General features: G+C 34.2%; 2 protein-coding genes across 2 annotated transcripts; both read right to left on the bottom strand.

Moving 5' to 3' along the window:
- Positions 1-33,954: 33,954 nt before the first annotated feature.
- LOC131842810 (uncharacterized) lies at positions 33,955-46,845 on the bottom strand. The gene is made up of 2 exons (XM_059191377.1): positions 46,648-46,845; positions 33,955-34,095 (listed from the first exon to the last, which is right to left on the bottom strand). Exons 1-2 carry the CDS (start codon positions 46,843-46,845, stop codon positions 33,955-33,957), a joined length of 339 nt encoding a protein of 112 aa, XP_059047360.1.
- On the bottom strand, positions 42,991-44,227 carry LOC131842809 (uncharacterized). Its single transcript, XM_059191376.1, has one exon. It carries the CDS (start codon positions 44,199-44,201, stop codon positions 43,029-43,031), a length of 1,173 nt encoding a protein of 390 aa, XP_059047359.1. The 5' UTR covers positions 44,202-44,227; the 3' UTR covers positions 42,991-43,028.
- Positions 46,846-72,089: the final 25,244 nt, after the last annotated feature.

Below are 72,089 nucleotides of genomic sequence, written 5' to 3'. Positions count from 1 at the left end.
TTTAATAGATAGAATGATTCAAGAGGAAGGTTTATATATACATATACATATATATATATAATACATGTACACCCGTGCGAAGCTGGGGTGAGTAGCTAGTAATAATATAAGATACTATGTATAGTCAAGTTCCTATTTAATATTCCTATTAGGATCTTCTCAAATCGAATATAATGCTAATGTAAAAATTAATGGACGTGCAAAGGTAATATTTGATTATACTGCCACTTAACTTTATCCGGCAATTGATTCGAGCTGAGCTATTAAAGCATTAACATACGAACCTAAAATAGGTGCAGATACAGAATTTGCGTTAGACTTTTTAACATATACTAAATCGGAAACTAATAGTACTAAATTAATTTTCGACGACCTCGGTGGTCTAGCGGTCTAGCACACCGCTTTACATCCAATGGTGGGGGTTCGATTCCTCGCACGGCACAAACATTTGTATTCATGAGTATCATACTCATGAATACAAATGTTTCTACCGTGAGAGGAATCGAACCCGCGACCACCGGACGTAAAGCTGTGTGCTAAACAACTAAACTATCGGGAGACATATCAAGAAATAAAGGACTCTCCCCACTACTGCTCCGATACCGCCACCAATTTTACGTTCGTGTGTACCCGCTCTTAGTCCGACGGAGTCCACTCTCTGCCAATTGACCCAATTAACACTCATAATAGCTTCTATCGACTTTGACGGCCGATCATTACTTAAATCCAATGAGGTTATTATATGCGACTATAATTTCTTCTGATCTCAATTCATTGGATTCCCTAAATTATGGTTGGGCTCAACCGTATTCATTGAGCTCCCTAAAATATGGTCGAGCGCAGTGATGGCTGGCTCAACCGTCATACTCGTGAACTAGTGCTGCTTGTAGAGACCGGTCTGCTCTAATCACTACGACTGATGTAATACGAATAGAAATAATCTTTATTGTATGTAAAGTTTTATCAAAATCCGTTCAGTAATTTTGCGTGAAGGAGTAACAACCATCCATCCATACTTACAAACTTTCACGTTTATGTATAATATTAATATGATTATTTCTTTAATTAATTATTTCTTTGTATTCACACGTTTCGACTTGTAAATGTAAACTTACAAGGATTATTTAAAAGAGCAACACACAAGTTTCTTGCTCGTTCTTCTTGTGATGAGGCAGCTTTCCGAACGAGTGGTAGATAAAAAAGAAATTGTTATGACTATTCAAAAGTGCTTAAATTAAGTTTATTTGAATAAATGATTTTCTATTCTATTCTATTCTAAATTGGTCTAGGTCAAGTCAAATCATGCTGGACAGACATCCAAATAAACTTGCTGTTCAACTGACATTGCCTGATTATATAGCAGGTCTTAAGAGACGTAAAATACCAGACTTCTACAACTTGGCATAAGCTGGAATATCTGAGGCTGGATTCTCAATAGAGAATCACCTCTCACGATATAAGATAATCAACAGATCTGCTTATAGACTGGAAGACTAATTGCAAGATAAAAAAAAATAATTGGTCAAGGTCATAATCCACGGCGACGAAACCGCGGCCACAGCTAGTCTAGTATCATCATCATTATCATTTCAGCCCGGAAGACGTCCACTGCTGGACATAGGGCTCCCCCAAAGATCTCTACGATGATCGGTCTTGCGTTGCTCGCATCCAATCCATAGCCTAGTATACAGAAATTTTAATATATTTAGTACTAGCTGTACCCGTGACTTCGTCCGCGTGGAATTTAACAAAAAAGTTAATTACAGAATTTTTTATAAAAAAAGTAGTCTAAGTTACTCCTTATTACATCTGCCAACTAAAGTCATGTAAAAATCGGTCCACCCATTTCAGAGATTAGCCAGAACAGACAGACAGACAGAAATTGTAAAAAATGTTATTTTGGTGTATTAATGGTTTGGTTATTTCGGTTATTTCAATATTACAAACAGACACTTCAATTTTATTTATATGTATAGATGTATAGATATGCAGTTTAGATAACCTGTATATCTATATCTATAAATACAGGCTTGTTATCACGGTAGTACAGTAGATAGATAGAGAGGAGACAGTAGATAGGATACTCTGTACGAACATAATGTCGAAAATTTTGATTAAGCATCGAGTTAACCGCAGGCTTCGGCCGACACGGTGCGAAATTGACAAGTTATTAAATTTCCATCAATATTATCATAGTCAAAATATCTTTATTCTTATAGGTCTACTCGCTTTTGCTCGCGGCTTCTCTCGCGTTAATTTATCCCTTTAGGGGTGGAATTTATCGAAATCCTTTCTTAGCCTACGTCATAGTAGCATTATGCGTGCAAAGTCTCAGCCCGATCGGTTTAAAATTGACGAAGTTTCATACAAACTTTCATTCCCTAATTTTTTTTACTTCCTTAAGAGTAACAGTTTACAAACTTTTAATGTCATATTTATTTTTATTTCATTAGCAGCCTAAGAAATAAGTTTAAATCTTCTAACTTTAAAAATGCCAATATTCCTTTTTTCGCATTCAAAATTAGCGTACGTCCTTTCTCAGGGTCTATATTATCTGTGTACCAAATTTCATTTGAATCGGTTCAGTGGTTTAGTCCTGAAAGCGAGACAGACAGAGTTACTTTCGCATTTATAATATTCATCATCACAGCCCGGAAGACGTCCACTGCTGGACCTAGGCCTCCCCCAAAGATCTCCTATTCATTATAATATTAGCAAGGATAATATACATATGTAATTGTTTTTATGAAAATATACACTCTAGAGTGCGTGGCCACTAAACAGTACTACACATCGGGACGTTACTGAGCAAAGGTGAGTAAGTTTGGTGTTACATTGCTCACTTTGGGGTGTTCGGAGTGTGGAAGACGTTCAGGTCGAAATTGTATTTTTACTTCCTTTTCCTTTAATTATTTTCTTTTCAATAAACACAGTCCACTCTCTATCCTTACTTAATATTATAAATGCGAAAGTAACTCTGTCTGTCTCGCTTTCATGTCAAAATTACTGAACCGATTTAAATGAAATTTGGTACACAGATAGTCTGGACCCTGAAAAAGGACATAAGCTACTTTTGAACGCGAAAAAAGGGTTGTAAGGGGTTGAAAGTGGGGATGAAAGATTGTATGGAAGAATCGTCATTTTTTGAAGCTAAAAGTTTGCATCTTATTTTTGAAGCTGTTGATTAAATATGAATAAATATGACATTTAAAGTTTGTAAAAATTTTACCCTTAAGGGGGTAAAATGTCGTATATGTAATTTAAAAATATATTATATAAATTGGGCGATATATAAGGCGATATAATAATAAGTGTGATGCAGACGAAGTCGCGCGGGGCACCTAGTTTTATATATTACTTTATTAGGCTCTGTAATCCAACACCTGAATAAAGTGATGATATTTTGTTTACACCAAAGTGTAAAGTTTTCGCTGAAATCGATCCTTGAATAAATAAATGGATTGCATTGCTGAAACTTTTCAACGGGCGCGAAACAAATTAATTACGGCTGTAATTAATGAGAATTGTGATTGATTGTAGTTGTTTTTTATTAAATAATATATAGTAATAGTAAATAAACATCAAATGTGCCGCAACACCGACCACGGCAATGTACCTATCCCGCCTACACTACGCTACCAAGGAACAGGACATTGTTGACTACATCCGGACTAAAAGCAACCTGACATTGAGGGTGACGCAGTTGGAATCGAGCCACAACGCGAGCTTCAAAGCGTTCGTGGCCCTGGTCCCCACCAACATGCTGCCCACCTTCATGAAGGAGGACTACTGGCCGAAGGGGGTGGTCTACCGGCGCTACCGTGGCAGATTGCCGTCGTCAGTGCCGTGACCATAGATACAATTTTATTTTACATATTTGATTATTATTTCTTATGTATGTTAGTCTATAAGGTATTTATAATATGGGCCATGTAGCCTGAATTAAATAAATAAATAAAAAAAAAATAGTAATAATGCAAACGCGAAAGTTTATAAGTACGGATGTTTGTTACTCTTTCACGCAAAAACTACTGAACCGATTTTCATGACACTTCACGGTAATAGAGCTTTATACATCAGAATATTGCATTGGCTATATTTTTTTATTGATATTTAACGCGGCATAAACCGCGGGCACAGCTAGTCTTATATATAAAATTCTCGCGTCACAGTTTTCGTTCCCATACTCCTCCGAAACGGCTTGACCGATTCTCATGAAATTTTGTGAGCGTATTGAGTAGGTCTGCGAATCGGCCAACATCTATTTTTCATCACCCTAACTGTTAGGGGTAGTCCACCTCTAATTTTTTTTTTATTTTAAGGCAAACAACGTTTGGCGGGACAGCTAGTAATATAAATGCGGAAGTTTGTGAGTATGAATGTTTGTTAGTCTTTCACGCAAAAACTACTCAACTGATTTTGATGACGCTTTACAATAATATAGCTTATACATGAGAATAATATAAAGGCAATAGTTTTTTATTGAAATTTAAACCGGATGAAACCGCGGGCACAGCTAGTATAGGTATGTATTTAGGGTGCGGTTGCACTTTTTCCTTGAAAAACTGGTTTGGTTTAGATGAAATCACATTAGTGAATTGCAATATGAAATCGAAATATATAGAATAGAATAGAAAATCATTTATTCAAATAAACTTACATTAAAGCACTTTTGAATAGTCATTACATTTTTTTTTTTAATCTACCGCTCATTCGGAATGCTGTCTCATCACAAGAAGAACAAGCAAGAAACTTGTGTGTTGTATATATATATATATCTCTTTTAAATAATTTATTCTTACTTACAATTTAAGTTCTTTAAGTGTGTTATTAAAATAAAAAAAAAATATTTTTACAAAAAACAAAATAAAAAAAGAATACAAACCACCGATTAGCACTAATTCAATTAAATAATAAAATAGAAAAAACATTCAATATACAACAACTGGTTAAACAATTAATAAGAGAAAATAAGTCATAGTGATTAGAGCAGACCAGTCCACATAAAATATATAACTCAAAGGTGACTGACTGACATAGTGATCTATCAACGCACAGCCCAAACCACTGGACGGATCGGGCTGAAATTTGACATGCAGGTAGATGTTATGACGTAGGGATCCGCTAAGAAAGGATTTTGATTAATTCTACCCCCAAGGGGTTAAAACAGGGCATGGAAGTTTGAATGAAACTTTGTCAATTTTAAACTAAGTCTCACCCCGATCAGTTTAAAATTAACAAAGTTTCATACAAAGTTTCATCCCCTATTTTATCCCCTTGGGGGTAGAATTAATCAAAATCCTTTCTTAGCGGATGCCTACGTCATAACATCTATCTACATGCCAAATTTCAGCCCGATCCGTCCAGTGGTTTGAACTGTGCGTTGATAGATCACTATGTCAGTCACCTTTGAGTTATATATTATATATGTAATTAGATATTTAAAAATATTTTGACAGTGATTTAAATTTCACGCGCGCATATTGCTTTTGCTATTTTCACTAGGGAATGATTATAAATATAATAATTCCCTAGTGAAAATACTGTTTCAACAGCAGCATTAGTGCCTGAAACGGCAAGCAATATCATCATCATCATCATCATCGCAGCCCGGAAGGCGTCCACTGCTGGACATAGGCCTCCTCCAAAGATCTCCACGACGAACGGTCCTGCGCTGCTCGCATCCAATGCCTTCCAGCGATCTTGACCAGATAGTCGGTCCACCTTGCTGGAGGTCTAGGTAAGCAATATGGACGCGTGAAATTCAAATCACTGTCAAAATGATTTTAAATATTTTTTAATTAATAAAATTGAAACAAAATAATTAAAAATAAATGTTTCAAATACAAACGATTGGAGCAATGAGAAGTCGCAACTTTCTGTAAAAACATCTACCGTCTTAATAGTCAAATTTAAAATGAATGTTATACATAGACACCTATATAAAAATACATTGTAAATAAACTGGCTTTATAAAAAAAAGTAATTCAATTGAGTTTCTTGCCAGTTCTTCTCAATTGGATCTATATACCGAACTGGACGGTAGGAAAAAAAATAAAATTATAATGTAAAAATTTGACGTTCATAAGCGGCTAAAATGTCCTACATGAATAAATGATTTTTGAATTTTGAATTTTTTGAATTTTTAAAAGTAGTTCGGATGTGGCTATATTATTATTTATTACAAGGACGACCTCTGTGGTCTAGCGGTCTAGCACACCGCTTTATGTCCGATGGTCGCGGGTTCGATTCCTCGCACAGCACAAACATTTGTATTCATGAGTATGATTGTTTGTATCGGTCTGGGTGTTTTCTATGTATAATATGTATGTATTTACGAAAAAAAAAAGATCTATGTATTTGTATCAGTTATCTAGTACCAATAACAGAAGCTTTAGCTAGCTTAACTTGGGTCTATCTAACACACCGATTTACGTCCGATAGTCGCGGGTTCGATTCCTCGCACGGTACAAACATTTGTATGAGTATGATTGTTTGTATCGGTCTGGGTGTTTTCTATGTACAATATGTATGTATTTACGAAAAAAAAATAATCTATGTATTTGTATCAGTTATCTAGTACCAATAACAGAAGCTTTAGCTAGCTTAACTTGGGTCTAGATAGCGCTGTGTGAATTGTCCTGAGATTATTATTATTTGTGTGTTTCCCTTTCTCAGTCTTATTGCTGGGTATTTATGCTTTGTGGCGTATAACACACTTACGGGCCAAAACCAAGTAAGTGCAGTGTGTGCGTGTGTGTGAGTGCGTCTGTGTGTGTATATACTGGTAACCTTTTAATGTAGCTGATAGGTGTTTTGTCATTTACGTCTATTTCCAGAAATTATCGTACAATTCTATAGGTATTCAAAATGGCGGCCTTTTGAAGGGTGGTGTAGAGTGATTTTTCTAAATTTAATTGCTTGAGACTATGATGTAAGTGATTAGGTATGATACCTGTGGATGAGAGAACTATCGGTATTATATAAACTCCTTCCTATTTCCAGATTCTTATTAGTTCTTCCTTATTATTATTATTATTAGACGAACTTCATTTAGCAAATAAATCCACTCCAAGTAATCAAAAATATGTTTTAAAAGAAAATAAAGTTTTAACGTTTTTTCCTTTTTTTTCACCTATGAAATACTTGCAAAGTGTACTCTTTTTGAACAAAAAATAGTTGGTTACCAGATATATACCTAAGTGGTCTGTAATAAAAAGGTAAGTAAAGAAATGTTATTGAATGTGACCTACCGTTACATATCATTTGGAAGTCGTTTATATAAGAATAGAGGTTATTGGGAATTTATATAACCATAGACAACAAACACATGGTGGAATAAAAAAATGTGGATGCTCTATCGATTTTTATGTTTTTATTTTTTATTATATAGATTCATATATATATATATATAAAAATCTATTCAAAAGAACAACACAAGATTCTTGTGATGAATCTGTGTTCCGAATGAGTAGTAGAATCAAAATATGACTATTCAAAAGTGCTTGTTATGAGTTTATTTGAATGAAGATTATTTCTATTTTTAATTCTATTTCTACATATTCATATAATGAACTAAACATTAGCATACACATATATTAACGGCCTCGATTGTCTAGCGGTGTAACAGACCGCTCTACTTCCGAAGGTCGCGGGATCAATTCCTCGCACGGTGCAAATATTTGTATTCATGAGTATAATTGTTTGTATCGGTAGATACAATCAATAATACAAATTTATATATATATTATGTACGTATTTAGAAAAAAAATTATGTAATTATTTATATAAGTTGTCTGGTACCTAGCCGTAGCATAAGCTCTGCTTAACTTAGAACTAGATGGCGTTGTGTTAATTGTCAAGGATTATTATTATACATTGCAGGTATAAGTAGCTATAGGTATAGGTAGGTATAGGTACCTATATAGTAAAATATGTATTAAACATGTATTATACATATGTCTACATTGTAGAACAAGTTCGTAAAAGGCTCTCGAGGATAGAAGACGAGGGTTATTCGTTGCATCATGTAGTAAGCGCATCTTTGCATTCATGCAATATGAATACACGTGTCTGCATATGCAAAGACACAAGTCTATACACTTTACATAATAATATCGTAAATTGTGATGTCAGGATTACTATATGTCTGTTTATAAAAGAATATAAAATTATGAATACAAATTAACTTACATTGAAGCACTTTTGAATAGTCGTCATTTATTTTTTTTAATCTACCGCTCATTCGGAAAGCTCCTCACAAGCAAAGCAAGAAACTTGCGTGTTGCTCTATTAAATTATTTATTTATTTATTTAAATCTTTATTGATCAATAAATTATGGTACAAAAGGTGGACTTAATGCTATAAGCATACTCTGCCGGTCAACCTTCAGGAAGTGCAGAAATACTTGATGGTGGCTTAACATTAATTATATAAATAACATATATACAAATATTAGATTAAACTAAAGCTTAAAGTATGTAGACTTAGGTGGTATGGACATATTCTGCGCAAACCTGAACCACATTGTGAGTGCCTTTCCATGGCTAGAACAAAAAGAGGACGAGGCAGGCCACCAACTACCTGGTTGACTAATGTGCTTAGGGACATGAAGGAGTTGGGCCTGTCAAGTGACGATGCTTACCAGCGAAATGTATGGCGCCCCAGGATTAGAAAAGCCGACCCCGAGTAACGGGAAGAGACGAGGATAAAGAAGAAGAAGATATACAAATATTAGACTAAACTAAAACTAAACAAGAATAGAATAACATATATAATTTGGTTATAGCTTTACATTATTAAGTAAAATGAAATGTATGAATATAAACAACAAACTAAAAAAATATAAAAATATCTCTGGACAATTACTACAGCGCCATCTAGTCCCATCTAGCAAAGCCTGTATTATAAGTAGTAGACAATTGATAGATAAACTTACATTCATTTTTTTGTAAATATATATACAACTAACAATCAGCCCCGGCTACGCACAGACTCAAAAGGAATTAAATAGAATCAGACGCAGACTTTTTTTTTACCTTTAAATGAGAACAATTTATCACATATATTTTTTGAGTAACTTTAACAGTTTACAAAGCGCACGCAATGGACACGCTGTAAATGAATATTTCGGCGCATTATTTTAATATAAATATTGTTTATATTATGGTAGCAAACAGACATACGGCCCATCTGATGGTAAATGGTTACCGTAGCCTATGGACGCCTGAAACAACAGCAGTATCACGTGCGCGTTGCCGACCCTTAAGAAACCTTAATATACCCTTCTTGAAAAACCCCATGCTGCAGTCTCGTGAGAAAACCTCAGCAGGTAGTTCATTCCACAACCTAAATGTACGCGGGAGGAAGCTCCTTTGAAACCGTGTTCCAGCGTGTGGGAACGAATTCCCTATCGATGGCGAGCGGTGCGATGGTAAAAGGTGGCCGTAGGCATCATGTCGAACAATTCCTCAGAACACAGTCCGTTGTATAATCGGTAGAGCACACAAAGCGAAGCGAAGTCTCACCTAAAACTAAGTGGTTCGAGAGAGATTGGGATCATCAACAATCTGCAAGTTATACATTATTTTTTTAAGGAAAGAAAAATATATAAACAAGAGGCCGGCAAAAAGCGTCCATCAATATAATATACTTCATTATTAGGCGCTTATTCACGAGATCACTCTCCTTGAAGGGTTTTTTTTAGGATTCCTGTAAAATGAAAGCAGGAAAATTTTATATATATATATATTCTCTATAATATTTCTCTAGTCTGTGAAATTATGGGTATGAGGCGATATGAATGTGGACAAAACAGTTTTATACTAAACTAGCTGGTCGCGCGGTTTTGTCCGCATGAAATTTATAGCCTATATGTTATTTTTATGTAAAAAAGTATGTTACTGTAAAGTTTCATCAAAATCCGTTTAGGAGTTTTTGCGTGAAAGAGTAACAAACATCCATAATCACAAACTTTCGCGATTATAATATTATTAAGACTAGCTACCCGCTTTGGCTTCACACGGGTGTACATGTTTTATATATATATAAACCTTCCCCTAGAATCACTCTATAAAAAATACCTATTACCTATATCTATGAAAAAAACCGCTTCAAAATCCGTTGCGTAGTTTTAAAGATTTAAGCATACATAGGCACGAACAGACAACGACAGCGACTTTGTTTTATACTATGTAATTATATAAATTAATTAATAGTAATATTAAATACAATAATAATTATATCTATTTTTTTCACACAGCTGCATCTAGTCCCAAATTAAAAAAAGCTTCTGTTATGGGTACTAGTATTAAACAACTGATATAAATACATAGATATATGTTTTTTGTAGATGTATAATATATATAGAAAACACTCAGACCGATGTAAACAATCATACTCATGAATACAAATGTTTGTGCCGTGCGAGGAATCGAACCCTCGACCACTGGATGTTAAGCGCTGCGCTATACCACTAGTTCACTGAGAGCGTCTAATAGAAATATTTATTAAACATGTATTGAGTATTTTTTCTAATCTAATGTAGTCTAATTTTTAACTTATTCAGAACAGATTCATCTGAATAAATAAGGAAAAAAACCTTTTTTATGGATAATTTATATACATTTATATAATATACCTAAAAAATTGGTATATAATATAAAACATAATATATTTCAATATGTTTCAACATTTCCAGGTTATTACATATATTTTTACTATTACATATATATTACCTTTTTAAAAATGATAAAATAAATACATTTTTTATTCATAATACAATGAATACCAATATCTTAGAATATAGTTAAAACATACTTCCTAACTTCTGTTAACTTTCCAGTTTATTGTACATTTTTTACTTCAAATATTATCTTTTCAATATTATTACAGAATTAATCAGCTTTAGTATCTTATGTTAATTATAAGTGAGGAAAACTTCACTAAACTTCCTCGACGAGTTCTCAACTAGAGTTAAATAGAACTCTAAAGAATCTATAAGAGGAGTTACGATCAGCTATGAAATAGGAGAGACCGTACCTTCAGGCGTCCAAAGATTGCATTAAAGTTAATTGAAAAATAAAATGGATTTCGTATTTATATCGTATTCTAGCTTGGCCTGTGTGCCACTATCCCCCACTTTACTCCACAAAGCTTGTCCGAGGACTGTACCGTTTTCAAACTGCGTCTAAATAAGAAAACTTATCAACCAGACCATAGAGTTCATAATTCGATAACGCATTTGTAATCTTACATCCTTTCCCTTTCGTGAGTGTTAGAAATAAAAATATTAAATGCCAAACAGAAATACACTTTAATAGCAATGACTTTTGTGAAGTTTTTCGTTGAAAATGTATGGATGATTTTAAGTTATTACGATTCTGAGCAATAACTCGTTGGTAGTAAGTGCATCGCGTTGCTCTACGTGCAACCTCTAGGAATGTCAGTTGGAAATTTCTCGTTGCCGCAAAATAATCCACCGTTAGTTTGAAATAACGTTTTACAATATTTCTCAGATCGTTGTGTGGTTCATATAGCATATATATATGATATACTTAACTCGATTACGTCAGACGGAATGTTGGATCTTTGATCGTAGGACCTAAAGTGGATGTCTTTTATAACAATCTGAATAAATAACTACTCAATAGGTAGGATACTATGATTTTGTTATCCTTTTCTGAAATTTCAATACGCTATTATGGTCGTTTATAAATATTATATTAGATAGTGGCTGCTGTCGTCTGTTACTCAGTTTGTTTCTTCTAAACAATGTAGCGGATTTTAATATGGTTTTTATTCTCTTAAAAAGAATTTCTTCTGGAAAATTTTAATCCTATAATTATACTATTTCCAATAGAATGCTACCACTTAATACTGCATGGATGTACAACGTTTTGGTCTCTATTTTTTTTATTGGGTTGTGTGGGCTATTGCCAGATGTTTGTAGCACCTGTAGCACTGCGACCTACATAGATCTATTGTGCTAGCCCTTTTTAAAGTTCGCTACCTAGACACGTCAGGGACAAGAATTGAAAGATATTCTTAGGAGCGATGGTTTTTATCTCCTCGGGAAAGAGTGTAAACTTTCCAAAGGAGATATTTCGTTTATGCATGAGTGGGCTACAACCACATAGGATGTGAAGCGGCGTTTCCTCTTCAGTTTGGCAGAATCTGCAGATACTTGTCGTGCATAGGCCTAGTTTAGCCATATGCTTGTTTAATTTGCAGTGTCCTGTGAGGGCCCTAGTCATCATGCAAATGTTGTTTTTACTCAATAGCAGTAGTTTCTATTCCTTTAATACCTAAATATTATGTAAAAGCCAGCATCAGTAGCTTTTCTTCATCGTTGTATGATTTTGCACAACCTCATTTGATGGGACATTGTGTTAAAATAATTTTCCTATAGTTATAACTTTTATTACCTAACTAGCTGACTCCTCGAACTCTGTTCTGGCTCAAAATTGATGTCAAAGGTTTTTGAAGTTTAGTTACGCAATAAATTTCTGAACGACAGGTACAAGCCGTTTGTATGGGAGAATAAAATTGTTGTTTTTACTATTATACATGCAATTTCTTCATATATTACCACCGTTTAAAACTTCTACGAATATTTCAAGACTAAAATTAGCCAAATCGGTTTAGCCGTTCTGGAATTTTAGCGAGACTAACGAACAGCAATTCTATTTTATACATATAGATAGATAATGTTTATTACGACTACGGTGGTCTAGCGGTCTAGCACACCGCTTTACGACCGATGGTCGCGGGTTCGATTCCTCGCACGGCACAAACATTTGTATACATGAGTATGATTGTTTGTATCGGTTTGGGTGTTTTCTATGTATAATATGTATGTATTTACAAAAAAAAAAAAGAAATATCTATGTATATGTATAAGTTATCTAGTACCCATAACACAAGCTTTAGCTAGCTTAACTTGGGTCTAGATGGCGCTGTGTGAATTGTCCTGAGATTATTATTATTATTATTACAATTTGTTTTTAAGTTTGTTATATTCCTGTTTCTCAATTCAATAGCAGCTGACGTTTGCGAGACTTCATAATAATACTTACCATTGTAGAAGTTATCAACCGAGAGGAAATTGGTTCCATTGACATGTAGCTGGCTCGCGAGCCAAGTATGGTTGGTTATGGTTCTATTTAATCAAACAATAGATAGATAAAAAATTACATAAATAATATTTTCAGATGTAACAAACATTGAAAATATGTAAATAAACAATCGTAATGGGCTTATACCGTAATAGGCTTTCTTACAAATAATTTAAATAAATAAAATATTCAATTGAGTTTCTTGCCAGTTCTTCTCAATTGGATCTATATACTGAACTGGACGGTAGTGAAAAAATATAATATAAAAAAAAATACATGTATAAGCGGCTAAAATGTCCTATATGAAAAAATTTTTGAATGGCAATTAGAATTTACGCATGGAAAATCTTCAAAACACCGTAATTCCGCCGGAGGGATGGTGAGTGATGGTGGTGTGTGGGATTGTGCCGTTGGGAAGGTGAGATGGTGTGTGGAAGTGTTATGCACTAAAAACCTCACCTCTCAACCTCGAGATGCCGTGGATCGAAGTCAGGGGCTCTCACTTGGCATTCCACCCTATCTAAAAGCTTTGACGATTAACAACCTCGGTGGTCTAGCGGTCTAGCACACCGCTTTACGTCCTATGGTCGCGGGTTAGATTCCTCACACGGCACAAACATTTGTATTCATGAGTATGATTGTTTGTGTCTGGGTGTTTACTATGACGAATAAAAAATATCAGCTATCTAGTACACATAACACAAGCTTTAGCTAACTTAACTTGGGTCTAGATAGAGCTGTGGGAATTTTCCTAAGATTATTATTATTATCTCGAAATCATACCAAACTGACTGTAGATTTGACATATTATGAGAGTCCCTAATAGACCTACAAGAATAAAGATATTTTGAATCTGAATTATTATTCATTTATCGTCAGCTAGGATCGAATGTAGGACTTCATCAACTGTAATAAATTCGTACATTAGCTCCACTGCGCCAATTCAGTACTCTTTTTTTAAATATAAATAGAAATAATCTTTATTCAAATAAACTCATTACAAGCACTTTTCAATAGTCATATATTTTTGTTCTATCACTCATTCGGAACGTATGATGAACGACACAAGAAGAATGAGCAAGAAATTTGTGTTGCTCTTTTGAATAGATGTTATTTAAAATAAATAATTACACAATAACAAGTAAGAGGTATGCGATAATAAATTGTATAAATGCGCAAATGAAAATGGAAAGAGGAAAGTGAACTGTACATTTCATTTTTAGGATGAAAGGAAGGTACCTGGATTACTTGATGTCTTCCCGTCGTCCTCTCGTTCTTGTACGATGCTGTACTAGCACACTATGACACTTCACAAAATACAAATATTATCTCTATGCAAATCTACTAAATCAGTCTATATATTGTCCAAAATTTTAAAGCGGATGAAAAAAACTATGATGGCCATCATTCAACGATCTCCGACTGACTGCGTGTGCGACAGCCCGAGTCTAGCCGATCGGGCTCGAGCGAAACATCTCTGTCCTTTTCAGTTTCCCTGCCAAGGAAAGAGATAGATGTGGAGAGGATGTAAGGAAAGGAAAATAGGGATACATGCGCAAACAATAAATATAGAAACCGCTACGCATTTATTCTTATATTATTATAATATATATACATATATATTCCAATCAGATTACATATAATGTCAGCGCTATAATTTTTTTTTTCTACAAATATAAGACTTTCATTTACAAACTCTTTTTTTTTATTTTAAATGGATTTACGCTTGGTTTTACTTCCAATTTTATAATAAGCTTTATCACAAAGGAAGTGTTTTACACAACATTTGAATATTATTTCAATAGGTTTGTATCTAGATAGGTAGTATAGCAGAGTGAGTATAGAAGTGACTGCTAAAACTACCTTCTATATAAGAATAAGATAGAAGAACTACAACTCAGTAAGTCTAACTTTATTTAATTTAAATACAGAAATATCGAGAAGCGCTTCAGGTTTATATTTCCTGTTAAACCTTTGGCCGATTCGTAGAATACGAAATGAAAGTTTATCAATGAGATTAAATTATTTTAAACTAGCTACTCGCCCGGCTTCGCCCGGGTGTACATGTATGTAAATATATATAACCCAAAAGTGACTGACTGACGTAGTGATCTATCAACGCACAGCCCAAACCACTGGACGGATCGGGCTGAAATTTGGTATGCAGGTAGATGTTATGACGTAGGCATCCGCTAAGAAAGCATTTTGAGTAATTCTACCCCCAAGGGATAAAATAGGGGATGAAACTTTGTATGAAACTTTGTCAATTTTAAACCGATCGGGCTGAGGCTTCGCATCTCCTAAGAAAGGATTTTGATAAATTCCACCCATAAGGGGATAAATTAACGCGAGCAAAGCTGAGGGCAAAAGCTAGTTTGTATTCACACGTTTCGACTTGTAAAATGTGAACTTACAAGGATTGTTTAAAAGAGCAACACACAAGTTTCTTGCTTATTCTTCTTGTGATGAGACAGCTTTCCTTTATTTATCAAACTCCTTTCGTAGGCATTCCCTACGAAAGGAGTTTGATAAATAAAGGCGCGGACAAAAGCTAGTTATATATATAAACCTTCCTCTAGAATCACTCTATTAATTAAAAAAAACCGTTTCAGAATCCGTTGCGTAGTTTTAAAGTTTTAAGCATACATAGAGTCAGACAGACAGCGACATCGACTTTCATCGACTTTATTTTATACTATGTAATGATGCATTCGATAAATCATAACCTTGTATTTGTAATATTTTAATAAGATAATAAATACTTTCTACAAAGTCATCGGCGTAGGTCTAGTGTGTCTTACCATTTTTGGGCAAGTATTTCACAAGAAATTTTCACAAACATATATTCTATATATATAAAAGTTATCGGAAATATATCGGTCGTCGCCATGGTATTCTAGCGGTTAGTAATAATAATAATAATATATTTATTTGCTTGCTACATGGTACAGTTCTGGATCTTACTAAATAATAGAGGTACATGACACGCAGCGTAAGGCAGTGTTCACGGCGATCGCAGGTTCTTGTCTCGCATGGTAAAACCTAGGTATATGTGAGTCAGTGTTTTTGTACGCTACAAATATGTAATTCATGAATATATATGTATATATATATTTATAATGACTCAGATGACATTATTTTAATAATTAAGTAATCTTTAAATAATTATAAATTTTGCATGCCTAATGATTGGAATTACATATACATAATGGGACAATATATGTATATGTACATGTAATTCCAATATGTCCTTTGGTATCTTATTGTAAATTTTTATACCTATACCCATAAAAGACCTATTGACTTTTTCTAAACGATACTTGGGGACAGCAAGTTTGTCTTTTAATCTAGTATTAATTCTATAATCTAGTATAATAAGATTTTTATGAACATATAGGATATTTGAATATATAAATTGAGAAGCAACGGTGAGAATATTTGCATCTTTGAATTTCTCTCTTAATGAGTCACGACTCTTCATACAGTAGATTGTTCGAATGGCACGTTTTTGTAATATAAATATATTTTTAATATCTGTCGCTTTTCCCCATAGTAATATTCCATAAGAGAGAAAGCAGTGGATGTCTTCCGGGCTGAGATGATGATGATGATGATGACTAATCTTGTTACATTGATGTTGAAACAAACTGTACTTATAGTTACTTTCAGTATATACAGAAAAGCAACCGTTACAACATTAGAAGTCTCCCAGACGATCCTAAGTAAGCTCGTTGGGATCCGAGCGAAACCTACTTTGCATTCCGTATTCGAGTTAAAGGCATTTCTCGTTCGCTCGAATTAGAATTTAAAATATATCGATTGGATCCAGGACAGGGCGAGCGAGATGAAATATTAAATGACGTGTTTTTTTCTCCAATTGGCCGCAGAGCAGCTGAGACGGTTGTAAAAACGATACGTGACTTTACGTAAGTAGACTTCGGGCGACGTATGTCAGTAAAAATTTAATGCGCACGAGTCATTTCCGACAGACCTCTTTGGGGTATGCTAAATATTCTGTCACTAAAATATAGGTTAATGATAACGATGAATATTCTAGAAGACAGCGGCCAGTGGTTTTTTTCGGACTACTCTAATGCTGTTAGCCGCAGCTGGCCTTTACAGATTCACCGGACGATAGGGGGCGAGTGCAGATGGTACTCCAAATCCGGAAGGACTATGGAGCAGCTGAAGGACAAGACAGATACGACTAGATAGTCTGAGGGCACCGTTAGGGTTCGAACCTCGGCTCAGGCCGTCGCAATGTCTATCCCGTTTGAATTGGTCGAGGGATTGATCAGAGGATCCCAGTGGTTTTCAATGATAATGATGCATATAAGAGAACGGCTAGTGGTTTCAGTACAGTTTGTCATTTTTTAGTTTTAAAATTTGACCACCAAAAGAGAATTAGAAATTTTCTTTGTTTTATTTACATTTAGGATCTAGTATACCATGTTAATAAATAACTTAATGCACCGTATAAAACCAGTATTTTAGAGCCTCGATAGTCTAACGGTATTATGGTACTTGCGATAGTCGCGGATTCGATTCCTTGCACGATGTAAAATTTGTATTCGTCAGCCTGTTTTTTTTTATCGGTCTGAGTGTTTTCTGTATATTTACAAAAAAAGTATTGTATTAGCGGTAAGATATCAGCTGTCTATATATACCCTTATTACAAGTTCTGCGTAGCTTAAGACTAAATGGCGCTGTGTTATTGGGTAACCCATGGTTATTATTATTATTAGTATGAAAGTAAATTGTTTTAGTAGTAGTAAAGTAAATTATTTCTATAAGAAAACTAGTGTCTACGATATAACTAGTACAGATGGTACTCCAAACCCGTGGGAGGACTTATGGAGCGGCTGTAGGCTAACTCCCGCCTGATGGATACAACTTTAGTCTGAGGGGTTCGAACCTCGGCTCAAGCCGTCGTAATTTTGATCACATTCTGAATTGGATGGGGGATCGATTGGAAGGGATTCATTTCAGTGCTAAGCGAAATACATCGCACAAGGCAAGCGGCTGATGTGCTGCAGAAGGGGTCGTACCTGACTTTGTTCAAAGTTTGATACTGTCTGTTTTCAGAAAAATCTTCTTCTCCAGTCGTTCACTCTTGCTATATCTATCTCTATTTATCATCTACCTCTCTTGATATCTTTATTGTCCTCCTTGGTGAGGGAGCTATTCGCAATTTTGAAGAAAATAAAAAAAAATCGGGTAGATTTATATAAAATTATTGTTAATTATTAAATGTTTATTACTACAGTATTTATGGTAATGGTAAATGAGTTACGTGAACCGGTAAGCTTAATAATACTATCTAATTAACAAATGAATGACTGTAATGAATCATTGCGGATTTGGTAGAAAATGTATGTACCGTTATACTGTAACTTCTATATATGTACGTACATACATACATGTAGGATGAATAATGATGATGAAAAAAGATTGTGATGTAATCGGTTATGAATCTTACTGATTGTATTGAAATTGGACATTTCCAAAAGAAGTAATGTTAAGTTATTAAAACATATATATTTTGTTTAAAACCTGCATACAAACTAGATATTTCAACTGTATGCACATCAAAGGTAATGTAGGATATTAAATGTAAAAGATATTTTCAAATCGGTCCATTTGTTTCGAAGCCTATTCAATACAAGACTCAATCCATTGGCTCTGCGGCGAGATATTGCATCTCTGTGCATTCTCTACCACATATATCACGGGGAGTGTTCTGAGGAATTGTTCGGATTAATACCAGCTGCTTTTTGCCACGCACAACCACATTATGGAATCACCTTCCAGCATTGGTATTTCCGAACCGATACTACATAGAAACCTTCAAGAAAAGAGCTTATTCCTTTTTAAAATGCCGACAACGTACTTGCAATTCCCCTGGTGTTGCGGGTGCTCATGGGCGGCGGTAATCACTTACCATCAGGTGAGCCGCATGCTTGTTAGTCCCTTGTTATAAAAAAACACAAATATTTTTCCAATATATGTATAAAACGAATCAAAGATTTGTTTAATAATCTAGATAATACAGTCGATGCTCGAAACAGACGCACTTACCATCAGGTAAGCCGCATGCTTGTTTGTCCCTTGTTATAAAAAACACAAATATTTTTCCAGTATATGTATTAAACGAATCAAAGATTTGTTTAATAATCTAGATAATACAGTCGATGCTCGAAACAGACAAACAAAACAACTCACCGACTGTTCACTTTCAGTCTATTTCTCCCAGTTTCGCTCGTCACTTTTATTCCACACTTTACCTCGTGCCTCAATGCAGCCACTCTCGTTTCTCTCTGCATTTGAATTTACGAAATTATACCTCCAAATAAATCTGTACCCTATCTTCCAAACTACAAAGTCTAAGTTACACTGTTTGGTTGCGGTATGTAATGTTTTTACTTTTCATTGCTGGGAAAATGATGCAGAAATGTAAAATGTAAGGACAATTGAGCGGAGAGCAGCGTGAATGTGCAGTGCACGGGTTCTTTGTCCCCAATGAAATAATATTTTTATAATACGCTCTTTTTCGGGTTTCACGGAGCATATTTTAAAGATATATTCTACTACATATTGCGTATATTTTATTGTTATTGTTGGGTATCATTACTTTTAGTTATATATATAATAATAATAATCTCAGGACAATTCACACAGCGCCATCTAGACCCAAGTTAAGCTAGCTAAAGCTTGTGTTATGCGTACTAGATAACTGATACATATACATAGATATTTTTTTTTGTAAATACATACATATTATACATAGAAAACACCCAGACCGATACAAACAATCATACTAAAAAAAGAATACTGAAGTGGCGCAGTGGAGTTAATGTATGAATTTTTCACAGTCGATGAAGTCCTACGTTCGATTCTAGCTGACGATAAATGAATAATAATTCAGATTCAAAATATCTTTGTTCTTGTAGGTCTATTAGGGACTCTCATAATATGTCAAATCTACCGTCAGTTTGGAATGATTTCGAGATAATAATAATAATCTTAGGACAATTCCCACAGCTCTATCTAGACTCAAGATAAGTTAGCTAAAGCTTATGTTGTAGGTAACAGTTTTTTTTCGTAAATACATACATACTATACTTAGTAAATACCCAGACCGATACAAACAATCATACTCATTAATACAAATGTTTGTGCCGTGCTAGGAATCTAACCCACGACCATCGGTCGTAAAGCGGTGTGCTTGACCGATAAACCACCGAGGTTGTTATAAAATTATCTAAATAAATAATTATTATTACTATGTTATATACAGGGTGTTGTAATTTCAGTACAACTAGACCAAGCAGCTCACGAAAGCAAAACAAAACATGGTTACTCCCGAAGCAAGATTACGAGGCATATTCAATATTTTCCGACAAGACAATGGAAAATTTGACAGCGAAGGTACATCTCGACCAGCCGGGATTTCAATACGGCACTTCACTTACACCCGTGAGACGCTGTGTAGCAGGGTTGGCCAACTTGATTTTTTTTAATGATGATAATGGAATGGTGCACCTCCTGCGCTAACGGTTTACGCTGGTGGAGCACCAGTGGAGGATGATAAGATGATCATGAGGTCAGATCAGCGGCAAATTCACCAGGAATTTATCACGATGGTTGGCAGGGGGAACCGCGTGGAGGTCAACCTGACATGGTGTTAGTAATGGGGTCATGAGTCCACATTGCCATAAAACGAATTACTAACTTTAGCCAAACGATATTTAGGTAAAATGTCGTTTGGCTAAAGTTAGTAATTCGTTTTATGGCAATTGCGTAAGGTTTTACAATAAAATACCAGAGTCTGTTATAAATCTGCCAGAAAAAAGATTTAAATGTCAAATAAAACAGTTCCTTTGCATAAAAGCTTACTATAAAATTGAAGAATTCGTTAACGATAATAATGTTTTTATAGAAAAACTTTAAATCCATAGCACTGACAATATTATCTGATTACATCAATAATGAGTGCGTAGCAACTTCTATGTTGATTATCGCATGCCTCTTACTTGTTATACTGTAATTATTTATATAAAAAAAAACATCTATTAAAAAGAGCAACACACAAGTTTCTTGCTCATTCTTCTTGTGATGAATCTGCATTCCGAATGAGTGGTAAAATCAAAATATGACTATTCAAAAGTGCTTGTAATGAGTTTATTTGAATAAAGATTATTTCTATTTCTATTACTACCAATCCCCTTCCGAGCAATATGGTTAGACCAAGATCTTCTGTTTACCATTGAAACCGTGTGCGATCTACCAATTACATACTTATCGAAATCTTAAATGAAACAGCACAGTTCGGTACACAATCATGTAGCATTTTTTTATTTTATTAAGAGAGAAAACATAAATGTGAAAATTATTCTCAGTAACTAGTTACTTGTTTATCTTTATATTAGTGTGAGTTGCGTCTGCGCATCTTCCACTAGTTTATCATAATCTGATCTGTAGTTGGAAAATGCCAACCTTTTTTACGATTACGTAGCGCTTTTTTTTCGGACTACTCTAATGCTGTTGGCCGCAGCTGGCCTTTACAGCTTCACCGGACGTTAGGGGGCGAGTGCAGATGGCACTCCGAACCCGCGGAAGGACTTATGGAGCGGCTGATGTCCAACTCCTGCCTGACGGATACGACTTTAGTCTGAGGGCACCACTAGGGTTTCGAACCTCGGCTCAGGCCGTCGTAATTTCGATCCCCGTTTGAATTGGACGGGGGATCGATCGGAGGGGACGTTGCGGAGTCTGGTCTACGTATTTATATTTTTTGCCTTGCTACGATGTATTCGACTAACAGTCGCGATCGACCTGTTGGCCACCCCTGCTGTATAGCGTGGGTTGAGAGCTACTATGTTTTTGTAGGCAGCTATTCGTTGGATGATATAATTGGATTTATTGTTGCCTTACTCTTGATATTTATAGAAAACTGGTAGATGTAATTGTGTTAATATCGTTTGAATTTACAAATTTATCTATTTTTTGTAGCTAACCCTATTTATTAGACGTTGAGTTTTAAAAGTCGTTCGCAGGGGTATGCGTATGCAGTCTTACCAACTTCCGTTGCTAAGAGGAATAGAATAGAATAGAATGGAACAGAACAGAATAGTACGGAACGGAACAGAATAGAACGGAAAGAAACGGAACGGAATGAAATGTTAGCAAATTACAATTTTACTATGTTCATAAATGAAATACTATTATAATTAATTTTAATAGTCATCATATTTTTTTTTAATCTACCACTCATTCGGAAGGCTGTCTCATCACAAGGAGAACGAGCAAGAAACTTGCGTATTGCTCTTTTAAATAATTTTATTTTTACTTTACATTTTTAAGTTGAAATGTGTGAATACAAACTACCAATTAGCACTAATTCAATTAAACACTCAAATAGAGAGAACATTAAATTTAGGTTGAGCAACTAAATAAGAGTAAATCAGTCGTAGTGATTACAGCCAATTACAAAGTTATTACAAAGTTATTTAACACGAATAATTTTATGGTAAGTATAAGTATTTACCTCTCTCAACGTTTCGACTAGGTAGCACTAACCGTGGTCACGAGTTGACTTTTCATGTCAGGTAGTGACCTCGGCTAATACATATCTGCCGTTATCTAAATATATATAACTCAAAGGTGACTGACATAGTGACCTACCAACGCACAGCCCAAACCACCGGACGGATCGGGCTGAAATTTGGCATGCAAGTAGATGTTATGACGTAGGCATCCGCTAAGAAAGGATTTTAATTAATTCTACCTCCAAAGGGATAAAATAGGAGATGAAACTTTGTATGAAACTTTGTCAATTTTAAACCGATCGGGCTGAGACTTCGCATCTCCTAAGAAAGGATTTTGATAAATTCCACCCATAAGGGGATAAATTAACGCGAGCGAAGCTGAGGGCAAAAGCTAGTTTGTATTCACACGATTCGACTTGTAAAATGTGAACTTACAAGGATTGTTGAAGGATTGACACAAGTTTCTTGCTCATTCTTCTTGTAGATTCGGTAGATTTAAAAAAATGTTGACTATTCAAAAGTGCTTAAATTAAGTTTATTTGAATAAATGATTTTCTATTTTATTCTATTCTAGTTTGCCATAAAATTAATCGTGTTAAGACCCGGTTAATAATTTAAATAACGAATATTACGAAAGTTTAATAGTTGAATTTACAAATTTATACATTTTCTTTAAGCTAGTCCTATTTATAAGATGTTGAGTGTATAAAGTCGTTTACGTAACGTAGTCTTACCTACTTCAGTTGGAAAATGGCTTGCTTTGTACTTCATTAAATAGTATACAATGAAATCGCTGTCGCTGTCCGTTCCTATGTATGCTTAAATCTTTAAAACTACGCAACGGAAATTGAAGCGTCTTTTTTTATAGATTGAATGATTCAAGAGGAAGGTTCATATATATACACCCGTGCGAAACCGGGGCGAGTATCTAGTACATAATAAATATCAGTTGACATTATAGATTATTCATTTATAATGTATTCAATATTTGATGCCCAAATTGGGTCAATTAAGCAGTTACTAATAAAATTATAATATTCACCTGGACATATTATTATGATCTAACTGTATAATACGCAAAATAAATTTCATTTCATTTCAATACTCAATACTCTATATAATAACTAGTTGTGGAATATATAATAACTAGTTGGGGAATAATGACGTTGGATATCATTTTTAATTATTTAGTCTAACTATAAGACCCCAAAGAAAAAAGTTTTATGATTCTAGCTAAAAAATTGATGAATTTCTATAAAACATTTCATCCACTATTTTATTTTTTAAGGGTAAATTTTTTATATACTTTGAGTGCTACGTATGTTTAATGAAGAGCCTAAAAACTTAGGTTTAGAAATGGTAATATTTCTATATAACATTTAATCTCCACTTTCATCCACACTATTCAATAGACCCTATGACCTTTCTCAGAGTCTAAACCAGACGTTCCCAAACCTTTTTATGTCGTAGACCTCTTGCCATATTTTTCGGTTTTGGGTAGACCCCCATTCATACCTGGTATTGATTTTTCGTAAATTTCTAACTGCAGTAAAGTTTAGTGTTAAAAACATAAAGTAAAAACAACAAGATGACCACTGTCTTAGACCACTTGCAGTTTGTCATAGATCAGCAGGGATCGATATAGACACTACACTTAGGGAACTAGTCTAGACTGTGTGTGCAACAAATTTCATTTAAATCGGTTCAGTAGTTTTGGCGTGAACGCACGATAGACAGACAGACAGAGATTTTTTGGCATCTATAATATTAGTAAGGTGTTTACATACACCAAATTTACAATTATATTCTTTTAAACTATTTCACTCTTCTTATTATATACTAGCTTATGTTAATTTATCCCCTTAGGGGTGGAATTTATCAAAATCCTTTCTTAGGGGATGCCTACGTCATAGTAGATTTATGCATGCAAAGTCTCAGCCCGATCGGTTTAAAATTGACAAAGTTTCATCCCCTATTTTATCCCCTTGGGGGTAGAATTAATCAAAATCCTTTCTTAGCGGATGCCTACGTCATAACATCTACCTGCATGCCAAATTTCAGCCCGATCGGTTTAAAATTGAATTTCAAAATTCTTTATATCTTAAAATCCTTTCTTAGCGGATGCCTACGTCATAACATCTATCTGCATGCCAAATTTCATCCCGATCCGTCCAGTGGTTTGGGCTGTGCGTTGATAGATCACTATGTCAGTCACCTTTTAATTATATATATATATATATATATAGATAGATGTAGCATACAATGCAGAGAATTGAGTCTACATTTTTCTTCTGAAGGTATATTTTAAAATACAGAAGAATAAAATTACAATACAAATTCAAAATCATTTATTCACGTAGGACATTTCAGCCGCTCATGAACGTCAAATTTTTACATTATAATTTTAATTTTTATTATCTTTGACCTTTTGATACTTTTGAGTTAAAATGAATATTGAATAACCAATAGCGGGGTTTTTTTATCCTGGTGTTACGGGAGTTATCCTCTCTGAAAGATATGACATTTTGTATTATGTTTAAATTAATGATGATTAATTGGAAACATAATACTTTAACAGGAAGTCAATTGCCGATAAAAAAATATCGGTTGAGTTACTTAACCTCTTATTTATTAAAATGTTAAAGCTCTAAATTACCTATTTTAGAAGCCTACATAAACTGAACGTGCGGTTGGAGCAAGGTCATAACTACTTGGTACCCAAGACAAGGACATAGAAAAAGAGGAGGACCAAACAGAAGATGGTAGGATGAAATAGTTAGAACAGCAGGGAAGATATGGACCAGGATCACACGAGGCAGAACAGAGTGGAAAAGATTAGAGGATGCCTTTGTTTGGAAACAAGCAGACAACCAAGAACTGGATATAGTATAAGCAAGAAAAAAAAATTTCAATAAAAAAGTCTGAATAATGGGCTATGATAATAATAAGAAGACTACCTAACCTGAACGTATTTAAAAGCGTAATATAAAATGAAAGAGTTTATATATCACTAGCTTATGCCCGCGGCTTCGCTCGCGTTAATTTATCTCCTTAAGGGTGGAATTTATCAAAATCCTTTCTATGGAGATGCCTACGTCATAGTAGCTTTATGAATGCAAAATCTCAGCCCGATCGGTTTAAAATTGACAAAGTTTCATACAAAGTTTCATCCCCTATTTTGTCACCTTGGGGGTAGAATTAATCAAAATCCTTTCTTAGCGGATGCCTACGTCATAACATCTACCAATCTGCCAAGTTTTAGCCCGATCCGTCCACTGGTTTGGGCTGTGCGTTGATAGATCACTACGTCAGTCACCTTTGAGTTATATATATTTAGATTAGATAATAAAGTTTTTATAAAAAAAACTTTAGATTCAATATTATCTGATTGCATGAAGAATGAGCGAGTAGCGATTTCTATTTTGATTGCATGCCTCCTCCTTATTAATGTGTATTTATTTAAAACAACGTTTATTCAATAGAGCACGCTAGTTTCTATCTCATTCTTCTAGTGATGCTTTCCGAATAGAGAAAAGAGTATTCAAATGTGCTTATATAATTTCAATAAAGATTATTTCTATTCTATTCTGTTCTGTTCTGTTCTATTCTATTCTACATTCATTCTATTGCCATTTGGTCTACTCTGGTATGGAATATAGTTTTAATCTTTTATTTACTCAATTACTAGCTTTTCACCCGTTCTGGTTCTGTTCTGTTCTGTTCTGTTCGTTCTGTTCTGTTCGTGGATTATACTATAGTTTTTAATCTTTTATTTACTCAATTACTAGCTTTGTGTTATCACGCTCAGTAATGGGATGTTATATAGCTTAAACCTTCCTCCTGAGTCACTCTATCTATTCTGTATATTAAAAAAACTTATCAAAATCCGCGTATTTTTTAAGATTAAAACATACATAGCAGATGATCGTATATAACAAGTTTGTTTACAATTAAGAAGAGGATATAGCGGTATATTACGGTAGGCTAAATCGACTTTGAAATGTACTCTATACTTTTTATATATAATAATAATAATCTCAGGACAATTCACATAGCGCCATCTAGTCCCAAGTTAAGCTATCTAAATCTTGTGTTACGGGTACTGGATAACTGATACAAATACACAGTTTTTTTTTTCGTAAATACATACATATTATACATAGAAAACACCCAGACCGGTATAAACAATCATACTCATGAATACAAAAGTTTGTGCCGTGCGAGGAATCTAACCTGCGACCATCAGACGTAAAGCGGTGTGCTAGACCGCTAGACCACCGAGGTTGTCATATATATATATATATATATATATATATATATATATATAACGGGAAAATTTATTTTCATATCAAATACTCAGTATCGTGAATCTCAGGGTTGTCACATATATCTAGTGGAACTAAAATTATCTGCATTACACGTATACATTGTGTATCGTATCCCTTTATTGTGCTCTGAAACCAATCATGTGACAAAGCCTATTGTTGTTCAGGGATTAGATCCGTGCACACCGCCTCTAAATATAGATATACTATTAAAACTTTATTTATCGTCCATAAGTTAATATACTTGCGTCTGGCAAATATATCGGACCTTTATATATTTTTTTTTCTTATGGATGATAATGGAATGGTGCACCCGCCTGCGCTAGCAGTTTACGCTGGCGGGGCACCAGTGGAGGATGATAAGATGAGCATAAGGTCAGGCCAGTTAGCCCATCGTGACAAATTCACCAAGAACTTATCACGATGGTTTCCAGGGGGAACCGCGTGGAGGTCAACCTGACATGGTACATTGCTAGCAATAGGATCATCAGTCTACATCACTAACAATCCCCTTTCCCCCCTATAAAAATATATTGTCCAGTATGGGACATATGATAAAATAATACATCGTCTCGACCAACAACATCGTATCGTTTACCCGCAACAATAGTAATAAAAAAAATGTAATGTAATGTAATGTAAGTGGGACTCCATTTTCCGCAATTGGCCTCTCATCTGGGCCGTTGTGCGTGTAGAACCAGGTTACAAAAGTAGCCAGCCAAGCTCCTCCCAGAAGCGCAGAAGTCTCCTGGTATCTTCACAGGCTTCATGGAGCGATCTCACCGTTCCGAGGATTTCTTTACGTTATGTAGCCACTGCTACGCACTCCAGGATTACGTGAGCAGCCGTTTCCTCGGCTTCAAAGCAGCCCCGACAAAGGTAACTGTCAGTAGCACCTATTGTGTACAGATGTTTGTTTAAGAGACAGTGGCCCGTTATTGTCCTTATCATTATTTTGAGGTTATACCTGTCCAGATTTAGTAGGCGTTTTGTCATTCGTTGGTTTGTTTTAGGAATTGCCACTTTTGATTGTTTGCAATCGGTGGTTTCTTTCCATCTTTGGTTTTGTATCTCAAATCTTTAGGAATCAGAAAATTGCGAGAAGTATAATGGCAAGAGCGGGATGGGGCCTGCTACCACCATGCCCTCCTACATCCACCTCTCATCTCTTCTCGCCAGCTCGTCCGCGGCATCATTATATGATCCACTGTGCTCTTTTATCTACTGGATAGTTTCAAAAAAATGTACTCCAAACACAAAAAAGATGGGAACAATCCGAAAGTACAATCTTTAAAAAAAAATAAACTTTTTTAAAATACTTTATTACCTACATTTATGCTATTTATTATTTACGACACATGGTATTACCTATGTATATTTATTATTTACTAATGTTCATTTATCTGTCTTGTGATGAGACTGCATTCCGAAAAAGTGTTTATTTCTATAAAGATTATTTCTATTTCTTTTTTTTTATTTCTATTTATTATTCATGATACATGGTGTTACCTATGTGTCGTAAATAATAAAAAACTTCGCGAATATCGCAAGTAAGACAACTAAGAACAACAGTAATAAGAGACTGTAATTAAATAGTAATAAAGTTCTAAATTATGTAAACAAATATTTACCTTGATAACTTTAGGATTTTGCTCGTCATTGTAGAATAAATTCTTGGTTCTAACCTTCAGAGGGAAAGAAGATAACTTCAAATTCTCTACGTTATACCACCATGGCTCTCAATCTTTGACAGGAACCAAAATAATAATAATTATTATTATTTAAGTTTAAGAAATAATAATAATAATCTCTGTACAATTCACACAGCGCCATCAAGACCCAAGTTAAGCTAGCTAAAGCTTGTGTTATGGGTACTAGACAACTGATACATATACATAGATACATACTTTTTTTTGTAAATATATATATATTATTATATTATACACAGAAAACACCCAGACCAATACAAACAATCATACATACTCATGAATACAATTGTTTGTGCCGTGCGAGGAACCGAACCCGCCATCATCGGTCGTAAGGCGGTGTACTAGACCACTAGATCACCAAGGTCGTCAAAATGTATCTTTTACTTTACAATCTCTACGTTATGTCACCAAGGCTCTCAATCTTTGACAGAAATCAACATTTATCTTTTACTTTACAATCTCTACGCTTTCAATCTTTGACAGAAACCAAGATATATCATTTACTTTACAATCTCTACGTTATGTCACCAAGGCTCCCAATGTTTGACAGAAATCAACATTTGTCTTTTACTTTACAATCTCTATGCTCTCAATCTTTGACAGAAACCAAGATTTATCTTTTACTTTACAATCTCTACGCTCTCAATCTTTGACAGAAACCAAGATTTATCTTTTACTTTACAATCTCTATGCTCTCAATCTTTGACAGAAACCAAGATTTATCTTTTACTTTACAATCTCTACGCTCTCAAACTTTGACAGAAACCAAGATTTATCTTTTACTTTACAATCTCTATGCTCTCAATCTTTGACAGAAACCAAGATTTATCTTTTACTTTACAATCTCTATGCTCTCAATCTTTGACAGAAACCAAGATTTATCTTTTACTTTACAATCTCTATGCTCTCAATCTTTGACAGAAACCAAGATTTATATTTTACTTTACAATCTCTACGCTCTCAATCTTTGACAGAAATCAAGATTTATCTTTTACTTTACAATCTCTACGTTATGTCACCAAGGCTCCCAATCTTTGACAGAAACCAAGATTTATCTTTTACTTTACAATCTCTACGTTATGTCACCAAGGCTCGCAATCTTTGATAGAAATCAAGATTTATCTGTTACTTTACAATCTCTACGCTTTCAATCTTTGACAGAAACCAAGATTTATCTTTTACTTTACAATCTCTACGTTATGTCACCAAGGCTCGCAATCTTTGATAGAAATCAAGATTTATCTGTTACTTTACAATCTCTACGCTCTCAATCGTTGACAGAAACCAAGATTTATCTTTTACTTTACAATCTCTACGTTATACCACCAAGGCTCTCAATCTTTGACAGAAACCAAGATTTATCTTTTACTTTACAATCTCTACGTTATGTCACCAAGGCTCTCAATCTTTGACAGAAACCAAGATTTATCTTTTACATTACAATCTCTACGCTCTCAATCTTTGACAGAAACCAAGATTTATCTTTTACTTTACAATCTCTACGTTATATCACCAAGGCTCTCAATCTTTGACAGAAACCAAGATTTATCTTTTACTTTACAATCTCTACGCTCTCAATCTTTGACAGAAACCAAGATTTATCTTTTACTTTACAATCTCTATGCTCTCAATCTTTGACAGAAAACAAAATGTTTTTTAGTTTTTTAAGCTTCTTCTTAGAAAACACGTGTAAACACATGGTAACTTCACTGAAAATGGTGCTATCTAGTAACTAATTTGCTATCAATAAGTGTAAATGATTCTAATTTTCACAAATATTATTCTAATTCAATAAAAATAAAATAACTTCGTTAGCTAGTATCCAAATAAATAACTGACCATCGCAACAAACATAAATAATTAAATTCCACAAGAGTAGGAAGTCAAGAAATTAGTTACAAGTCGATTAACGATCCACCAGGGAAACTACCACCCCTACCAAAGTTACGTTTCTCGAAAACCCATCGTTTAACTCACCTGCCATCTCTCTCTAACATATACTGTTAGAGAGAGGACGATATATTCCAGATAACACTAAAGAATATAGTTTTAGTAGAGGTGTCGCAACGGTACCGAGACATTATCACAGCAATCAAATACTCGTTAACACCAGCACTGATATACTCTCCACCCATGAACGGGTAACTAAAATTGAACTTTAACACTTTGAACTTTAAATGTAACATCCAACAGCACCTGATGTTGGTTAATTTATGGATCGTAAAAATAAGTGAACTTAAACTATACGCTTTCTTTATTTTGCAGGATATTTAAAGCTTTGTTACAAGGGTGGATGCGCAGGGGTTCGTTTAATAGTTATTGTGTTAATTACAAATTAATTTATAAGCGCTTACCCTGCTGTAGATGGCTAGGGTGGCTTTAATACAAGCTGTTTTGTTGTTTGCAGTATATTTGGTATATTTAGAACCTGGAAACATTTAGAGGAGAGGTGTTGAGAATTTTTGGAATGTTTTATATGGATTATGTATTCGTAAAGTCGTGTATATAAAGGTTATTTTTATAGAAAATATTAAAATTTACTACCCCTATGTAATGTAGTTATAAATGACAACTATGTAAATAATTTCCAGTAGTATGTTTCAAAACATAGTATAAAATAAAGTGGCTGTCGCTGACCAGTCCCCACAAGCAGCACCCGTTCACGAGTATGACGGATGAGCCAGCCATCATTGCACTCAACAATATTTGAGGGAGCACATCGACTCGACCCACCACGCTGTTCATCTCTATGTATGCTTAAATCTTTAAAACAAGAGATAAATTTATGCATACATAGGGACGGACAGCGTGGTGGACCGAGTCGATGTGCTCCCTCAAATATTGTTGAGTGCAATGATGGCTGGCTCATCCGTCATACTCGTGAACGGGTGCTGCTTGTGGGGACTGGTCTGTTCAAGTTGCGAACATAACTCTATTCTCCCAAATTTGAACGACTGTGTATTATTGTAAACATGTAAACATTTATTTGAAAAGAATACGAGTTGAGTTTCTTGTCATCTCGAAATCATTCCGAACTAACGGTAGATTTGGTACATCATAAGAGTCTGTTATATACCTAGATGAATAAAGATTTTTTGATTATGATTTCTTTTTTATTTTGTAAGTCGGGTTAGTAAAGCACAGGACCACGAGGCTGTCAAAAATACCTACAAGAAACATAGTTACGACTGCAATCCGAAATTGAAGTGGCAAGGCAGGGCATATAGCTCGTAGGACAGATAGCCGTTGGAGCAGTAAAGTCCTCGAGTAGCGACCGCGGACCGGAAGACGCAGCGTGAGAAGGTCTCCAGCAAGGTGGAACGACGATCTGGTCAAGATCGCTGAAAGGCATAGGATACGAGCAGTGCAGAACCGATCGTCGTAGAGATCTTTGAGCCTTTTTATTTACCTCCGAGTGACTCTGAGCTTATTCATGAGGCCCATAGTTAGCGACCACGTTTCTGTGCCGAGATAAACTCACGCACCAGGAAACAATGTACACAATGTGCATATTTTCGGCATGTATCAAAGAGGACGATGAACGGCCGTCCAATATCGAGCCAAACAAAGGCTTACAAGAGTTTAGGTCACGCCCACCGCACTGCATATTCAACGTGGGACTATAGTCAACACTAGATAGTATAGGAGCTCATGACACATATGATGAGCTTGTAAATATCACCTAATGATTATAACTAGTGGTCACCAAATGATTAATTTAAAGCCTCGGTAGTCTAGCTGTTTAGCCTTACAACCGATGGTAGCAGCTTCGATTGTTGGTACGACACTAACATTTGTAATCATGAGTATGATTGTGTCGATCTGGGTGTTTTCTATGTATAATATGTATGTAACATATTATACATAGAAAACACCCAGATTGAAATTAAAAATATCTATGTATTTATATCAGTTATCTAGTATACGAGCTTTAGCTAGTTTAACTTGGGTCTAGATGGCGCTGTGAGAATTGTTAATTATGTATAAAATGTATAAAATTCTCGTGTCACAATGTTAGTTACCATACTTCTCCGAAACGGCTTGATCGATTTTTATGAAATTTTATATGCATATTCAGTAATAATAATTAATATCAGTAACTGATAAGGGTTGTCCACCCCTAACATTTTTTTACTTTTTGTATTGTATTTTTTATTTGTATTTTTTTACATTAAAATAAATATATACAACCCTAAATTCCCTTCCACTAAGCCCTATATTTTTATACCGATTTTAATTTAAATGGCAAAGTAACGTTTGTGAGTAAAGCAAACAATATATAAATCAAGGCAAAGTACATTAAAGGAAACTTTTAATAAAAACGTTACCAGCTCTTGGACTATATAGACTTACCGATGCGTGTTGACCAATATGTGAGCTACACTTCACCTCCGAATACGACTACTGAACCCAGAATTTGCATTCCACACTGTGGCTTACTTTTTAACCGACTTCACAAACCGAGGAGTCCGTATTTTTCTGACCGAGTCTGCACTTATTTGTTTCATCAACTAGTAGTCGTTAGACTGTGTGCCGGGCATTCATATAAGAGATGTATATTTCTACTGGATATGCACTAATAATTTCAAAGATTCTTTACATCCATCTGAAAACTAAATCAATCCACGTGATTATGATTACGTAATTGATTTAGTTTTTGGATTATTATACAAATAATTTAGTTTTATTCTAATAGAATAAAAAAATAAAATAAACCAATAACAATAAATAATAATAACACTTTTAATGTATAAAATATATACAAATGAATATAATTTAATAAAGAAGAATAAATGAGTTACTATATTATTAATAAATTTTATTTTAATAGCTGTTCTGTTCTAGGTTAGGCTGTGTGTTAAGAAAGTTTATTTTATATATAAATTGTAAGCAATATAGCTTACAATTTATATATAAAATAAATTACAAATCAATAATATATAATCAATTAAAAAGAAAATAAAAAACAACCTTTATATTCAATAAGTAATAAATTCAGAAAAATAAGACATTACAAATTTATGTATGAATGTATGTATATTGTACATGAACATACACACACTCATACATTTTTATTATATTTTATAATAAACACTATATAATATATAAATTTGTACTCTAGTATTTGTGCACTTTATATGTTTTATATATAAAATATATTATAGTATCTACACATAACGTTTAATACGAATTTGACCTCTAATGTGTTTGTGTATGTTGTATGTTTTATGTATAAAATGTATTTATACATAAAAATCAGACGAACACTTGAACTTGGTAATCCAGTCCTTCACCTCGTTCACTCTTCAATCGTATATTGGCGAACGTGGTGCCCACACCACCAGCAGTGATTGTGGCTGATGCATTGCCTCTGAGTAAATCTACTGCTGATATACCCTGAAAAAAAAAAATACATATACTATGTACTACATATATATATATACTCTATGTAACAGGAATGGCAATTAAGGCTTGTTGCAAAATTACTAGTGAAATCCTATAGTAACACTAGCTAACACGGAAAACGTTGCTTTGGCATATATACTAGTATTAATATTTCTATTTCTATTAGATAATAATAGAAATATAGATATTTTCCATTCAACGCTAGTCCAGTTCCGGAGATAATTAAATTTCCACCGTAAAGAGACAAATTATATTTAACATTGTACCAATTTTCTTTTCTTTAATATAAATAAAATTCTGTTAACATGATAATTCATTGCATTACGTAGTTATATATCATTTTCTATTTAGTTTACTTTTTATTATATAACCTTATCTAGCGTATATTGAATGCGTCTATATAATTTAGCTCTTAGGCATACATAGTGTTGGATTACAATCCAGTTTTGTACCGAACTACACGCTCCTAGTTCTATTATTATATTGACTGTAATCTGTTTTGTATGCTAATAAATAAATAAATTAATTAATATTGCTATTAAAAATTAGGACTTCATGGTAGAAGGGTAAAGGCTAATCAGGTGGACGGTAACTGGAGCTAGTACCCAGTTGCTACACTTGCATGTATATACTCTTGTATATATATATATACTACTATATATAATGGTAAGCATCTGCCCAGTTAATAAAAATACACATATAAAACACCTAACCCGATACAAACAATCATATTCATGAATACAAATTTATGTACCGCGCGAGGAATCGAACCCACGACCATTGTATAGATTTAGGGGTTGTATTTATTTTATAACAACAAATTATAATTTTATAGCCAATATTTTTTATGTATAGACGTATATGCTATGTTACTGTAAAGTTTCATTAAAATCCGTTTTGTAGATTTTGCATGAAAGAGTAACAAACATCCATCCATACTCACAAATTTCCGTCTTCATAATATTAATAAAGTTTAAAATGAAAAATAAATAAGAATTGAGATGTATAGAAATAGTTTACATTCTATTCTCAGATCTACTGAATATACACACATAATTTCATAAGACGCGAACAACCCGTTTCGGAGGAATTATGTTACAAACACACGAGAATTTTATATAAAACATTGTTTCCAAATATTTAATTGGCTAGGGTAGAATGAGTAGCATCACTTTATTTTTTCACTACTTTTGATTTTTATACAATACTAACTGTCCATGCGACTTCGTCCGTATGGAAATTTGTTAGAAAGATGGAAAGCAAAGAAGTAAGTAAAATTTTAAATCAATGTCAAAATATAAAATAAAATGTCTATAACGTTTCCAGCCAATATTATCAACATACCCCCTTAATCTACAATGTATGTAACAGCAATATAAACAATAAACATGACATTGGAGATTAACAATAATAAAAGTTATACAATGCCTACATTAGTTATACAATTTTTAAATTTAACATTGCATAAAGGTTTGGTAAGCATGCCTGCCCACATTTTTTCTGTTGGAACAAACTGTACATCAATTATCTCTTCCACTATCTTTTCTCGGATAAAATGAAATCGCGTATCAATATGCTTGGTTCGATTATGATGGACTGGATTTTGCGCTAATTTTATAGCCGACTGACTGTCACAAAATATCGTAACGCGCTGTAACTTACCGGTCACTTCTGATATGAAGCTGCGAAGATAACAAGCTTCTTTAGCGGCTGCTGTTAAAGCCATATATTCTGCTTCAGCCGAGGACAAAGCCACTGTAGGTTGCTTTTTACTTTCCCATGCAACTGGTCCATCTGCCAGCTTCATATAAAAACCTGTATATGAACGGCGCGTTTCAACGCAATTCGCCCAATCAGCATCTGTGAACCCGTACAATGTTTTCTTTGTACATCGATATGTCAGTGAATAATCAATGGTACCTTTTAAATATTGTAGTACATGCTTTGCGGCTAACCAATGGGTTTTATTAAAATTAGAATTAAATTGACCCAAATAACTGGTTGCAAAAGCGATGTCCGGGCGTGTATGAGTGGCCAAAAAAATTAGGGATCCAATCAGTTCCTGATAAGGATAAGAGCAACATTCGTTTTGATCATTAGGCTCTAGTTTCTTATTTATTGGTGTGCGTACCGTTTTACAATCTTGCATACCAAATTTCGCTAAGAGCTTTTCCACAAAAGTCCTTTGATTCATTTTCAATATCCCTTCTTCATTTGATATATTAATACCTAAATAATACTTTAAATCGCCTAACTCCTTTAAACTGAAATACTTTTCCAAATCATTTTTCACATTGTCATATGTCATGTCATTTTTATAGAAAAGAATTATGTCATCAACGTAAATAGCTAATATTACTAATTCGTCACCAAAAAGTTTCGTATATACACATGGTTCCGAAGGAGTTTTTGTAAAATTCATTTTTGATAAAGTATTATCTAATTTTATATTCCATGCACGTGGGGCTTGTTTAAGTCCATATAGCGACTTATGTAATCTACATACCTTTTTCTCACTGTTTTCTGAAAAACCTTGGGGTTGTTCCATATATACCTCCTCCACAAGGTCTCCATTTAGAAATGCGGTATCTACGTCGATATGGCGCATCTTTAGGCCAAATTCAACAGATAATGCAAACAAAGTTCGCAAAGATGACATTCTAACTACAGGAGAAAAAGTTTCATAGTAGTCTAGTCCAGCTATTTGACTGTTGCCTTTCGCAACTAATCGTGCTTTGTATTTAACAATGTTCCCGTGCGCATCTCGTTTTTGTTTGAATACCCATTTACAAGGTATGATTTTCTTTCCTGATCTATCTACTAAACTCCACGTATTTAGTTTTTGGAGAGATCTGTACTCATCTGCCATAGCTTGTTTCCACTTATCAGCATCTACAGCATTTATTGCCTCCGTATAAGTAGAAGGTTCATCTGGTTCCATTATAGAATTACATACCTGATAAGTTAAGAACTCAGGTGATTTTCTCGTTCTCAAAGGATATCGACGCTCTGTTTCTACGATTTCTGGTGTTTCTCCATGCTGATTTGGATCTATAGGTGAGGGTATCACGGTCTCTTCGTGAGTTTGGGCATCCTCAAATATATCCTCTTCAACTGCCTGTTCTACTTCTGTATTAGTAGAAAATATAATAGGCATGTGTAAATTATTAGAAAAGTCAGCATTGGTATTACAGTTCTTAATACTATGAAAAACATTCTCAAAAAATAAAACATCTCGAGATTTTACTAACTTTCTCGGACATTGAGCGTTACGAAAAAGATAAGTATTAGGTTCAGTAGTATACCCAATAAAAATATGTTCTTCAGCTTTATTATCTAATTTCCTCCTATTACATGAAGGAATATGTACAAATGCCCTACAGCCAAACACACGAAGATGATTTAAGTTCGGTTTATGATCATACCATTTTTCATAAGGCGTCATGCAACTTAAGGCACGATGAGGACATCTATTCTTTAAGTATACAGCTGTCTCAAAAGCATCTTGCCAATATGCCTTTGATAAATAACTGTCAGCTAATAAAGAATGAGCCTTTTCTGCAATCGACCTATTTGTACGTTCAGCCACACCATTTGACTGTGGGCTATAAGGCGCTGTGGTTTGGTGAGTAATGCCCTGAGAGTTAAGGAACTGAATGAAGTCACTATTAACATATTCAGTGCCATTATCCGTCCTTAACTGTTTTATATGACCGTTTAATTGTTTTTCCACTAGAGCTTGAAAAACAATAAATTTATTTTTCACTTCTGTTTTATTTGAAATAAAATATACAAAAGTCATTCGTGTAAAGTCGTCAATGAAAAATAAAGCATATTTGTTACCTTGAAAAGAGACTTCAGGTAATGGGCCACATAAATCAGAATGAATAAGCTGTAGTGGCTCAGTCGCTCTTTTACATAGAATGCTTTTAAATGGTTTTCTGACCTGCTTGGCTTCAATACATGCTACACAAGGCTCCTTATCTGCTATACCAAAATGTATTATAGCTTGACCTTTTAATGATTGTAACCCAAAACGACAAAGATGACCTAACCTCCTATGCCATAAACGATATTGTGACAAGTCAGTTACTATATCGGCATGTGAAACATTGTAGCTCAACTTTGTAGTATTATTAATAGTACAGTCCAACGTATACAGTCCACCAGAATTCGTACCATGCAATATTGATTTACCTGCTATACAAACATCATTAGAATTATAAAAATTACAACCATTTTTATCAAAAATTACAGTATAACCTTTATCAACTATAGTTTGGACAGAAATTAAATTCGCCTTTAGTTCGGGAACATAAGCAACATCACTAATCCTATCAAAAAATTTACTTTTAGTATTAATGGGAACAGTACCTACGCCAGAGCAGTTAATATCTGTACCGTTTGCTATTGTAACTTTACCAGAACAAGGTTTAAGAGACGTCATCCAATCTAGTCTCGAAGACATATGTTTCGTTGCTCCTGAGTCAATTACCCACCTATTCATTTGTAAACCATCATTTGCTCCAAGAGCGTGAGCGCTCAATACGGAAGATTCTTGTGATGTCTTGCTTTTAAAGATTTTCTTATTTGGACAATCCGGGCGTTTATGTCCTGGCTCCTTGCAATCGTAACATATAATTTGCTTCTTCTGCTTCTTATATTTATCTGGACGGGTCCTTGTCTTTAATGCTGATTCAGGCTCCATATCGATAGATAGATAGATAGATAGATAGATAAAAATTTTATTTACGTTAAAGGCACACACACACACAAAAGGCACTGTAATAATAAGAACAAAAATAAAACAGATATACACATTACATTAGTGAAGTCAAACAAAATACAATACACAACAATTATACAGATAAAATAAAATGCAATACAGATAACAAAAAACGGTATGAGTAACGTAGTGTGTGTGCATAGCCCATACGTAAAAAGGCAGCACCTCAGTGTATTGTTTGCAGCATACAAGCAGCAAACCACTGATATTCAGGCACTGCCCAGAGACATACGCGAGGACGCGTGTAACAAGACCACAGCTTGTAATCAGCCCTATTACATTATCATAAATATTAATATACTAAAAAAGAAAAAAAAAAAAAAACTATATTAAAACAAGAAATAGGTATAACATATAGGCATAAAATATATAGGAAATTATTATCAATTCATATAATAAAATAAATATGAAAAACAAAAGAGAAAATAGAATTATTGCATAAGAGTGTGAAGTGTTTAAAAGGAGTGTTGAGTGTTGAGTGTTGAGTGTTGAGTGTTGAGTGTTGAGTGTTGAGTGTTACCACTATCAAACAACCAAAACCACTAATCAAATATTGGGGAAAATGAAGAAATATATGTACATTATATGTATAACGGTTACAAAGACAAATCAACTTGACTTTTGTTCCTCCAACAACAAATCTTTTAATTTTTGCTTGAAAGTAAGTTTCGAGGGAATACTTCTAATTGGAGGGGGTATATTATTCCAACATTTGGTCGCTTGATAGCGGAAACATCCTCTAAACGCTATTGTTTTATGTGAGTGCGCTGCCAATGGTGGCCTCAGAGTCCTAGGTGTACCATCTCCATATTGGTCGTGGAACGTGCGAAACCTTAGCTTTTGGTAAAGATACTCTGGGCTTTTCAGCTTTGTAAGGTTGAACATAAGCATTGCAAGGTGTAATTTTCGACGTGATTCCATATTTAGCATTGAAGCCCTATTTATGAACGGAGATACATGTGTACGCGGAGGAATATCAAAACAGAATCTACAGCATGCATTCTGTACACGTTGAATCATTCGACGAGTTTTGTAAAGTAATCGAGGTCCGTACACCAAATCTCCATAATTTAGCCTAGACAAAATTAATGATTCGCATAGAGTGATGCGCGTTTTTTCATTTACACAATTTCTTATTTTATATAAAACTTTCAATTTATAAAAACAGTTCTTTACAAGATTCCGGATATGGCTCTCAAAACGGAGTTGGCAATCAAAAACAATACCCAGATTCCTGGCTTCACTAACCTCCTGTAAACAAGTATTTAAAATTTTTACAACGGGGTCGCTATTTTTGATCATTTCAATCTGTTTTTTACTACCAAGAATCATAAATTTAGACTTGGACGGATTAAGTTTGAGACAATTATTAGAAGACCAATCAGCTATTCTACCCAAATCCTCATTAAGGGCCTTCAATGTTTCTCTAATTTTTGTTGGCTTTAACGAGATATAAAGTTGTATATCGTCAGCGTAACAGTGATATTTGCAATGTTCAATAACGTTAGGTAGATCTGCACAATATATATTAAAGAGAAGAGGACCCAATATGGATCCTTGGGGAACTCCACGCTTTACTGGTTTCGGAGTGGATACCGAGTATGAGCCATCATGTCTACGTAGTTTTACGGATTGCCATCTGTTGCTCAAGTAACTTGTAAACCATTTGATTGCATGTGCATCGAATCCATAATAGGACAACTTGGAAAGAAGCAACCAGATATCAAGACTGTCAAATGCACGAGTGAAGTCGAGAAGAACAAGTACTGAACCACGTCCAACATCTTGTTCTGCAAGTATATCGTCTGTCACGTCTAGCAGCGCTGTAACAGTACCACGGCCCCTGCGGAATCCTGATTGATGTGACGGTAGTATATTAGTAGCAGTAACATAATGTACAACCTGATTATATACAGCCCTTTCCAGAATTTTTGAGAGAAATGGTAAAATACTTATGGGTCTGAGATCGTTATAATCATTGGGATGTTCAATTTTGGGCAATGGAGTGATTAGTGCCCTTTTCCATTGGGAAGGAAACAAGCCAGTAGTGAGTGACTCATTTACCATATCTGTGACAATAGACAAAGTTTGTGGAAGTGTAAGCAGTACCATATCACGGCTAATACAGTCACTTCCGATAGCATTGGACTTTATTGATAGTATGTAACGAGCAACATCACTTTCAGTGACTGGTTGTAATTTAAACTGGGGTTTTTGTGTGTCAAATTTGTGATATTCAAAAAATGTTAATTGAGATAAAGATACTGTATCTGACCCAGCTTGTGTTAAGAAGTGATCATTAATAATATCGGGGTCACTAAGGAAGTCTGGCAGACATTTTGCTTTACTAGGATCCACTAGTATTTTTTCTTTAATATTCTTCCAAAATACCTTACTATTGTCAGCATTAGAATTGATAAAGTAATTAAAATAAGCACACTTTTCATTTTTAATACTATTGATTACCATTTTCTTAAGGTCTTTATAATATTGCTTTTGCACATCAGACCCAGAACGTCGATAAGTGTCATAAGCCCTATTACGTAATTCTATCATACTTCTGATTGTGTCCGTTATCCAAGGAAGAGACTGATCTTGCTTCACTGTCATAGATACTATTGGGGCATGCCTATCAAAAAGAGTCATAAGGAAGGAACTATATTTATCCACCATACAATCTATATTAGGCAAAATCTGAAGTACTCTCCAATTTAAGGCCATAAGATCCTGACTGAACCCTCTCAAATTTATCCTCTTGATAGCTCTATATTCAAAAGTACTTGGTGTTGTTTTGAGTTTTTTTAATGTTACATTAACATTTATCATGGCATGGCCGAGTGATCCAGTGATGTTTGAGACATTTACATCATGTATCCGGCAATTAGTGCATACAAGGTCTAGTAATGTGTGAGAATTAACCGAGAGATGAGTAGGTTCAGTCACCACCTGTTGTAGGTATAAACATTGCAAAAAGTCTTCTATTTTCAAAGTGCTACTATGAGATCTATTAAGCATATCCACATTAAAATCACCAAGTAGGACAACGTAGTCATATTTAGAAAAGTGTGTAACTGTGTCTGTCAATGCATCTATGAACATATCAATATTCATCCATGGTGGCCTATATGCTGTTCCCACAATTAGACTATACCCGTTCGATCTCGTCGATAGCCATAATTGCTCAATGCCGACGTCAGCATGCTTTTCAAATCGGACCCTTAAGTCTTTTCGTACATAGAATGCAACACCGCCTCCCCTACCACCACGTATGTTTTGAGGGCGTGGTGCGTTACGTAGGCAATAGCCGGGAACCACTGGCGCTCGAGCCTCTTGACCTACTGGTAGCCATGTCTCATTTATCGCAACAATATCAGCTTTAAAACGATCCATTGCTATGAGAAAGTCGTCATGTCCAGTATTCAGAGAACCAGCATTATATAGTGCTAACTTAAGAAATTTAGTTTTATGATTGAATTTTACTGGTTAATAAAATACGTATATTACGATAGTGTATTAGATTTGAGAAATAATAATAATTGAGCTTAGAATACATGTGAATATTATATACAAAATAAACGGAAAAAGAACAGCCAAATAATTGAAAGAGAACATGAATTCGTACATTAGGATCCCATAAACTTTGCAACATTGCTGTGCACACACACACTTACGTTTCTGCATAACACTCTTAGATACAACAAACATAACAAAAACATAAGTAGTCCAACAATTAAATATACCACAACGAGACTTCAATGAACCAATATGCTTATTTGTAGACATATTAAATAAAAATGAATCAAAAACAAAGAATAAAGAATAATAGCTATATATATGTTCCATTAAAGTTTCCATTTTGCAAATATAGCACTCTAACTGCTTATATACACTTTCCATTGTACGTACAAAATTATTATAAGATTCCCTATTGAAGAGTTTAGATAATTTAAAATATATATATAGGAAAAAAGTTTTTCTAACTGGTGTTACACAAGTTGACAAATAACTATAATTGTACTTCATGCTGATTATACTCTTACTTATTAAAAAAATGATAAAAACAAAGTGTAAAATATGAAAATAACAAGTAAAATAGTCATCGCCAGATACGTCACTGGAAACATATCCACTCTTTAACTTAGTTAATGGCTGAAGAACGAAATGGATCTGGACCAAAAATGCGTTCGAGATCCTCCTCCGTTTTTAGGCGGAATCGCGGACAGTCATGGCCATGGAATTGACGTGCAAATATTCGACCACCTCTCGTCCACACGTAGCGCCAGTTAAGCCGCTCCGCTAATTCACGCGCTCGTCGAAACAACATCCTGTTAACTCTAGTCAATCTCTCGTTTATGTAAAACCGTCTCGGAACCCCTGGGAGGTGCAACCCCTCAGTAGTTGCACCACGGCGCACTCGAGCAGCTCTCAACAGCTCATCCCGTACTGCACGCCGTGCCAACCGCACCACAATGGTACGAGGGCGAGTAGAGGTCTCTTGGGTCGGTTTCGACGTGTCTGACTGCTGAAACTCCAACACGCGGCCCACGCGCTCCGTACTGATGACATCTTGATCGCTTATAGTAACTCCTAGCTTACTAGCCAAAGTTTTTAATATATGTGGCAGGCTTTCGCCACCGGTCTCCGGAACACAAGATATATCCAAGTCATTCAGTAAAAGGTCTTGGTCCCTTTCATTTATTTCGGCCTTTAACTGCTTAATGGACTCTGCTAGGGATTTGTTGCCAGGTTCATTATCTGTGTTTGTGTTGCACTCTAATAGAACCAAACGGTCATTGAGTTTATCAATGCGGTTTTCACATTCAGCTACCCTGCCTATGAGCGCAGACAAGGTATCTGTCATAACTTTAAGTTGTTCGCGGTTGACTCTCATATCCTCCCTCAGTTCCTCTTTAAACGATCGCATTTCAATAACAAGTGACTGGTAATCTGTCATTTCCACTGTCACATTATTGGCAGTGTCATTAAGATTCGATGTGAGTGACAGAGGCTGCTCCACTATAGACATATCGAGCTCCATAGGACTTTTTACTGCTGCTCCACGCTGCATTGTGATATTATCTACAGCAACACGAACGGGTGTATTGGTGTTATCTCTTTTGGGCTTCTTGCTAATACATTCCACACATCTCCAAGCGTCCCTGTGCTCCTTTGTGAGGGTATTATAAAAGCGCTGCTCAGAAACGTTAGCGCAAATTAAATCATAATACCCATTACAACCACCGCACAACAAATATCTTCTATCTCGAATAGTAGTTTGGCATCCATTACATATAATACTGTTAGAAGACATTTTATTATGACAAGATGAAGAAATTAAAGAAAAAAGAAATTTGGCTTCGGTGGGATTTGAACCAGGGCCACCAAATGCACTGAAAGTATCAGTCAGACCACTATGCCAATAACTGATGTTTAGGTTTGTCGAAATATGTAATCTCTTGCACTTGCAATCCTATAGCGGCTAATGAACTATTGAAAGGTCAATAACTTATTAGTTCAACGCACAGTTCACTGTCACTCACAAAGCTGATTCAATTTATTTATAACGTTCACTTTTAATAACACTTTCGTCCAAAATGATATTTATCCGTGCATCACACAGTTTAAAGTTCACAATTTCAATTAGTTATTAGTATTGGAATAATATTACAGTTTAAAATTATCTTAAAATTGCAATATGATTAAGATTCGAATTAAATATAGCAGAGCAATCAAAACAGACGTGATATCGTTACCGTATCGCGAGATAACTCATTTAAAAGTTTAGTTTTGACCAAATCAGAGGTAATTTCAATGTTGCTATTCTCTAGTCCCATGATAAGGGGTTCATATTTTAATGTAAGACCGCCTAACAGAATCGCCGCAACGGAAACATCTTCTATGACTTTCCCTATATCTGCGAGATCTTGGACGGTGCTCATTATTGCATTTATGTTGTTAGAAAGATGGAAAGCAAAGAAGTAAGTAAAATTTTAAATCAATGTCAAAATATAAAATAAAATGTCTATAACGTTTCCAGCCAATATTATCAACAAAATTAATTTTATTTGTCTAAAATAAAAGTAGCCTAACTTACTCCTTATTACATCAGCTACCTGCCTAAAAAAGTTCCGTTAAAATCGGTCCAGCCATTTCAGAGATTAGCCGGAACAAATAGACAGACCGACAGACAGAGACAGACAAAAAATGTAAGATATATTATTTTGGTGTATGTACCGTATTTATATTCATATGCATGTAGTAAAAATGGTTATTTCAATATTACAAACAGACACTCCAATTTTATTTATATGTATATATTAGTAGTTTAACATACTAACTTAAGTGTATATAGATAGATAGATAATATGTTTCAATTGATCTAAGTGTTATCTATATTTAAACAAGTTTATCTCCTCAGTAATACGATTTGATTAGTATAGATAACGGTATGTTTAATTTTCCTGGATTGTTTATTTACTAATCCTGTCTAATCCTTGTTAATGTAAACCTACTTAAAACAACATTAAATCTACTTAAACAACATTTATTTAAAAGAGCAACACACAAGTTTCTTGCTCATTCTTCTTGTGATGAGTCTGCGTTCCGAATGAGTGGTAGAATTAAAAAATGTGACTATTCAAAAGAGATTATATTAAATTTAATCGAATAAAGATTATTTATATATCTATTTCTATTACAAAAATCACACAATAGAAAATAGAAATAATCTTTATTCAAATAAACTCATTATTATTATCAAAAGCACTTTTGAATAGTCATATTTTGATTCTACCATTCGGAATGCAGATTCATCACAAGAAGAATGAAACTTGTGTGTTGCTCTTTTTAATAGATTTTTTGTATATATTATAATTACAGTATAACAAGTAAGAGGCATGCGATAATCAACATAGAAACTAAGAACTCATTATTAATGTAATCAGATAATATTGCCAGCGCTGTGGATTTTAAGTTTATGTATAGAAACATTATTATCGTTAACGAATTCTTCAATTTTATAGCAAGTTTTTTTGAAGAATATATATACGAGTACGGTACATACACCAAAATAACAGTTTTTACAATTTTTGTCTGTCAGTCTGTCTGACTGTTTGTTCCGCCTAATCGCTGAAGTGGCTGGATCGATTTTGACGGGACTTTTATTGGCAGGTAGCTGATGTAACAAAGAGTAACTTAGGCTACTTTTAATATGGAAAAATAAAGTTTAATCCCACGCGGACGAAGTCGCGTGTACAGCTAGTTTAGAAATATAAATTGACAAAAAACAATAGTTTATAGCAATAATATTCCTTTTTTGCAAAGGAAGTGTTTTATATGATAAGAGACTGTAACTAAATAGTAATAATATTCTAAATTGAATAAATCAATCATCATCTGCTTCTTCCTTATCCCATTTATTTGGGGTCGGCGTAATATGTTTTTCTCTTCCATTCATCTCTGTTCGCAGTCATTCCGTTATTTACTCCCTTTCTCACCATATCATCTTTCACACAGTCCATCCATCTCTTTTTCGGACTTCCTCTACCCTTATAACCATCAACATTCATATGTAACACCGTCCTTAGGATATGATCTTCATTCCTACGCATTACATGCCCATACCACGATAGACGATTACTCTTTAACCTCTCTGACATCGGTGCCACTTTCATACTTCCTCTGATGTATTCATTCTTTATCTTGTCTATCCTCGTCACACCACACATCCATTCTAAATTGTATAAATCAATATTTACCTTTATAACTTTAGGATTTTGCTCGTCATTGTAGAATACATTCTTGGTTCTAACCTTCAGAGGGAAAGATGATAACTTCACGTTCTCTACGTAAGCTAACTGACCATTTACAGTCGTTCCCAAATTTAGATCGGTGCCTGAGGTTGCACTTATGTATAACACTACGAAAATTGTAACACAAATCGATGTATAACCCATTTTGGAATAGAATTTCATTGTTTACTGTCTTAGCAATAAAATGAGTACGCTTTTAATACAGTATATATAGATATTTATCAGTATTTTATCAGTAAATGACTCACTAGATACAAATTTGATGTTTCTTAAGGTTCATACATACATATACATAGTTATTATGATTCCTGTTCAAATAATAATATAGAGAATACTAGCTGTCCCGTCAAACGTTGTTTTGCCGTAAAATAAAAAAAAAATAGGGGTGGACTACCCCTAACATTTAGGGGATGAAAAATAGATGTTGGCCGATTCTCAGACCTAATCAATACGCTCACAAAATTTCATAAGAATCGGTCAAGTTTCGGAGGAGTATGGGAACGAAAACTGTGACACGAGAATTTTATATAGAGAATATATTATGAATGTATTTTCTATACAGACATAAGTGTATGTTTTTTTAGAACATACATAGAGATGTGTATGTTGTAAATTGTGCTTTCATGGTAATAATTTTATGTTTAATTACAACATACTCGTACATAGTGATGTGTATGTTATATATATCATATTTGTTGTTTATGTTGTCAGCCTCGTCAGTCTAGCGGTTTATCGCCTTACTTTCCGGTAATTGCAGGTTCGATTCTCTCAAAGTGCAAACATATGTAATCATGAGTATGATTGTTTGTACGGGTACTTATATATTATGTAGATATTTATACCTAAATATATATATAAAAATATATATATTTAGGTAGTTTAAAAAAGCTTAATGATTGTACAAGTAGAAACTTACGCAATGAAAATAAGCAAATTTTACAACTACTAAATGTCCTCTACACAAAGTTAGTAATTAATTGTCAATATAAAAATTGTAAAAAATGTTATTTTGGTGTATGTGCCGTATTTATATTCATATACATGTAGTAAAAAACGGTTACTTCAATATTACAAACAGACACTCCAGTTTTATTTATATGTATAGATAACATTTTATTAAAAGAACTGATTTAATGATCAGTTTTTTAATGAATTTTTCAATGTCAGCCTTTTTAATGATTTTTTTACCATTTAATGAAACAACAATAAGGAGAACAAACAACTATATAATTACTACAGAAATTTACTTATAATTACTTATAATATATTACATATATTTATTTAAAAAAAATACATGTATAATCATGGTGTGAAGGTACCTTTATAAAATATAAAAACAAGATGATTTTATGAGTACGTACAGAGAATAGTCATCTACATCGACATCCAATTGATAAGGTGATACGTGGCTGATAATGTTATCAATCACTTATCACGTCTGTCAGCGCTCCGGAAACTGGCATGTATGAGTTATAATAATGTATGATGTGCTTTATTTTGTCCCACAAAGAGAATTGGGTATCTTCAGACTATTTTTTTTAACAATTCACACAGCGTCATCTGGACCCAAGTTAAGCTAGCTAAAGCTTGTGTTATAGGTACTAGACAACTGATATAAATATATAAATAATTTATTTTTTCGTAAATATATACAAATTATACATAGAAAACAACCAGACCGATACAAACAATCATACTCATGAACACAAATGTTTGTGGCGTGGAATCGAACCTGCGACCGTCGGACGTGAAGCGGTGTGCTAGACCGCTAGACCACCGATGTCGTAAATAGATAATTGGTTTATTCATATCAACAAAATTACAAAATAAAAACAGAGTAAGTATATAGAAAAGAAGAAGCAAATACAATAAATAAAATTGGAGTGTCTGTTTGTAATATTGAAATAACTGTTTTTACTACATGCATATGAATATAATGTGTAATACACATACACCAAAATAATATTTTTTACTATTTTTGTTTGTATGTCTGTTTGTTTCGGCTAATCTCTTAAATGGCTCGACCGATTTTGACGGGACTTTTTTGGCAGGTAGCGGATGTAATAAGGAGTAACTTAGGCTACGTTTATCTTAGAAAAATGAAGTTATTCGCCGCAGACGAAGTCGCGGGTACAGCCAGTTAATAATGAAATGATTTTAATCATCGTCAGTTGAGTACGGGCAGTATGTTTACATTACATACATTTAGTGTAAGAATTATTTTTAGACTAGACTTTTTGTATATTCATTCTCCTTATTCTCAAACATTATTTATTTATATCCTTGTAGGACCAAACGGACTTACATACAATTCACACAGCGCCATCTAGAACCAAGTTAAGCTACCTAAAGCTTGTGTTATGGCTACTAGATAACTGATGATACATAGTTTTTTTTTTGTAAATACATATATACTATACATAGAAAACACCCAGACCGATACAAACAATCATACTCGTGAATACAAATGTTTGTGCCGTGCGAGGAATCGAACCCGCGACCATCGGTCGTAAAGCGGTGTGCTAGACCGCTAGACCACCGAGGTCGTCAAATTATATAAAATTCAAAAATTCAAAATTCAAAAATCATTTATTCATGTAGGACATTTTAGCCGCTTATGGACGTCAAAATTTTACATTATAATTTTATTTTTCCCTACCGTCCAGTTCGGTATATAGATCCAATTGAGAAGAACTGGCAAGAAACTCAATTGAATTACTTTTTTTTTTTAAAGCCAGTTTATTTACAATGTATATTTATATAGGTGTCTATGTCTAACATTAAATGAAAATTCAGTGCATGAACAACTATTGCCATGCACACTCGTCATTCAAGTAATCGTTTAGTGAGTAATAGCCTTTGCTCAGTAAATATGATTTAACAGATGTTTTGAATTTATTTAAGGGTAATTCCAACATATCATTTGGTATCTTATTGTAAATTTTTATACCTATTCCCATAAAAGACCTATTAACTTTTTCTAAACGATACTTGGGGACAGCAAGTTTTTCTTTAAATCTAGTATTAATATTATGAATATTTAATAATAATAATAATATTTTAATATTGGTTGGTCTATACCGGACCGCAGTTATAGTTATGTGTGTTTCTGCCGGCCGGCCACCGTTTGTGTACATTACAATCAGTCGCCAAAATACAACCGCGAAGACACAACGTCGTTTCATTTAAATTTAAGTACAAAATTTCCACTTCTCCCAAAGCAAACAGAAAGCAGCTTTAACACAATCAACAAATATACATTTGTATATTAAAGTGAAAATTCTTCTTTTTGTATATCGACTTCAAAAAGAAGAATTTTGGATAGAGAACTAGCCACCTAAAAGGCATCCGATTGGTTTTTACCGATAGCAAAACAACTACCACCGTCCAATTCCAATCCTATATATGCTCGTTTGTTATAACAAAAAAAAATCGCACATAACAAATGAGAGAGCGATCCATTTCATTACTATACGTCGGTGCCGAAAAAGTTTAAGGCCGGGCGCCCGGTCACATCTGGCGCTAATGTGTCCGACTTTTGATAAAGCCATTGCAGAATAAATTGTCGGACACTGAAACACTTTATCATTACATATATTACATGTATGTATGTATATGTAATGTATAAATTGTAATTAATTATAATATAGTTTACAAGTGGTAAACTATTCCGTAACGTTTTGTTATTGTAACTGAATTTACTTGTAATCTGTTAACGATAAAATATTCACTGTGTACTATGTAAACTGTCAATACCACTATCGGTTATAGATAGGCGTGGTATGGTGTGGTAATACCATACATACACTATAACGGCAATTATCACATACTAACTTTTACACGGGACTTCTGTTGTAACGACTCGGCCACATATTTTGAATGGTCACATGAATTATTATTATACAGTAATTATTTAAAAAAAAATATACATTAAAATATACATACGGTATGTATGTATATATATATATATACATATAAACACCTCTTTGAACTCTGAAACTCTCTTTCTCTATATAAACACTTTCTTTATATATATATGTGTAAAATTTACATTTATCAAATGTGTAAATGTAATAATAGCTGTCAATAAATGTTTTTCTTTCTTTCTTTCTATCTACATCATTCGGAACTTTTCATAGCTGTTAAGTGATCAGAGGTTATTACAAATTAATTGAAATAAAAATTATTACCAATTAATAACGTGAAAGAATATCAGGAATTAACAAATTGATTAATTAAAAATGAATATGTTGTCGATTCATGCAGTGACATTGCTTTTTTTTTCGGACTACGCTAATGCTGTTGGCCGCAGCTGGCCTTTACAGCTTCACCAGACGTTAGAGGGCGAGTGCAGATAATTATTATAATATATAATATAACTTTATTTGCCAATAGAACACTTTTACATTGCACTGAATAAAATATTTTTCTTTCTTTCTTTCTTAATACACATTACGGCGAACCAACACAAGACATGCAAGTCTGTATCGTGTGGTTCAGAGGATATCATTAGACAGAATTGATATGTTAGGTGCTCGGCTGACTTTAATTAAATAATTTAACAATATCATTCAACACTTAGTATAATGAGGTTATATTACAAAACTATATATATAATAAATAATAATAAATATAAAATATATTAATACATACAATAGATATACACATATAAAGTACTACTGAGGTTTTATGAAATTAAAATTCGGTTTGAAACAATTTCTCACATTGGATGATGGTGATGGCAGCAGATGGTACTCCAAACCCGCGTAAGGACTTATGGAGCGGCTGAAGGCCAACTCCTGCCTGACGGATACGACTTTAGTCTGACCACTAGGGGTTCGAACCGTCGTAACATCGATTCCCGTTGAATTCGACGAGGGATCGATCGGAGGGGTGGACGGGGGATCGATCGGAGGGGAGTGATATTGCCGTGCAGCAGACAGGTACATTCCAGTGGTCGGTGCAGCAGCATTTATGTGGAGTGTAATTTCAAAAAAGGAATAAAAATAATGTACTGCTGCATCGACATATCATTTCTGAAACTTTACAATAATTCAAATTCAAAAATAATTTATTTATGTAGGACATTTTAGCCCCTTATGAACGTCAAATTTTTTACATTCTAATTTTATTTTTTCCCTACTGTCCAGTGTAGTATATAGATCCAATTGAGAAGAAGTGGCAAGAAACTCAATTGAATTTAGTTTTTTTAAAGCCAGTTTATCTACAATGTATATTTATATAGGTGTCTATGTCTGACATTAAATGAAAATCTCGTGCATGAACAACTATTGCCATGCACGCTCGTCATTCTAGTAATCGTTTAGTGAGTAATAGGCCTTGCTCAGTAAATATGATTTAACAGATGTTTTGAATTTATTTAAGGGTAATTCCAGTATATCCTTTGGTATCTTATTGTAAATTTTTATACCTATTCCCATAAAAGACTTAACGATACTCGGGGACAGAAAGTTTGTCTTTAAATCTAGTATTAATATTATGAATATTGCTGTTTTTTGGAAATTATTCAAGATTTTTATGAACATATAGGATATTTAAATATATAAATTGAGAAGCAACGGTAAGAACATTTGCTTCTTTGAATTTCTCTCTTAATGAGTCACGACTCTTCATACAGATCGCTCGTCACTGGCCTCTGACGTTCCGTTTCAGGTTACATGTTTATTGACTTTACCATTTTTAATTAATGGTGCGTCACACTATAGTTAATACATAAGAGAGTAAACAATGTAAATAACTGAAATAGACCAATCTAGCAGTATCAGTATCAGTGTACTGTCTAACCTTACGTCTATATAAATCGCATAATAATAGCGTAATTCCACTAGTAATAAAATATGATCTTAAAAAACTACGCAGAATTTGATAAGTTTTTTTTAGTAGATAGAATAGATAGAGTGAATCAAGAGGAATGTTTAAGCTATATAACATCCCACTACTGAGCAGTATAGAGAGCAGTATAGAGCTAGGAATAAAATAAAACGAATCTGAACAAACGATTTGTGTAGATACAAATAAAACCTATGAATAGGTAAATTAAAAGTTGAACATGTTTGTGCAGGATCCAGTTGGGCGAATAGCCGAGACTTCTGGAAGTTTCCGTGATACAGCCCTGATTTATGGACTCCGCCGCGGCATACAATACATCATACTGCAACGAGAAATATGTAGGTTGCAGAACTAAACGTATACCACAGCGAGAATATATGTTTATATATAAAAACTAGCTGTTCCCGCGGCTTAGTCCGCGTGGAATTTAACCTTATTTTTCTAAAATAAAAGTAAACTAAGTTACATCTTATTACATCAGCTATCTGCCAAAAAAAGTCCCGTAAAAATCGGTTCAGCCATTTCAGAGATTAGCCGGAATAAACGTACATATAGACAGACGGACAAAAATTAAAAAAAAATCTTTTGGTGTATGTACCGTATTTATATTCATATGCATGTAGTAAAAAACAGTTATTTCAATATTACAAACAGACACTCCAATTTTATTTTAAAATTTGTTGTTGATGTTGTTAAAATTTAATCTGACTTCACTAAACTAACAATAAGCGGTTTAGTACACTGCTTTACTTCCGTTAGTCGTGAGTTCGATTCACCGCACGATACAAATTTCATGAGTATGATTTTTTCTATCAGTCTGGACTTTTTCTGTGTATATTATGTATGTATATTATGTATGTACATAGAAAACGCTCTATTTTTTATAAAGACACATTTACAAAAAAAATCTAAGTGTATAATAATAATAATCTTATTTACGGCTCACAAGGAAACTTACAAAGTAACAAAAGTATATATTCAAACTTACAAGATATTCCTTGTAAGATGCTGGAGTCTGAACTAAGTCGGAATCTGTACTACAGATCTCCTAAATACATCAGTTGCTTGGTAACCATAACACAAGCTCTGCTTAGTCTGGTATTAGATGACGCTGTGTAATCCTGTAATATCTAATCCTGTAATTCTATTTGACGACCTCCGTGGTCTAGCGGTCTAGCACACCGCTTTACGTCCGATGGTCGCGGGTTCGATTCCTCGCACGGCACAAACATTTTGTATTCATGAATATGATTGGTTGTATCGGTCTGGGTATTTTCTATGTACATTATGTATGTATTTATGAAAAAAAAAATTATCTATGTATTTGTATCAGTTATCTAGTACCCATAACACAAGCTTTAGCTAGCTTAACTTGGGTCTAGATGGCGCTGTGTGAATTGTCCTGTAATACTATATTAATTTAAATTAGGTAATTTATTTTTACGGTTTATTTCTATTCTATTCTATTTCGATGTGAAGCCTCTGACATATAAACAGACGTCACAATGGACCCAACATGTCCAATACCCAAGGACGGATACAGTTGAAACACTTACGAACACACATACATATATATACATATTTCAAATAGTTGGATGTTAACTTGATAGAAACTTCGTGTAATCAATAATTTGACGGCCTCGGTGGTCTAGCGGTCTAGCACACCGCTTTATGACCGATGGTCGCCGGTTCGATTCCTCGCACAGCACAAACATTTGTATTCATGAGTATGATTGTTTGTATCGGTCTGGGTGTTTTCTATGTTACAATATATATGTATTTACAAAAAAAAAAACTATGTATATATATCAGTTATCTACTACCCATAACACAAGCAACCTTAACTTGGATCTAGATGGCGATGCGTGAATTGTCCTGAGATTATTATTATTATTATTATAACACAAGAGAACAATGGTCAATTTTGAGTAAATAAACGTAATTTTAATTAGGCACATTAATTTTAGAAGAAAAAAGTCTAATCTAACATTTAAAATAAGTAATCATGTTGCTGAGTAGCAGTTGATATGTAACGTGCAACTGATCGGTACGAGAATATATTATACTAGATGAAAACCCGGCTTCGCTCGGGTGAAATGTGGGTAGATATATCTGTAGTCATCGGTTTTCAAGGAATATTAAAAGTAAATAAGGCATAGATTTATAAACCTTCGTTCATTGTGTTTAATAAATATAGTAAATAAAAAGTGCAAAAGCTTTTATACAAATAATTTTTATTTTTTTGTAAAACTTTAAGTGGGCTAAAAAGAACTTGTATCCAGAGCCGTAAAACAAATTAATAAAAAAAAATTGTCAAATTTTTCTCGCAATCAGCCAATTTCAGGTTTGAAGAAAAAACACATACTCTTTTGTCATAAAAAAAGTGTCAAAAACAATATTTTCGCGAAACGTCAACGACCGAAGAAAATGCTAGTGAAATGAAAAGATGGCGACTGCGATTTGTTTGTCAGTGTCATTAGAATTTAACGAAATACTCCATAATCCGAATTTCGCGGATATATGTTGTCGACTCGAAATCTATATATTTTTATGTTTTGTTATTCACATAAGGTTTCGTTCGAGTTCACCGTACCCCTTGAAGGAATAATTAATATAGATTTGCTACTGTATATTATTCACAGAATATCTCCATCAATTTTTAATGGATGATAATGGTATGGCATACGCATTTAGACTAACGATTGATGCTGGCGGGGCACCAGTGGAGATGACAACTCAAACGGGGATCGAAATTCCGACGGCCTGAGCCGAGGTTCGAACTCCTAGTGGTGCCCTCAGACTAAAGTCGTATCCGTCAGGCAGGAGTTAGCCTTCAGCCGCTCCATAAGTCCTTCCGCGGGTTTGGAGTGCCATCTGCACTCGCCCCCTAACGTCCGGTGAAGCTGTAAAGGCCAGCTGCGGCCAACAGCATTAGAGTAATCCGAAAAAAAAACAGGTCGGTTAAACTATAGTGACAAATTCCAAATTTAAAAAACTTTAAAAGTCTTTATTCATGTAGGACATTTTAGCCGCTTATGAACGTCATTTTTTTATATTATAATTTTTTCCCTACCGTCCAGTTCAGTATGCAGATTCAATTGAGAAGAACTGGCAATAAACTCAATTGAATTTCTTATTTTTCTTTTTACAGCCAGTTTATTTACAATGTATATTTATATAGGTGTATATGTCTAACCTTAAATGAAAATCCCGTGCATGAACAACTATTGCCATGCACGTACGTCAAATTCACCAGGAATTTATCACGATGGAGCACCATCACACACGGCCTTAATTCCGATGGTCGCGGGATCGATTCCTCGCCGAATTTTTTTTGACATAAATATGTTTGTTGGTATCGGTCTGGCTGTTGATTTTTTCTTGATTTCTGTTGATTCTGGATGTAAATATTTTTTTGCTTATGAACGTCAAATTTTTTAAATAATTTTAATTTTTTCCCTACCGTCGTATTAACCACACTGTTATATGTATATTACTTAATTAACAATATATACATATATGTGTTTAGATAAAAAAATGTATTTATATCAGTTATCTAGTACCAATTACACAAGCTTTGTTTAATTTGAGTCTAGATGCCGTTGTGTAAATTATCCAGAAAAAAAATTGTCGACAGTTACCACTTATGAGGTGGGCCGTTTGATTGTTTACCATTCAAACTTTATAAAAAAAGGTGTAACAATTGGCATCATGCCTTACTTTACGATGGTCTTGCAAGTGTGACAGCAATCCTTTACCATCAGATTATTTATCCATTCTAGTTAAAAAATAATGGTACAATTTACATTTGTGCAAATAAAAAAACACATAAGTTACAATTACATAAAAAAAATACAGGCTGCGTCTACAGTCGTACACACGGGGAATAAATTGAGAAAGTTATACGCAAATACAGTGGGCAACGCAGGGCGATCATTATTTTTATTTTACGACGTGATAACACGGTACGGCACTTGTGTTCCGCACAACTTTTAGATCCTTTACATTATGTTTTTAAACCCCCGTACTGTTGGGGAATAAAGTTCTGTTGGCTTTAAATAATGTATCTGTTTCTCGCTATAATTACCGAAGTTTGTTTGCGAATTGGTTTGTAGGTACGTACTTAACGTGCACTCTGTTAATTTGTTCCGTTGTTTTACACAATTGCCTAAAATATTGAATATTGTATTCTTTTTAGTATAGAATAGAATAGAAATTAACGTAATATAAGCATTTTTTAATAGTCATATTTTTTATTCTACCACTCATTTGGAACGAAGACTCATCATCGTTGCTCTTTTTAATAAATGTTGGTAAATATACAATACAATAGAAATAAACTTAGAAAATTATAAGCATTTATTCGGAACTCTTTTGGACCCAGACTCATCACAAGAAGAACGAGGAAAAAACTAGAGCGTTGCTCTTTTCAATAAATACGCATTAATAAGAACGAGGCATGCGACAATCAACATAGAAATTGCTTCGCATTCATTCTTTGTGTAATCAGATATATTGACAGCACAAATTAATTTAATTGACAAAAAACTTAAAATTCATATTAAAGGTTTTTCTACAAAAACTTTATCATTTATAAACTCTTCAATTTTACAACTTCTTTTACAAAGAAAGTGTTTTGTTAAGTTCCCTATACCACCAATTCAATATGAAATTGAACCAATTGCATCAATAAATAAAATTTTAATCAGAAAATATCTTTTTTATTTTTCTTACGATATTGATCATGGTGGACCGACGATCTGGTCAAGATCGCTGGAAGGCATTGGATGCGAGCAGCGCAGGACTGATCGTCGTGGATATCTTTGGGGGAGGCCTATGTCCAGCAGTGGACGTCTTCCGGGCTGCGATGATGATGATGATTGATCATGTGACCGTGCATTTTGTATAGAGGTTTAGATTATTATAAATATAGAATAGAATGGAATAAATATCACACTTTTCTTTCTCAAAAGTTTATTCACTTTCACTCGTGACTATCAATATTATTTATATATTTAAAATAATCTTCTATTTTTTATATATTATTTAATTATATCTTCATAAAAATTATTATACATTTCGTGAGCACCGACCTTGCAGATGTTCTCAGAAATTTTATGTCATTCTTTAAAGTTTTTTCTCTACTGTTATTCCAAACGCTAAATCAATTTAATAGGCTTAATTAGATGAGATTTATGACTTTACTTTTTATACGCCATATAAAACTTGTGAAACTCTACAGTCAAATATCAAACGGGTAGGCATTTGTTTTTTAATTAGAGTAAATGTATAATAACTAAGTTTTAATGTATAATAATTATGTTTTCTACTCTGTTTAAAAGTGCAATAAAGAATATAACTAGCTATGCCCGCGACTTCGTCCGCTTCGAATATTTTTTTTGATTATTTAGGCTTATTATAAAAGACCAAAGAAAAAAGTTTCAAGAATCTCTCTTAAAAAATGACGAATTTTCTTATTACACATTAAACTCTCACCTCCTATTTTTACCACCTTAAAGATATATTTTTTAAAAACTATGAATGTCATATTCATTTATTATTCATTTAATCATCATCTTTAAAAATAAGTTTCTACCCTCTAGCTTATGATCCTTTCATCTGCCCTTTCAACCCCTTAAAACCCCTTTTCATCCTTTTCATATTAAAAAGTAGTATTATAAATGCCCTATAGTAGTGTGGGCACGACGGTGACGCCACCAACTATTAGTGACATTACAAATTAGTTGGCGACCTGATGACGTCTTCTGATGACGAAATACCGAAGTTGCTATTCATATATCTTAGTCAACAGTTACATTCCATCAGGTTTCTTCAGGTTTCTTCTTCCATCAGCTTGTTAGTCATAGGAGATTTTTTCCACATTTCATCTGCAAAAACTTCGGAAATAGAAATAGAAATAATCTTTCTTCAAATAAACTTAATATAAGCACTTTTGAATAGTCAAGTTTTTCATTCTACCGCTTGTTCGGAATGCAGATTCATCACAAGAAGAATAAGCAAGAATATAATAGAATAGTATAGAATAGAAAATTATTTATTCAAATAAACTTACATTGAAGCACTTTTGAATAGTCATAACATTTTTTTTTAATCTACCGCTCATTCGGAATGCTGTCCCATCACAAGAAGAACAAGCAAGAAACTTGTGTGTTGCTCTTTTGAATAATTTGTTCTTACTTACAATTTAAGTTTAAGTGTGTGAATACAAACCACCGATTAGCACTAATTCAATGAAATAATAAAATAGAAAAAACATTCAATATACAACAACTGGTTAAACAGTTAATAAGAGAAAATAAGTCATAGTGATTAGAGCAGACCTGGGGGCGTATTATGAACTCTTATTCCCATTCAGTTTAAGGCCGTAAACTGAACTGCCTGGAAACTGACTGGATTTTAAAGAGTTCATAATACGCCCCAGTCCACACAAGCAGCACCCAAGAAACTTGTGATGAGAAAGCTTCCCATATGAGCGGTAGATTAAAAAAAATGTGATGACTATTCAAAAGTGCTTCAATGTAAGTTTATTTGAATAAATTTTTTACATTTCATCTGCAATTAGGTTTATCTTCCATCAACTTGTTAGTCATAAGAGAATATTTTTTTCACATTTCATCTGCAAAAAACTTCGGTGTAATATTATTCATTGTAGCGACTTAATTCCCCGATTATACCGCATAGCAGTTGTTATAAAGAAGCGTTGTAAGAATGTTCGTGCGTCCAAACGGCCTCGCAAGAATTATTACGTTATCATATAAATAAGGATTTAAGAGGGCATCAGAATAAATTCCCGCGGGATCGCAGCAAAGCTCACAGTATTATTTTACGTGCAATTTGTTTGTTTTTATTGCGTTTGCAAAACCCGGGATCTTGCCGCATTAATATTACAGCACTCGCCGTGACGCTACCGTTTTCAATAGACATATATATATATGTTTTCAATAGATATATATATTCCTGTAGCGTATAGTTGTGTAGCGCGTCAGAAATGTTTGCAGCAGCGCGGATAGATGGTTTTGAAGCCATAATCCGTAATAGAACAGCATCACTGGTTTATGGAATTCGGGAGAAACAGCCTCCTGATCACAATAGCAAATATGTGAGATTGTCCGCTCCAGAGACACTGGACATCACTCCACTGCTGCGGACCCAGTGCTTCTGGACGTGGAAATATATAAATACATGAATTAAATGAATAAATAATATATATATATATATAATAATATAAAAATAATCTCACGACAATTCACACAGCGCCATCTAGACCCAAGTTAAGCTAGCTAAAGCTTGTGTTATAGGTACTAGATAACTGATACAAATATATAGATAATTTTTTTTCGTAAATACATACATATTACACATAGAAAACACCCAGACCGATACAAACAATCATACTCATGAATACAAATGTTTGTGCTGTGCGAGGAATCGAACCCGCGACCATCGGACATAAAGCGGTGTGCTAGACCGCTAGAATATACACCGTTTTCAATAGATATTCTGTACTGTACGGAGGAAGCTCGTATTGTGAAGTCAAAGGTGTTTTTATTGGATCATCAGTTTTGTTCTGCTATTTTTATCTGTGGATTAGTTTTACCAAATATAGACTTTGTACAGAATCCACTGCATATATAGTTAAGTCTCACCTATTTTAGGCAAGCAGGCAAGCAGCATGATTTGTAAACCTATTTTTCAGATATTATATTAGTCCTTCATAGGTTAGCCTTATCTGTTTTGACCAAGCAGCTTTATTTGCGAATCTACTCGTAATATACACGTTATAATGAGATGCTATTCATAAAAAATGTTAAATCAGTCGTTGTGATAAGACCAAGTTAGTGATAGTAATTAATATAATTCTAATAACTCACACTTAACACTGCCACATCTAATGCTAACCTAAGCACAGCTTGTGTTATTGGTACTAGACAACTTATATAAATACTTAGTGAACGGTCTGCTGGTCGGCCGACCGTTGAGAAATGTCGTCGTAATTAAAGAAGAGTTTGGTTTAAAAGTTAAATATAATTATTTAAATATCTATGTAATTGTCCGTCTTTTTCCTTGTCGAGTCTGTCTTATCCATTCTTTCGTCTGTCCTAGTCAGGTCTTATAACCGGCCAGCAAGCAGTCCTGGCAAGGAGGCCGCAACACTTAGATATATATTTTTATATATATTTTTCTGCGAATACATACATAATGCTGACGTTTATACAGAAGCCTTGCCTTCCATAAGAATATTTTTATCATCGTATAATTTTAAGTAGTATAAATAATTTTAAAATATAAACGTGTTGGCAATTAGCTGTAAGTTTATATTGTGTTAATTAAATACATAAATAAATAAATAAATAAAATAATATACATAGAAAATACTCAGATATCGATACAAACAATCATAGTCATGAATACAAAGGTTCGTACCGTACGAGGATTCGAACCCGCAACTAAACGATAATTTCACACAGCACCATTTAATTACGAGCTAAGCAGAACTTGTGTTTTGGGTATTAAGATTACAATACTTTTTTTGTAAAATGTACTTGAAAATATCCAGACCGCTACAAACAATCATACTCATGAATAAAAATTTAAGGTCCATTCGAGGAATCGAACCCGCGACCATCGGAAGTAACGCGGTATGCTAAACCGCTAGACCACCGAGGCCGTCAAATAAATAGATAGATGTATATAACATATAGAAGCTGTAATACTGTAATTGGAGAGAGCTGAGCCTAGGTACCAGTTCCGGGTTGTAAGGCGGGGCTAATCACAAAAACAGGAATTGCCACAACTTCTCTCGGACTGCGCCAAGGAAAATGGCGCATAATTAAATAGTGATTAAGCGTATGCAACGCCGGGTGTACACCGAGAGATATAAGTACATCATCACTACATAGTATAAAACAAAGTCAATGTCGCTGTCTGTCCGTCCCTATGTATGCTTAAATCTTTAAAACTACACAACGGATTTTGAAGCGGTTTTTTTTAGTAGATAGAGTGATTCAAGAGGAAGGTTTATATATATAATACATGTACACCCGTGCGAACCCGGGGCGAATAGCTAGTCGCTAATAATAATAATAATTGCTGTCGCTGTCCGTCCGTCCCTATGTATGCTTAAATCTTTACAACTACGGAATGGATTTTGAAGCAGTTTCTTTTAATAGATAGAGTGATTCAAGAGGAAGGTTTATATGTATAATATTGAAGAGAAATACTTATAAATATAGAGGTTTCTAATATGATGTCTTAAATGAACGCATTTTTTTCGCTTTAATTGCATACACCGGCTGAACTCTACAAGATAAATCAAAATAATGTACTACAATATTGTACACTTTAAAAAGGTCAATAAAAACGTCTGTGCCCCCGATTTCATCCTCATGAAATTTATAGTCTATATGTTATTTTGATAGATACGCTATATTATTCAAATTCAAATTCAAATTCAAAATATCTTTATTTATATAGGTCTATTACAGACTCTTATGATATGTCAAATGTACAGTCAGTTCGGAATGATATCGAGATGAGAAGAACTGACAAGAAACTCATATCGTATTTTTTTCAAATAATAGTGGAACATGTTTATAATAATAATACACAGTCGTTAAAATTCAAATTTGGGAGAATAGAGTGACCACCAGCATATGCGATCGCAAAGAACAAAAAATTTAATCAGTGTTCACAACCTGAACAGACCAGTCCCCACAAGCAGCACCCGTTCACGAGTATGACGTATGAGCCAGCCATCATTGTACTCAACCATATTTGAGGGAGCACATCGACCCAATTATTGTAAAGTTTCATTAAAATCCGTTCAGTAGTTTTTGCGTGAAAGAGTAACAATCCATACTCACAAACATTCACGTTTATATTTTTTTTTTTTCGGACTACACTAATGCTGTTGGCCGCAGCTGGCCTTTACAGCTTCACCGGACGATAGAGGGCGAGTGCAGATGGCACTCCAAACCAAAGTAAGGACTTATGGAGCGGCTGAAGGTCAACTCCCGCCTGACGGATACGACTTTAGTCTGAGGGCACCGCTAGGGGTTCGAACCTCGGCTCAGGCCGTCGTAATATCGATCCCCGTTTGAATTGAACGGGGTATCAATTAGAGGGGTTGTCTTCTTAATTCACAACTGTATATTAATATCTTTTCTTAACTCAATCTACGTGTTTTCATCATTTAGACACCCATACAGTCCAACAATCCGTTACAGAAATTATATCGAGTATTATGAAATTAAATGATGATGGCTGGCTCATCCGTCATACTCGTGAACGGGTGTTGCTTGTAGGGATTGGTCTACTCTAATCACTATGACTGATTTCCTCTTATTAATTGTTTAGCCAGTTGTTGTGTATTCAATTTTTTTTATTTGGTTATTTAATTGGATTAGTGCTAATTGGTAGTTTGTATTCACGCACTTAGATTGTAAAGTAAGAATAAATTTATTTAAAAGAGCATCACACAAGTTTCTTGCTCGTTCTTCTTGTGATGAGACAGCTGTCTGAATGAGCGGTAGATTAAAAAAAATGTGATGACTATTCAAAAGTGCTTCAATGTAAGTTTATTTGAATAAATGATTCTCTATTCTATTCTATTCTAAATAACCTACTCATTAACTCGCTGGTCTAGTAGTTTAGCATACTGCTTTACTATCCGATGATCGCGGGTTCAATTCCTCGCATGGTACAAATAATTGTATTCATGACTATGATTGTTTATATCGGCCTCAGTGTTTTCTATGTATATGTATTTCTTTAAAAAAAATTCAAACATGTATTTACATCAGTTGTCTGGTATCCATAACACAAGCTCTGCTTAGCTTGGGACTAGATGGCGTTGTGTGAATTGTCAAAAAAAAACATGCAAGGATGATTGCAACAATTAGTATTTACACAAGTGTAGCTCTTGGTGTGTTTTCAACTTAACTCGGAAATGGGGCTTACTCGCGATGACGAACTTGTGGGGGTTGTTTAAAGTCAATTTTCACATTAGGCTCAATCTGGTGGGCGAATTAATTAATCTTTACAACAATTCTTACTTTCCAACCAGTAATGAGGGCACAGTGACTAAATTTAAACATAATTTACTAAAAGAAATGTGTTTATATTTTTTTTTTACAGGACAGGAGACAAACGATCTTACAGCTCACCTGATGATATCTGTGATGAAGTGATTACCGCCGCCCGTGAGCACTCGCAACACCAAGGCACCCCCAAAAGAACTGCAAGTGCGTTGAAGACCTTTTAAAAAGGAATAAGCTCTTTTCTTAAAGGTTTCAATATCGTATCGGTTCGGAAATACCATTGCGGGAAGGTGATTCCACAATGTGGTTGTGCGTGGCAAAAAATTCTACAAAATCGCACTGTGGAAAACCGCTATTCATCCAGATGATCAGGATGGTATTTCAGTTTCTGGCGGGTGGTACAGTGCTGAAACTCAGCAGCTGGTATTAATCCGAACAATTTCTCAGAGCACTCACCGTGATGTATGCTGTAGAAAATGCACTGTCTCGACGCAGAGCCAATGGGTCGAGTCTGTCACATAGACGTTGATTACCAATGATTCTGCTCGGTTCTGAATGCGGTCAAATGGAAGAAACTGGTATTGTGGTGCTCCCGCCCAGAGATGAGAACAGTATTCCATTTGCGGCCGGATTGGTTCCTTGTATAATTGCAAGCGGTGGGCTGCTGTGTCGTCTCACTCAACTGAGCACACCTAAGTTTTTTGAGCCTATTTTAGCCTTTTCCTACAAATCACCGCAAAACTGAACGTCACTGGATATATCAACGCCAAGGACCTCGAAATTTGGCTTCACATCAAGGAGAGTGTCTTGAAACTGAGAAGATACGATACATTCTTTTTAGCAGTTATATATTTATATCACTTCAATAGATAGATAGACAAATTCTTTAATCTATATATAATATACATCTATACCTATAAATAAAATTGGAGTGTCTGTTTGTGATATTGAAATAACCGTTTTTTACTACATGCATATGAATATAAATACGGTACATACACCAAAATATCATTTTTTTACAATCCTTGTCTGTCTGTTTGTTCCGGCTAATCTCTGAAACGGCTGGACCGATTTCGACGGGACTTTTTTTAGCAAGTAGTTGATGTAACGAGTAAGTTAGGCTACTTTTATTTTAGAAAATTAAAGTTATATTCTATTCTAGCGGATGAAGTCTCGCGAACAGTTAGTTTAAAAATGAGACTTTTTTTGGCAGGTAGCTGATGTGACGAGTAACTTAGCCTAAGTTACTCGTGGTTAAAAAATAAGTAGACTCGCGAACAGTTAGTTTAAAAATGAGACTTTTTTTGACAGGTAGCTGATGTAACGAGTAACTTAGCCTAAGTTACTCGTAGTTAAAAAATAAGTAGACTCGCGAACAGTTAGTTTAAAAATAAAGTTTATTGCAAATAATACATACTCACACAATTTTAGAGTCGTAGTGAGCCGTTTAATATCTACTACAACGTTCAATAGCTGAACTGAAGCGGTGGAGTGCTTTGATGGTTTACTGAGTGTACTCTCGTGAAGATCACTCCAGTTAAGGACGTTGGAGAGGCAATATCAATAGACCTAAACAGCCTGTTTGTAGTTATGTCTTAGTGATTTACTTATTCTTGTGATACATTTTATGCTCTTTAATGACTATTGTTTATTTAAATAGTAGATACAATTCGAAGATATAAGTTCTCGATAATAATTACATAGTATAAAAGAAAGTCGCTGTCTCTGTCTGTCCGTCCCTATTTATGCTTATATCTTTAAAACTACTAGGCATTCGCTAAGAAAGGATTTTGATAAATTCCTACCCTAAGGGGATAAAATAGGGGATGAAAGTTTGAAAAATCTTCTTATATTTTCGACTGATTGAACTGAAATTAAAGATTGGAGCTACTATGATGAAGACGTTCGCTTAAATAGGATTTTGATAAATTCAACCCCCATGGAGATAAAATAAAGGATGATGATACAGGATGTAAATGTATTAGTTTGAACCTATCAATACCTAATGGAACGAATAAATTAAGACGAATAATAATTTTTAGTTCTTTAGGCTACTTTTATTTTAGAAAAATAATGTTAAATTCCACGCGGACGAAGTCGCGGGAATAGCTAGTTAGCTACATATTTTTGTAAATACATATATATTATACATGAAAAACAGCGACCGATACAAACAAATACCCAAAAACTGTTTGAATCGAATTCGCGACGACCAGAAATTAAGCGGAGTGTTAAATTGTGACCTGTTTAACTCTTGTTTCTATTATATACTAGCAGTACACGCAACTTCGTCCGCGTGGAATTTAACTTTATTTTTCTAAAATAAGTTTCTAAATATATAGGTTACTCCTTATTAGGTACATCAGCTACCTGCCAAAAAAAGTCCCGTCAAAATCGGTCCAGCCGTTTCAGAGATTAGCCAGAACAAACAGATAGACAGACAAAAATTGTAAAAAATGTTATTTCGGTGTATGTACCGTATTTATATTCATATGCATATAGTAAAAAACGGTTTCAATATTACAAACACACACTCCAATTTTATTTATATGTATAAACAATGTTTACCTAAAAAACTCATTCATTATGTATTAATACTTTAAGACACTATTTCGAAACGAAGAACAAAAAGTCTTGCTCGTTTTAATTCTTTTATTGACTGGAAAAGTCTATAAGACGTTCAGTTAACTGGATGGCAGGCTATTTAAAAAAGCATACAACAACGCAGGTAAACGGGTAAATGGTTGATAAGTATCTTGTTTGAGACAAAGGAAGTCGCTAACAAAAGCAGACTACTATCGTTGTTTTTCAGCCTGAGGAGAGCGTAAAGGGGGCGCAATGTCTGCAAGGGATGGAACGTGAGTGGGGCTTATCTTTCGAGGAAAATTATGAAAATTATCAACGATAAAAACCTGCATGTAGGTAATCATTACGATTGTTTTATGGAAAATAACGTGACATAAAACGTTTTGTATTTTAATTTGATGTCAAAGTGACGTTCCAAAAAACAGCAATATTCATAATATTAATACTAGATTTAAAGACAAACTTGCTGTCCCCAAGTATCGTTTAGAAAAAGTCAATAGGACTTTTATGGGAATAGGTATAAAATTTTACAATAAGATACCAACGGATATACTGGAATTACCCTTAAATAAATTCAAAACATCTGTTAAATCATATTTTTTGAGCAAGGCCTATTACTCACTAAACGATTACTTGAATGACGAGCGTGCATGGCAATAGTTTTCATGTTCGGGATTTTCATTTAATGTTAGACATAGACACCTATATAAATACCTATGCATTGTAAATAAACTGGATTTAAAAAAAAAAGTAATTCAATTGAGTTTCTTGCCAGTTCTTCTCAATTGGATCTATATACCGAACTGGACGGTAGGGAAAAAAAATTCTAATGTAAAAACTTGACGTCATAAGCGGCTAAAATGTCCTACATGAATAAATGATTTTTGAATTTGAATTTGAACATATTATATATACGTATATATATGTAGTTTTTATAAAAAGACTTATCTGGGCTAGAATTACTGTCTACCTACATCTTGCTTCGATTATAGTCGCAATTAAAGTTATAGTAGCAATTCGTTTTATGATAATTGCGTAAGGTTTTACAACAAACTACCAGAGTCTATTCTATATCTGGCAAAAAAAAATATCAAATGTCGTCGTAAAATACTTCCATTGTAAAAAAGCTTACTATAAAATTGAAGAGTTTGTAAATGATAGTTTTGTAAAAGAACAACTTAAAATTCATAGCTCTGACCATAACATGATATTATTGTACTTGTATATTATTTTAAATAACATCTATCAAAAGAGCAACACAAGTTTATTGCTCATTCTTCTTGTCATGAATCTGCGTTCTGAATGAGTGGTTGAATAAAAAATATGACTATTCAAAAGTGCTTGTATTTAGTTTATCTGAATAAAGATTATTTCTATTTCTAAAAGGAATACGATTTACGGAGATGAATTTAGATCTTTATAAGTGGAATGTTTTTAATGGATGATAAAGGAATAGTGCATCTTTTTTGGACAACGGTTTACCCTGGCCGGTTAGCAGTGAAGGATGATACAATAAGCATGAGGTCAGGTTAGTTAAATACCCGTGGCACCAGAAATTTATCCTGATATTTTCCAGGTTGAACCGCGTGGAGATCAACCTAATATGTTACATTGCAATGGGATTGTAAGTCCACATTACTAACAATCAATAAGTGGTATTACAGGTGACACAGAATAAAGTGATGTTTGAAAAGTTAGTTAGTTAGTTTATATAATGAGAGGTGGTTATCACTCATGCTGGATTATTGTTCTAATTTTTTCAAATACAAATTCAAAATAGTTCTAATTATTCATGTTGATCTATTACAGACTCTTATGATATGTCAAATCTACCGTCAGTTCGGAATGATTTCGAGATGAGAAGAACTGACAAGAAACTCATCTCGTATTCTTTTCAAATAAATGTTATACATGTTTACAATAATACAGATTTATTTTATAAATTCAAATTTGGGAGAATAGAGTGACTAGCATATGCAATTGCAAAAGCAAAATGTCTAATCAATATTCGTAACCTTAGAAAAAATTAAAACATTATATACATTTCTTGGTCTTCAACCTCATAGCAGTGTTGATCGGGTAACAAGTCAACCGACACACCAACCTCGTCAGGGTCGTCAATCAGCTCGACAAAAACAAGCGACCTACAAACAATTGGAAAGAGAAAATAGGAATTGTTGGCTGTGTTTCGTCATCCCTCCTGATTTGTTAAACAACTCCACAACCGAAATGGAATGAACGAAGTTTGGCCCACAGCCACAGATGCGTGAATTGTTCAACAAACTCACGTTTGAAAGTTGCTCAACCTTAAAATTATAAATCGCATGTTTTTAAACTGTGACCAGTTCGGTAATGAGTCGCTTCAAATATGTATAGCAATGAGAGAGTTGTCACAGTGAGGGGAACGACTGTAATTTCCATTTCGTGATTGGAACATTCTAGAGACACCTGAGGCGGCGTTTGTCAAAGCGGCGACAAATATTTCGGTTGAATCTTTTTGTAAACATTAAATATGTAACGAATTATTCATGGCGGTCGGTTTGAAATTTTATGTAGGAGTTTACGACAGTTTTGAATGTCGCAGAACTAACTTGTGAGCGCGGTACTTGCTTAGCTTGAATATATATTAGTCTTTGACTTTTGAACACTAAGTCCAGTCACGTCTTTGTTAGATAAAGTCCAGAATAGAGCCTCATCTGATATAGTCATCATAAAGGTATATCGAATGTATTTTTTTAAATGGATGATAATGGAATGTGGCTTGGCCTTAGAAATGGCCAAGGCACGGTAAACGCTAGAGGGGCACCAGTGGAGTAAGTGCACCAATGGAGGAAGTAAAGTCGTATAAAGTCAGGTCAGTTAATGCATCCTGATGTAATTACTTGGTTACCAAAGGGAACCGCGTGGAGGTCAGTCTTACAGTACATTACTAGTAATTGAGTTCTAGTCTCATTGTGCCCGGTGGTCGAATTCTGACCATAATTTTACATTCAGTAAAACTATAGACAAATAATATTAAAGACAAACAATATTAATCTATTCTCAATATGACCATAGACTTTAACAATAAACAGAATATATACATGTGTATCAAATATATGGTAGTGTGTTTTTTTTATAACACAGGGGACAAACGAGCATGCGGCTCACCTGATGGTAAGTGATTACCGCTGCTCATGAGCACCCGCAACACCAGAGGAATTGCAAGTACGTTGTCGGCCTTTTAAAAAGGAATAAGCTCATGAAGGTTTTAATATCGTATCGGTTCGGATACCATTGCTGGAAGGTGATTCCACAATGTGATTGTAGGTGGTAAAAAGTTTCTAGAAAACCGCCTGTGGAGGACCGCCAGTCATCCAGATGATCAGGATGACAGGATTTAGTTACTGGCGGGTGGTACGGTGATGAAACTCAGCAGCTGGTATTAATCCTAACAATTCCTCAGTACACTGTCGGTGATGTATGCGGTAGAAAATGCACAGAGGTGCAATATTTGTAATGTTTTTATTTTATTCTTCTTCTTATTAATTTAATGTTTTATTTATACATAATTAAAATATAAAACATTAGCATTCTGTACTCCGTCTAAATATATATAACTCAAAGGTGACTGACATAGTGATATAACAACGCACAGCCTAAACCACTGAACGGATCGGGCTGAAATTTGGCATGCAGGTAGATGTTATGACGTAGGCATCCCCTAAGAAAGGAAACAAAAATAAAGCCGCAAAAACTATACCTAATTAATAATAATACTTCTTAACGCGAGCGAAGCCGTAGCAAAAGCTAGTCTCTATATAAACTTCAAGTTTGTGAAATTTCATACTTTACGTAATTCTCATAAAAAGGGCTACAAAGTTTTTGCTTCAAGTATTAATATATAGATTATAATAAAAGCAACAAACGTAACAATAATTATTAACGATTCTTCGCAAAGTAATTAAAAACAAACTGATCCCACAAGCACCATCATGCAGTACCAACAAAACGTAACCCACTACGCTGTAAACTGCGAATGTTTCTGAATAACTGAAAAAAAAATGCTACAACAGAAATGGACACCAGACGATCGTAGAAACCCTCTTGCTCCTCAACTAGAACTCGAGGTAATCCCTTCAATAATAAATGAGATGGACGAACTTCGCGCCTCTGCCGACACTCTAGCTTTCATGCTTAAAACTTTTCTATGATCCCATCTAAACAACCGCGTTGTTTCAAACTCGGCCTTGTTTCGTCTTGCTTTGCGTTCAATTTAGAAGATCACTGGCCGGATGTTTCGGTCCGGTGTTGGTAGACTCCCTGAATTAGACATGTGTTAAAAGCTTAATGCATTTAATAGGTAAGCGCTGTACTATCTTGCGAAATGTATTTTTTTTCGCAAACAATGACGAGCAGAGTTAAAACAGGTACGTTTTGCAGCAGTGTTGAAAACACTGCTGTAAAACAGTTCCAACTTGCAAATAATTTGTATTTAACATTATCTATACATCTATAGATATAAACAAAATTAGAGTGTTTATTTGTAACTTTGAAATAACCGTTTTTTACGACTTCGTCCACATGGAATTGAAGTTTATTTTTCTAAAAAAAAGTAACCTATGTATGTTACTCCTTATTACATCAGCTACCAGCCAAAAAAAGTCCCGTTAAAATTACAAAACAGAGATTAGCCGGAACAACCAGACCGACAGATACACAGACGAAAATTGTATAAAGTGGCTTTTTGGTGTAAGTACCGTATTTAAATTCATATGCACGTAGTAAAAAACGGTTATTTCAATATTACAAACAGACACTACAATTTTATTTATATGTATGTATTGATATGTCATCCACCAATCTTTCTTGCATTGGATCTTTCCTAGGCTTTCTTCTATGGAAATAACTATTACATGCTATAATACGTGTAATTTGAGAGTCATCAGAATATAGATAAACAGACATTTTAAAAGAATATTTGTGTAATTCTGTCGACAGTTACTCGTCAGGTATCAGCTAATTAAATATAAAAACGGCTAGACTCAGAGTGATTAAAATTTCACAGTACATTAAGTTAAATATAGGTGAATGTTTAAAGTACGAATTATCTGTAAAATGTGTACATTTCTTTTAAACTACCGTTGTTAAGTAGTTGTTTTTACTAGACAAATGATAACGTAAAAATTCACTTGAACAATTCACATCTAGTCCCAACGTAAGCAGACCTTGTGTTATAGATACTAGACAACTGATATAAATATATAGATATTTTTTTTTTGTATATAAATACATAATATACATAGAAAGCACCCAGACCGATATAAGCAATTATACTCTTGAACACAAATGTTTGTACAAATGTGTAGTGGAAGTAAAGCGGTGTACTAAACCATTAGACCACCGATGCTGCCAGTAATAAAAAAAAAACATTTTATATTTAAAAACAGTATAATTTGTATTGTGTATAAATTTTCGCTGTTGATATGTTGTGAGCATTTTACCTTTTACCAATTATGTATATACTAACTGAGCCCGCGGTTCACCTGCGTGAAATTTACAGCCTATGTATTATTCTGGTGTAATATCACTGCAAAGTTTCAATATATTAACGGTTTAAAAAAAAAAAAATCTTGAATTTGTAAAATTGATAGACATTAGTAAAAATGTCAACTCAAAAAGTACAATGACGATCGACGACAAAATATTGAAATCCTACTATTGAGGCTGCAATATTTTCATTATTTGACAATACCCCTGTCTACCCCAAGGGGACAACAACCGTGACGTTATGTTGGTATCTTTATTTCAATATATCACAGACTGAAAGAAAAAAAAATCTTGAATTTGTTATAATTCTCGAGACCTCGCACCTTTTGACACGAACATTTTACAATTTTCTACCCTCAATTT

This window comes from Achroia grisella, unplaced genomic scaffold, assembly GCF_030625045.1.
Source record: "Achroia grisella isolate CSIRO2021 unplaced genomic scaffold, CSIRO_AGI_Agris_v1 utg2506, whole genome shotgun sequence".
NCBI lineage: Eukaryota > Metazoa > Arthropoda > Insecta > Lepidoptera > Pyralidae > Achroia > Achroia grisella.
The sequence above is the reverse complement of the archived record's forward strand: the minus strand, read 5'-3'. Positions and strand labels throughout refer to the sequence as shown.

Coding starts and splice junctions, on each gene's coding strand:
- LOC131842809 (XM_059191376.1), bottom strand. CDS start 44,201: ATGTCTTCTAACAGTATTATATGTAATGGATGCCAAACTACTATTCGA.
- LOC131842810 (XM_059191377.1), bottom strand. CDS start 46,845: ATGGGTTATACATCGATTTGTGTTACAATTTTCGTAGTGTTATACATA. Junction 34,096..46,647: donor AAAATCCTAAAGTTATAAAG/GTAAATATTGAT, acceptor TTTTTTTTTCAG/GGTATATCAGCAGTAGATTT.